This window comes from Coenobita brevimanus, chromosome 71, assembly GCF_032717465.1.
Source record: "Coenobita brevimanus isolate Jiangsu-jjx chromosome 71, ASM3271746v2, whole genome shotgun sequence".
NCBI lineage: Eukaryota > Metazoa > Arthropoda > Malacostraca > Decapoda > Coenobitidae > Coenobita > Coenobita brevimanus.
The window spans coordinates 40,735,313-40,796,260 of record NC_137024.1 but is presented as its reverse complement, the minus strand read 5'-3'; the positions used below and the strand labels follow the sequence as shown (position 1 = coordinate 40,796,260).

Below are 60,948 nucleotides of genomic sequence, written 5' to 3'. Positions count from 1 at the left end.
TATAACAAAAATAATCGTCTTGTGAGTCTCTTGTATAAGAAATTAACCAGTAATAAAACCATTGTTTTATCAAATAATCATTCAGGTGACCAGTTATCCAAAATATCAAAGAGATACCGAAATAGGGCATTCGACTTTGTATAAAACAAGATTATGGTAACTAAAGAAAACCATCCCGAACGTAAGGACGGGGGTAACTATTTAATCTTGCATACACTATTACACTGTGTGTTCTTTCATTACTTACATAATAATAAATTTAACAAATTCTTTTACTGATGATTGAGTATATGTTTAGGTAATATATCTGATCATATTATACTATCTATTGTTGCTCAGTATGAGGTTTACTTAAGGTTGAGATTTCCCTAACAGGGCCCCAGGAGGCCCATTCTTGCCTGGGGGCCATAGCCTACAGTGGACGCACGTGCGTCCGCCTGGGGGCGCCCTTGCCAGGACATACCATGTCTCCCAAATAACAAAATTCTTCCAGACACTCACGAGACACCAGCAAGTTCTCTTCAAGCCTTACAATCTCCACATAAAGGAGAAAAACTTGTTAATAATGTGAGGTAAAATGCCGGCTGTGGTAGCTCAGGTCGCCACCACACCCCCAGGAGGGGGACACGGAGGGCTAGACGGCGTGCGGAACGCGACCGGGCAATACAGACATAAGTTCACCCAGGCCGCGCGCCCTATTCTCCGGAACTCACCCGTCGCCACCACCTTAGTCAAACTACACTACCTCCCGGGCGAGCTGACCACCGACAGGTATTGCACGGCTACAAGCCGTGCAATACCTGAGACAGCCTGTAGCTGCTCAGAGATAAAGGAGATAGCCAGTAACCGCTCTGAATTAAGGGCCATGGCCTGTAGCCGCACACAAAAAAGGCCACAGCCTGTAGCCAGGCTGCCAATTAGGAGACAGCCCGTAGCCGCTTTGCCGAGTGCTGCTAATATCCCCTGCAGAAACCAGCGATGGCTTGTAGCCACGCTGGGGAGAGACCAGTATGTCCCCTCTCCTTCTGTAGTTGCCTCGGGGGGCACAATACCGGCAACGGCCTGTAGCTGCACCAGTAGGCAGGAGACAGCCTGTAGCTGCTCCTCGCCTGCACGTCACCCTCCTTGCAGGACTTTGGCGATGGCCAGTAGCGCGCCGACAGGCAAGTGGCAGCCTGTAGCCGCACTCCCGACAGAGAGTCGGGCCCCGGTGACAGCCTGTAGCCACGCCGACAGCAAAGGGACAGCCCGTAGCCGCCGTCCATCTGTTGACCAAAGGAACCCAGCAACGGCCTGTTGCTACGCCGAGGAGAGACACCAAAGTCCCTCACCCCCTGTGACTCCACAGCGAGGTGAGCTGCGCTCAGTCCTGCCCTCCGGCAGGAGCGCAGATTACCTTCCTGTCCACCCAGACCGTGGCAACCTCCAGAAGGAGGACCCCTGCCCCGAGGACTGGTGGAGAGGCCCCATACTGTCCCCGGGGTTGTTCTCGCTCTGTCCGGAGGAAGAGGGCGCCCACCTGACAGACTCTGGCAGGGAACAATACCACAGCCCAGCCCTGACGGCGGCACCACTAGCATGAGACCGCAGCCGACGCACCTCCAAGGACGTCCCCAGGACCCCTAGGTGGGCCCTCTCCCCTCCCCGATGAAGGAGACGCCCATCCTCCACCCAGCACCTGAGTGAATGCCTCCAGCGCCTGTTTGGCCCTAACCCTGAGGGCCAGACTCCAGTCCTCAGCCCCGACAGTGAAGGGCCCTTTGCCACACGCAGCCCAAGCCCAAGCCGAGAGATGACACCCACGAGAGTGGTCCCTTGGCCACGGGATGAAGGGACTCCCCAAGGGCCTCCGCCTACCCCAGGCCAAGAGCTGTGAGCCCTGAACCTCTCCTTCCCTCTGTCCCACTCGTGATACAATGGTGAGCATAAAAGACAGTGAAATACTTGTGAACAGTGAGGCCAGCACACAAGGCATGAGAGTGAGTGTAATGTAATGTAAGTGTACAGTGAGGCCAGGAAATAACACATACTAGTGAGTGCAAAGAACAGGCGTCTTAGTGATACCGACCAGTGAATAGTCAGACAGTGCCACATCACCCCCTGTACCAGCGCCTGTAATGTAGTGTCAAAACCTACTGGAATGTAGTGTCAAAACCTACTCCCCCCCCAGTGCCCAGACATCTACACTTAGTGCCAGAACAGTGTGAGCCTCACGGAAATTGCCTCCTCACTATGAACAGTGAAATAGTGTCTTGCCCTCCTGAACCAGACTTAGACTCCTGTACATCTAGTATCCTGTGCAATACTCTACCCACTAATACCAGCCTACGTATTGATTTTTGCCTAGTACATTGTGTAAGACTGTCTACCTGTTCCACAGCATTGAATTTGTCAATATACGTGTAAGGTTGTTGCCCTGTGTTTTTATGCCCTGGCCCTCTCTTGTTTGTCCAAGCCCCTGTCTAGAAATGGAACCCAGCTGCACTCTAGGTGCTCTAGGGACAGGAAGCCACCCCTAAAAACACCTAGCATAACATGAGGATTCTAACAGCGCTATCTATACTTCCTTTTGAAGGAACTAGTACACCATCAGAAGGATCTGCTTTGAAAAAACTTTTGCCCTTTAAAAAAAGAATCAAAGTACTTTACAGTACTGAGGAGTGCTAACCCTCCCACCACCACCAATGCAAACCACGACAAAGATAGTGGGCATTAATGTCTAAGTGCCAGTTAGGTAGGTGCAAATTTTGCAAGTGATCGTCTCTCAGTTGGTGTTACAGATGGATTAGCAACGTAGGGAACTGTGTTCTTTGTCTATGGCAGGACTTGGATGAAAGAGGGAAAAAAATCTTACACTGGGAGGAGAAAGATTGTTTACCCACCTGCCAAACCCATTTGAGTCCTCATCTCAGGGTCCTGGATGCCCATTTTATTGTGCCATCCAAGAAGTTTGCCCATAACTCAGTTGCTCATCACATGGCTGACTAACTTGACCTCTGTTCATTCCATCTCAATCTAAGGGTAGGCAAGGGAAGGACTGGTGACTTTGCCCAGTGCTGTAATGCTGTTAGACTTACTTTGTGAGAAGTTGCAACGTAGCCTGTGACAGCTGATATCCACTGGATGGAGGAAGTACAGATGTGCAACCTGATAATTAAGACTTACTGACACTGCAGCGTCTGTTATTACGGTGAAGGATCTCTACTCTGAAGAGCTGCCACACTAAAGTACTGTCAGGTATGAAGTAACACAATGGGGTGTGTCTCTATGATCAAACAAGAAGTGGCTGTCTGAGAACCTATACTGTATTCAGGGACTGTATGGGGAAGGGACAGCAGACTTCCTGAGTAACAGCCACTTACAGCTACAGCCAGTTAAGTGGCAGTGACTGTAAGAGCATCAACCCATTTGTTTGATCACAGAATGGTCACTTCTAGCAGCAACAACCAAGGGAGTAATGGTGGCTCCAGGCACAGCACCCCCAAACAACAAGAGATGAAAGAATGGAACATAGCCACCTCTATCACTACACTAGTGGCAAATCCCTCAGTTCACTCGAGATACAACAGATGACAGAAGCTAAAAGTCATCACCCTATTAGCTGTGATCATCCCATCATGAGTAAGTGACATTCAGTAGGAAAGGGGCAAGGCAACTGTGACTTGGAGGGCTACCAACCTTGGCCACTACGGCTGCTAACATTAGCCACTACAAGGTACCTTAAGCATCATGGGGCAGAAAATATTGCAGTATGTGCATTTGGTCTAGTAATGGTTGAGGTGAAAGATGGAGTGGTACCAGGTTAGGGACTGCTGACTCTTATTAAAGGTAAACAATTGGCAAACAGTTATGATTTATAAAGTACAAAACGGCAAAGGTAAAGTACAAAATAAGAATGTATGATGGAAACAAAACAATAGACCTATTGGTCCTTATAAGGCTGCTTGTGATATCAAATTCTACAAGCTGAAGACAAGGATGAAGAAGGAAGATGTCTATGGTGTCACAAGGTTATGACGAGTAACGAAGTCATAAAGGGAGTTAACACAGAGACAGAAGGCCTGGACTAAGGTACTGCAATCCTGCCCAGCAAGGGGCAGTTATGATGATATACATGTTATAAGGAGTTTGCTGATATCACTAGCTATTAGCAAGAGAAAACTGCACAGGAAAGAGATCCCTAAATCAAAGGGAAGCTGCACTTGCCAGTGGCAGTTGCTCAGATGGCAACCCATGAAACAGTAGCAGGTTAAAGCGCAACTTCCCGTGGTAACACACCAAAGAGGACAGCTGCTGCAAGCTGAGGCCCAAAAATCGTCGTGGCTGCAAGTACATTACAGCACTTCAAGTGACAGGTGAGAGGGATGGCAGTGGCATAGCCAAAAATGTGGCTGGGGAGGCATTCTTCACTGGTCACCTCTGGAATATACCACACCATATTTCTGAGAGAATATCCAAGACCACCTTAGTGATGGCATACACCATAATTAGGTTTGGCCACTCCATTTTTAAATCCTAGCCATGCTCCTGAGGAATGGTAGGGCCAAGATCAATGGCAAGGTGTTGGTCCTCCCATCTGCCCTTATTAGTGGCAGCTCCTCAAGTCAACTTTGGTTGCTGAAGAAACAAGTATTTCATCCTGGCAGATACTTGTACCTGAACACAATGGTGAATTGTTGCTGGATGAGAGTGGGAGGGCAGATGCCTCTCTGAAAAATCACTAACAGCTGTGACTGAAAGACAACAGGGAGATGGAGAGCAAGGTGGTTGCATCCTGATGTGTCAATGACAGCTGCTAAAATACAGCAAAGAAGCAAGCTATAAGGAAATCAGTAGCGAGGAGATGAACAGCATCATGAAGTCATGAAAAGGGTGGCAAACCAAAATGAAAGCCAAGTTTCACAAATCTTTGAAATAAAAATCAGATACTTATAGTATGAAGGGTACATAAAAACAGTAAACTCACCACAATTACCCAAGGACCATCAAATACAGTAGGAAACAATTATTTTCTCCAAAAGAGAGTGCTACATTCTCATCTTTAAAAAACATAATAATAGTAATCTGGACTTTTGTTGCTCAAAAGTGCCATTTCTTCCTCAGGAATTCATTAGCACTTTACTTTTGCAACAGTAGTGACATCACTCATATACACGCAGTAACACTACATAAAAGGAAAACATTACAGAAGAAGGATCTAGGACATTTACAGTGAAAATTAAATGAGAACTGTAAGGCCTGGCTCAACACAATCCAACACACATCATCATCATCATCCGGACCTCCCTTCCCACCGTAGGGCAGGGTGAAAAGTAGCAACGTCCAGACAGCCCAAGTTTGTCCAATCCAATGGGCTGTTTCCATTCACTCATCATTCAAGCCCATGGAATCCTGGTTCTATCTGATATGCCAAAAACTTTCACCACATTCTGTAGCTTCACATAAATGTATCCGACAGAGTCAATCTGGAAGCTGTCACGTTAAAAAAGGGTCCCAAATCCCTGATCATGGACTTCTTCTCAACATCCATCCGCCCAGCTCGATCTCTTGTCAGTCCCTTAGCCTCACCAACTTCCATACCTCTCATCCTCACACACTCATCCACCATATTCCTCCTCCTTCTCCTTGGCCTACCTCGCCTCTTCCCTCCTTCAAATTTGCTCAGATATACCTTTTTCACCACTCTATTGTCATCCATTCTCTCCACATGACCATACCATCTCAGTACTCTCTCTTCGATTCTGGTGTTCACAGTCTTCCTCACTCCACATCTTTCACAAATTACATTATTTCATATCCACACACACAATATAATCCTAGTGGGTGACTTTAATTGTAAAGAGGTTAACTGGGAGGAGAGGGATGCAGGAGGTAATGAAGATTCATAAGGCTGCATAGTGTTAAATATAGCAATGAATAACGTACTGACCCAGTGGGTTAAAAAGAGACAAGATTTAGAGGTGATGCTACACCAGCAGTACTAGATTTACCGCTAACCAAAGAACCTGACATAACTGATTCTCTGAAATACCCGTGTCCTACAGGAAAAAGTGATCATGTAGTGACTGAGTTCCGAATGAAGGAAGGGAATGTGGCACCAAGAGATGAGCTATATAGGTATGCAAGATACAACTTTGGGAAAGCAAACTTTACAGGCCTAGGGAAATTTTTCCAAGAACCAGATTGCAGGGAGTTCAGAGAATCAAAAGAGATGCAGAAGTGGGATATCTTTCTAGGCTTTTACAAGTCGGGTGTGGAAAAATATGTGCCAAGAGTAAGTGGGACAGAGAACTGGAAAAGGATTGGTTGAACAGGTGTGTGATAGCAAAAAGGGAAAGAGATGTGGCATGGAACAAATGGAGAGAGAGAGAGAGAGGTAACAACAGAACAAAGGAAGAATACAAATGAACTAGAAAAGAATATACAAGAATCTGTAGAGAGAAAGAAAGAAATTTTGAAAGACACAATTGACAAATGTAAAGAGGAATCTAAATTGTTTTACAGGTTAGTCAACAGCAAACTGAAACACAAGGAAGGAATCAACAAGCTGAAAGTGAAAGGATAGGTCTACAAAGATGGGTAATGCAAACTGAAATAATGAACAAAAGTTTCCAATTGGTTTTCACTGAGGAAAGTGATTTTGTGGGGGGGGGGGAGGGAGTGACTAGAAATGTAGTGTTAAAAGACATACAAGAGGAAGTGCAGGAAGTGTATAAACTACTGGAAACTGAAGTTGTAAGGAAGGCCCCAGGGCCTGATGGCATCTCAAATTGGATACCAAAGGAATGCAGAGATTCACGATATAATTCTGTGTTCTCTGAAAGAAGGGAAAGTGCCTCGGGAATGGAAAAGGGCCAATGTGGTACCAATTTACAAAGGAGGGAATAAGAACCCCTGAATTATAGACCAGTGTCCCTCACCAGCATGTTTGCAAAATTGTGTGAGAGAATCTTGAAAGACAGGTGGATAAAATAACTGGAGGAAATGGACGTTTTGGCAGAAAGTCAGTTTGGATTCAGAAATGGAAGGTTGTGTTTCTACTCCAGGGTGACTGATGTGCTACAGGAGAGAGATAGTTGGGTGGAGTGTGTGTGCATAGATCTGGAGAGAGCCTCTGACAAGGTACCCCATAAGCGACTGATGTGGAAACAGGAGCACATAGGAGGACTGAAGGGGAACCTCATGGAGTGGGTGAGAGACTTCATGAAAGACTGACAGAAGAGGACAGTAATAAAGGACAAAATGTCAAGGTGGAGGGAGGTAAAATATGGAGTCCCACAGGACTCGATGCTGGAGCCCGTAATGATTCTGATTTACACAAACAATATGGTGGATGGAATGAACAGTTATGCAAGTCTGTTTGCAGATGATGCAAAGATTATAAGGAGTGTACTGTAGAAGTTGAAGAGGATTGAAAAATGCTGTAGGAAGGTTTGGACAGGATTTACGATTGAAGCAATGCATGGGAAATGAAATTCAATGCAAAAATATACAAAATATTGGAAACGGGCAAAAGTACTAAGAGGCCATCATTGAATTACTCGATGGGAAAGGAACCAATCACAGAAGCGAGAAAAAAGAAGAACCTGGGAGTGCTGGTCCAGGATAATTTGTCACCCGAAAACATATTAACAAGATTGTCAGAGAGACAAACATAAGAGTGGCATTTCAATACACGGATGAGGAGATGATGATAAAACTGATAGTGGCTCTGATATGCCCCAGGTAAGAATATGCAGCAGTGGTGTGGTCCCCACATACAAAGAAAGACATAAACAAGATTGAGAGAATACAAAGAGCAGCAACCAAGATGGTCCCAAGTCTGACAAATCTATCATACAGTGAAAGACTAGGAAAGCTGGGTCTGCCTTCCTTAGAAGAAGAGAGAGGGGTGACATGATTGCAGTCATTAGGGCCATGATGGGATTGACAAAAATGCGAGAGAAGAACTGTTTGCATGGGATGGGGAAGCAACAAGAGGACATGGAAAAAAATTGGAAAAGAGAGGTTACTTGAAGGATATCAAGAAATACATTTTCCATACAGATGCAATGATCTGTGGAACAGCCTGGACAAAGAGACTGTCCACTCCAAAAACTTAAATGAGTTTTAAGTACTATGACTGGCTGGGACACGGAGATGGGCCGGATGAGTGCAGCTTATTTCTTGTATGTCACAACTAGGTAAATACACACACACACACACACACACACACATACACAAAGTGGAGACAGATGCAGAGTGAGTGGTACAGTAAATACATAGACCACTCGGGTATTACACCTCAGTGATTCCAAGTCAGGATATTGCGAAATGTAGGGGACCACCCACAGTACAAGAAAGTTCAAAGTGCAAGCTTTCCATCGTAAACTCTGGGAGACGTTTTGCTGGCTTCTAAAGCCTTTACGTGAGTTGTTCACACCTCTTGCCTCAGCCTCCTTGGTTTGGAATGTGTCTTCCTCACCTCCTGAAGTGCTAGTGGTGGGGGAGTGCTTATGATCCCCTAATGCCATAAAGCAAAGGAAGGTGACCCTGTTTCCCCACCGAAAGTTGGGGTGAGGCAGGCTCTCATAAACTAGTAAAGAGATGGTACAAAAGTGAGAGACCTATATATATATATATGTAATGCTGTATGGTAGTGAGACCTGGGCAGTAAAGGAGGAGGATATTCGCAGGCTCAGATGTACAGAAATGACTATGATTAGGTGAATGTGTAGTGTGTCCCTGCGTGCAAGGTCTGGGGGGGCTGGGTTTACGATGGAAGAGTTGAGAGGTAGGATGGGATTGGAGTGTATTGGTGTTGTGATGAGGGGAGGTAGATTGAGATAGTTTGGGCATGTGGAGAGGATGGGGGATGACAGTTGAGTGAGGAATGTGAGAAGTGTTAATATTGGGGATGGGGTTACGAGGGGCAGACCGAGAAAGACATGGGATGAGGTCATTAAGTGTGACCTCAGGGTTAAGGGACTGAACAGGGAGGCTGCAATAGATTGTGCAGCATGGAGAGCCGCCATTAAGTGATCAAGGCCGACGCATGCAAGCATGTTGGAGCCTTTAAAAATGAAACGAAACAAAACGATATATATATATATATATATATATACAGTAAAACCTCGATACAACGGACTTCAATAGACCGGAATTCGCTTTTATCGGACTTGAGGAGCTACCAGACTAAATTCCTATACATCGGAAAAAGTCTGATAAAGCCAGAAGCAATCCGGACTCCCTGACCACTTCAGCTGTGTTCACCACAATAAGCTAAATAAAAGACATGTTTATCAGTGTACACTACAGTATTATTATATATATTATACCATTTGATTAATGTAATGAAGTTATAACACAGTACACTACCGCAATGGTAGTCAAAACAGTTTAAAAACTGTACATTTGATCTGGACTAATGTCAAATATATCAGAAAAAGTCCGGATTAGCAGGGGGAAGTCCGGATGTCGCTTTTATCGGAATTTCGCATTTCTCGGAATGGCTTGGGCCCCAATTAGTCCGTTATAGTGAGGTCTTACTGTATATATATATATATGTGTGTGTGTGTGTGTATATATATATATATATATAAACACTTAAATGGGCCATGCAATATTTCATGCATCACTTGTGCAGCCCAAACTCTGGTTCCAACTCACAAGTACATACAGTATTTTGTTTTATAGATGCACTTTAAATACAACTGTCAGATGATCATTGCATAAAGAGAAAAGCAAATAATTTAAAGCCAGGACAACCTGACAACACATCAACCCTGATTTTCAGTGAAAGGTCAATACATCACTATGAAGCCAGGTGTCTCATATAATACTGGGTTGTACATCGCTGAACATGGTAAGGACAAAATCCATAAAAGCCATACTCTATATTTTGCACATAAAAAATCCATACTACATTACAAAAAATACTCCACAGTCCAATGGGTAAAACAATACTTTCTTAAACTGCATATAAATTTCTTACTTGACTAATATTCATTCATCATTTAATCCAGTGTTGCACCATGAGAAGCATAGGAGCCCAGGGCTAGGCAAGTTGGTCTCAACATTAAAGATGAAAGTAATCAGCCTCACTCATCCCTGAGTGGCATTACGTAAGCAATAAACCCCAACCATCCCTTGGATATAAACCTTCTGCTCAATCCGACTGGAACGACTTAATTGCCCAATAAACCATGAGGCGTCATAATCTGGTTATATGGTTACCACCCAGCATAGTAGCTTAAACGGTTTCCTGGTGTACACGAAACCGTTTAGAGTGTCACTTAGTGTAGAGTCACCTGTAGACAGAAAGAATAATAATGAATGAAAGTAAGACAGAAAAGAAAGGATGGAAAGAAGGGAAAGGAAAGGGCAGGCAACCAAGAGCAGCACTGCATCAAGTGAGTGGATGGTGAGCACCCCCACCAACGACTAGCCTACCAGTATAAAGTGCTGAACTGTACTAACTTCAGATTATATTTCACAGTGTTAATAGTATAAGATATGCATCACTATACAAACTTTGCAACCCAATTACAAAAGAGGATGGGAGATCTGGAATGTTCTTTGTTCTCTCAGAAAAAAATACAATGAAGAAAGGAAGTTTCCAAAGTATAATCCCCCTTCTTGTGCTGCAAGAGTTATGAGACTGCTTACAACAGGAGATGGGTATGGGCCTTTATGATTTCTAAGCCAATAAGGTAGTTTTCCAGTTCCATTCTCACCAGTTTAAACTGGATTTCACAAAACATGGGATACAGGGTGCAGTACATGCATTTTTTAAAATTAACCCCTACAGATCAAAATACTATATTGAAATAAAATTTGTCAATACTGTACTATATACCCAGCATATACCAGTATATACTACTATACAGGTATAGTACTAAAAATATACGCAGTATAGTACTATATAATACTATATTTAAAACTTTTATATAGTTCCTTGCATGCTCTACATAAAATCATATCGTAGTTTAGAAATGAGAGTCAAGATGTGGGTTCATGGCTGATTGAGAGTATTTTTCACCACACACTGGACATGGGTATACGTCTCTTTCATCCTCATCACACATGCTGTTATTGTCTTGCCCCTTCCCACTCATCCAATTCTCAACGCTTGCACTCTGACTGCTTCCCTCACAGGATGTGTTCAAAACAATACACTCATCACTGCTCCTTAAGTCTTGCATTCTAGCATCCATAGAGGCTACCAGCTCATCTTCATTTCTTTCACTTATGTCCATGCTATCTTCAAACATACCCATGCAATCATCAAGGTGTTGGTTTAATTCAGATTCTGGGATGTCTCTGTCACAAAGAGGACACCGAGATGAGTGATCATCATCAAGATCTTGTGAAGATTGACTATTTTGCAATACTTGGAGACTGTGCTGGTGGTTGTCTTCATTGGCCTTGTTCTTAACTTTAATCTGTGGTGACAATGAAGATGATTCCCTATTTGAATGAGGAACTGCAGGAGTTGTTAGGGACAACAGTCTTGATACGCCTGTCCCTGAACCCCCAAGAGCAAATCCACTTCCCTGGAAGACAGCTGCATTGTCATTTTTTGTCTCACTTTCATGATCTGGCTTTGCTTCTGTCTTGGTAATGCCTCTACCTTTTACTACCACTGTTGTGGACCCACCTCTTCCCCGTACTGCTAAACCACCACCACCTCTGCCTTGCTTTGCTGTGCTAGTACCTCCAATGAAGCCACCACTAGTGTTGGCTGCACTACCTTTTCTGCTACCACCACCACCACCTCTGCCTTGCTTTGCTGTGCTAGTACCTCCAATGAAGCCACCACTAGTGTTGGCTGCACTACCTTTTCTGCTACCACTCAATCCTGACCCACTTCCTCTACCAACTACTCCCCTGGTCATACCAGATCCTCTGTTTGATCTCTTTCTAGCTGGTGATCTGCTACCACCAAATCCATGCACATTTGATTTGCTTGCATTACTCACATCTATATACTTCACCATTCCTGTACCTGAAGTAGAAAAGCCATGAATATTATCTCTCTTTTCATTATCTGTTTTTGTACTGCTTCCAAAAAGACTTTGAGTTCCATCCTTTCTTGGACTACCATCCATCAACTTATTACGATCACTGCTCCTGCATGCACCAAAGTCAATCCCTTCATGTGATTCAATCTTCCTCTTTGCTTTGCTAGTTATCACTGTTTTATCTTCTCTGGGGTCAATCACATCATGCCTTCTCCCATTCCAACTGGCATTATTGAAGGTAGGGATATTTTCCTTAGAGTGACCATTAACAGGACCTGAACTGTGGCCACTGAGGGAGTTGCCTTTCCCCTTAAATTCTATAAACTTCCTTATGTCACCATAAGTGCCTGTGTCTTTCTTGACAACTGAAACAAAACAAAAAAAAGAAGTTAAAACACATCCAGAAAAATAATTCATATATATTTTATTTCATTATGTACTGGGTAAATATGTGCCATAAAGTGTAGACAAAGTAAAATTATCAAAACACCTCTTGGTATGTTTGGAAATGAACAACACAACTTACTAATCTCAGTTTCATTCAGGAATGTTACTAGTCCAAGAAATATAATGACTTAATATCTGCACAGTATGGAGGTTAATCTCTCAGGCATGGAAGAATACATTCCTTTCTCATATCCTATGACTAACGCAAAAAAGCCTCGGTTTACTTGCGCTTGTTCTAATGCTGTCCACAAAAAGGAGAGGGGCTATAATAGGTACCAGAGCCAACCCACCCCTGAATCACATATTTTTTATGTTTCTGCCCAGAATCGTGCTATGTCTATTCTTCACTCTGCTAAAAATAATTTTATCCATACTAAATGCTCTCAACTCTCCAACTTGAATTCTTCCCACTCTTTCTGGCACCTTGCCAAAAACCTTCTACAGTTTTACCTCATCATCCTTTCCTCCTCTTTTCCACTCTTATGGTTCAGTAGCTATTTCTTCTACTGATAAAGCAGATCTCTTCGCTCAGACTTTCTCCTCCAATTCTACCTTAGACGATTCCGGTGCTGTTCCTCCATCACTTCCCCCCTTAGACTTCCTCATTGCTGACATTTAATAATAATAATAATAATAATAATCTGGCCTTTTGTTTCTCAAAAGCGCCAGTTCTTCCTTTTGGGAATTCACTAGCACTCGACACACATACATTATTTTTACAATTACAAGAATTGTGACATTTCTTGTATATAATACAAGCTACATCATATATACATGAAAGTGGCAATAATTAAACCCTATAATCATCCGTCATAGTACCTCTCTCCAGGTCATAGCATTTTGAAAAAAGAAAGGCTTTCAGCTGTCTCTTAAAGGATTCAACAGTAGAGAGTTGTCTTTTGGACAATGGCAATCTGTTATATAATCTAGGGGCTCTATATGCAAAAGAACGATCAGAGAAAGATGGCTGGTGAATGGCTCCTGGCTCATCAAGACGCAAGGAATCATCTTCACTGCGTAACATCACACCCGGGCGTGTCGATGGGAGTTTTAACAATTCAGCAAGATACTTCGGTTCACCAAACTTAAGAACCTTGAATGTAATAAGACACAGTTTAAATTCAATTCTAGCCTTTACTGGTAACCAATGCAACTCAATCAGAAACAGGGTAGTTGAGGTTCTCGGGGGGAGACCAAAGATAAGCTGTGCTGCCCTGTTCAACACAGACTGAACTTTTGTTAGTATATTATTTGGAATGCCAATCCACTGTGAATTACAATAATCAACACGAGACAAGACCACTGCATGGACCAATGTTAAGAGGCACCATCTATTCAGGAATTTTCTCACAAAGTACAGATTTCTGATATGCAAGTTACACCCTCTTACAACCTGATTAATATGTTCTTTGTAATTTAACTTAGGATTAAAATAAACACCCAAATTTCGAACAGAACTGACTGGATGCAGCTGTGACACGCCAATGTTCAAAGCCAGGGCATTGTCAGTGTTTCCTCTGATGATGATCTCAGTTTTACCATCATTCAGCTTAAGTTTCCTCTTAGCCATCCAAATCTTAATATCAGACATTAGAGATTCAAACTTTGTCTTAGTATCGTTGATATCTGACATCTTAACACAGAGCTGGATGTCATCAGCATAAAAATGATAGGACACATCATGAGCATCAAGTAGAGATGATAAACTACTTGTGTAGCTAGTAAATAGAATTGGACCCAAAACTGATCCTTGAGGGACTCCAAATAGAAGAGGAGCAGAATCAGAGCTAGCGTAATCAACAACCACTCTCTGAGATCTGTCCGACAGATACGACTAAAGGAGCAAAAGGGCACAATCACGAACGCCATAAAAATACAGATCATCCAATAATAGTTTATGATCTACTGTATCAAAAGCTGCAGACAGATCCAAAAGAACTAGGAGAGAGGACATCCCACTACAAGTGTTTGCCACCAAGTCACTCTGAATTCTTGTTAGTGCAGTTTCAGTTGAATGGTATTTTCTGTATGCTGATTGAACAACAGGAACAACTCTGTTGTGTTCCAGTAGTGGTAAGAGTTGATCGAGTATGGCCCGCTCAATAATCTTGGATAAAAAATACAGGTTAGAGACAGGACGATAATTTGTCATGCTCTCGACATCAAGGCCAGGTTTCTTAATTAGGGACCTAAGCAAAGCACGTTTCTCAGACTGCACAAAATTACTTTCTAAGAAGCATCTATTATGTTGCAGATAAAGTCTGCAGCATGCTCATACACATCAGGCAGTTGTGACATGTTACATGGATCGAGTGAGCAAAATGTTTTATTAAGTTCTCTGATGTAACATTTGACTTTGTTTACATCCAGTGGATGAAATGTTGAAAGCAAATGATCCCCGGTGCACCGTGGCTGGAAGTCAACCGAGTACACTTCACTAGGAGAACTGCTGTCTAAATCACTTCTTATGCGAGATATCTTTCATTCATTCATTCATTGCCAGACGCCATGTATCCCAAACGGGGTGGCCAAGGGCTTAGAGTTAGTTGTTTTACAGGGAGGGGCACTAATCCTCCACCAACCCCACTTGACACGTGGGGATGCCAACAGCATCTGGTGTTCCCAGGCGGTCACCCATCCAAGTACTAACCAGAACCAACGTTTCTTAACTTCGCTAATCGGATGGGAAGCGGTGTACTCAACGTGGTATGGCCGTTGGCAATATCTTACTTTTAAAAAATGAAGCAAAATCAGAAGCCAATTGGGCATCAGATAAAGAAGTTGGTTTAACAATTACATTCCTCCGACCAACCAAATTGTTCACAACTGCAGACAGTTTTTTTTTTATCACCACCACATGAATCAACTTTATTTTGATAAAACCTAGCCTTTTGGGCTTTTACAGTGTGAATGACTGCTCTTCTCGCAAAAACATAATGCAAACGAGTTACTTCGGTCCGCTGCAAGCGCCACTCACGTTCTGCCCTTCTACGTTGTCTACACAAAGAATTAATGGATGGACCATACCACGGAGAATTATCACGTACAGTGATTGTTTTTACTACCTCAGGACAATAATGGTCAAAAATTGACCTGAGCTCGTTGTTGTAAATATCAACCAATTCACCAGAAGAAAGACTTGAAAAATCGATGGAGTTTAAACGTTGATCCATTTCAAAACACATCAACTGGCGGTCAACATTGTTGTAATTTCTGAACCTGATGACCTTTTTATATGAAAGGGATTTCGGGACATCAAAACTAAGAGTGATCAGAGCATGATCAGAGATGAAGGGATCAAATGAGTCAACCTCCACATCTGATACGCGCCTGCAACCAACAGGGGACAAGATCAAGTCAAGGACATGTCCTGAGACATGAGTTGGATTACTCACATGATTGAAAAAATTGTTCTGGGTGATCAACTCAAGGAATTCTGAAGAAAATGGTTTTGACTCTGGACTGTCAACCCAATAACTGAAATCACCACAAACAAGAAGTCCTCCAGGTTTAAGAGAAAACCCTTCAAGAAACTGCCCAAACTCCTCCATAAAACCTCAATCTCTGCCCAGATGACCTGGTCGATAGACAATTGCAATTCTAATGGTATTCTGATGGAAATTTATTAATATTTCCATAAATTCAAATGATGATGGGGTCAGGTCTGAGTCAATGAGAGAAACGTTTGCAAGTGCTGCCGAGTAGATGAGTGCTACGCCTCCTGCTGGACAGTCAGCAGCAGGCCTGGGAATACTAATAACAGAACGTGTCTTAGGCAAAGCATTACGAATAATATCGATATCAAACTCATGCAACCAGGTTTCAGTCAAGCACAATATGTCAAGCTCGTGCTGATTTAGGGTTTCATTAATATAGTCTATCTTATTACGGATGGAACGAATATTTAAAAGACCCATCCTTAACTGGTTCAAGAGGGACGTAGTCAGTTTTTTGAATGGTCAAAATTGGTGTTGTCAATCAATCTATTCCTATAAGAAATCATAATTGGACATTCTCTACTTGAAGCAAAATGGGCAACCACCTGTGACTTTGAATTAGCATCTTGATGTCTTAAAGAGGAGCAGTTGATGCATTTGGGAGAATTTCTGTTACTACAGTCCTTAGATTTATGGGCTCCAGGACAAAAGACACATTTAGGTTCATCATTTTTCCTAGAACATCTCTCAAATGTATGACCAAAGCCTTGACAGTGATGACACTGTGTAACCCAGAATCTATCGAAAGCGCGTCATCTTGTAAGATCCACATAGATGTAATTGCCCTGTTCTACAATGGAGGATCTCACCTCTGGCGACATCTTCAAGACAGCAGTTTTGGTGTCATTCCTTGTTCTTGTGAAGAGAAGGTTGAGGGTACAACCTCGATCAACGAGCATCGTAATTTTATTGTTTTTTCTCAGAATATTTGGGATGATGTCAGAGTCATCCAAGGAAGAGGAAAGGCCTGTCACGGTCATTTTAGGCAACATTTTCTTTGGCTCTGATATGCAAAAAGTGCCCTCAGAGCCAAAATGATCAGTCAGCACCCCAGTTGCTTCACCCTTGGCCATTACCAGCCCACCAGCCTTGGTCTTAAGGCAGCTGTCAACCGGTACCGAGTTAAGTACGCCTCTGATGTCTTCTGGTCCCATCTGATTTGTCAGGGCACTAGCGCCACTCTCTGGTTTCACAATCAGTACATGCTGACTATGAATGGCTATTTTCTGGCCATAAGCACTGATCTCAATCACGCCCCCAGGCAGATCCTTCCCTCCCCCCACGAGAGACCCGCGAACAGCATCCGCAAATGACTTGGCCTGATCTTGTGTGACCGCCATGGGTGATGAGACCTTGGTCCCTAGTGCCTCCAGTCTATTTGATACGTCTCTGATTGCTTGAAAGATTGGCCCAATAACTTTATCTTCATACTCCTTCTTGGTACTACTTCCTCCACCAGCCAAGACCTCGTCTGCTGGTGCAACACACTGGCTACACAGCCAGCGAAAGCCCAGCTGGTGGCTCCTCTTCATGAATGGATAGTCGCCTGCATCCAAATTTTCACAAGCTATATGAATCCACTCGCTGCAGTAGGCGCACTTCAGTGCTTGTGCACTTTTTGCTACAGACCTACTGCAGCGAGGGTCTTGGTGTTGTTTACTCATGATAAGGGAGAACAAAAAACAAAACAAAATGACAACAACAGCCAAACGTATATACTTGTACAATACTACCCGGGAAAAAACCCGGGTAGCGCTGCCCCCGTTTGTGTCACCCTAATATAGGGGAAAAAAAAAAAAAAAAAAAAAAAAAAAAAAAAAAAAACAGGGTGTCTGCGAGGTCACCACGAGCAAGTGGGGTATGACTTGACTACCCTTCTAGGAAAGGTAACCCAAACTGAGGTGCCGCAGAAGTGCTGAGATGGTATTGAAACTTTTCCCAATTCGAGCCTTACAGCAGCAGCAAATACGTCACTTAGGCAAGACCTCATGTATTTTTTGCCATCACAGGCCTCAATAATAAAAAGGCATATGGGCCTGATGGAGTCCCTCCTGTTGTCCTAAACAACTGTGCTTCTGTGCTTACACCCTGCCTAGGCATACTCTTTCGCCTTCATCTATCAATTTGTACCTTTCCTTCTTGCAGGAAGTTTGCTCTCGTTCAGCCAGTCCCAACTAAGGGTGACCATACCCAACCCTCTATCATTCAAATGCTTTAACATCCTGTGTTTGAGTCAATTCTTAATAGAAAAATTTTAAAGCATCTTTCCTATCACAACCTTCTTTCTTATCGTCAATATGGGTTCCGTCAGGGACGCTCCACTGGTGATCTTCTCACCTACCCTTTCAGACTCCTGGTCATCCTCCTTTCAGGACTTTGGTGAAAGCTTTGCCACTGCACTTTACATCTCAAAGGCTTTTGATTGAGTCTGGCATAAATCTTTAATTTCCAAACTGCCCTCTTGCAGTTTCTATCCTCCTATCTGTGCCTTCATCAATAGCTTCCTTTCTGGTCGTTCTATAGCCACTGTTGTAGACGGTCATCGTTCCCCTACATCTATCAACAGTGGTGTTCCTCAGGGCTCTGTCCTATCACCAACTCTCTTCCTCTTATTCATCAATGACCTTCTAAGCTGTACATCTAACCCTATCCACTCATACACTGATGACTCCACCCTTCACCTTTCCATTCGGTTCCCACAACGTCCACCTCAGCAGTTACTTCAACAAACAAGGGATGAGGCTATGGCACACCTAATATCTGACTTGGTTCATATCTCTGACTGGGGTAAAAATAATCTGGTTGTTTTTAATGCATCACAGACTCAGTTCTTACACCTATAAACACGACAAAATCTTCCACAGGAATACCAGCTAATGTTTAATAATATTCAGCTTAATCCTGCATCATTCTTGAACATGCTTGAGGTTTCATTTACTCGGAATTTATCTTGGAAAGATCAAATTACATCTCTGGTAAAATCTGCTTCCAAGAGATTAGGTATGCTAAGCCGACTCCGTTCCTTCTTTACCCCTGCACAGTTGTTGACTTTATACACGGGTTTTATACGCCCCTGTGTAGAGTACAACTCTCGATTGTGGGGAGGCTCCCCACATACAGCTCTTCTCTACAGAGTGGAGTCAAAGGTTTTTCATCTCATTAACTTTCCTCTTCTTACTGGCTCCCTTCAACCTAAGTCTCTTCGCCGCACTGATGCAACTTTATCTCTTTTCTATCTAAACTTCAATGGTCACTGCTCATCTGAACTGTCTGCTTGCATCCCTCCACCTCTACAAAGGGTGTGTAGAACCCGTCTAGCAGCAAACTCTCATCCCTTTTCTGTCCAACACTCTAATGCAAGAGTTAACTGTTACTCCAAGTCCTTCATTTATGCAACAGGTCAACTCTGGAACTGTCTCCCTCTGTCTGTATTTCCTGCTAACTATAATCTCCAGTCTTTCAAACGCAGTTTGTCCGGGCATCTCGAAATGATCAGATCTTGAATTTGGCTCTCTCTTGTATTTTGTTTTTTTCTTGGAAGGAGCAGTTGGCAGGCTCATGGCCTTTGGTTCCTTCTTCCCAGCATAAATATGTGTATACAGTATATATATATTATATATATATATATATATATAGTCCATCCATCCATCATCCAACCCTACGTTGCCCCATGAGGAGCATAGGAGCCCGGGGCTAGGCAGTTGGTCCTGACATTTAAGATGAGAGTGACCAGCCTCACTCATCCCTGAGTGACATTAAGTGAGCAATAAACCCCAAACACCCCTTGGATATAAACCTTCACCGGCTCAATCCAATTGAAGCACAATAATTACCCACTAAACCACCAGGCACCAAAATTTGGTTACATGGTTACCACACGGCGTAGTAAATGGTTTCCTGGTGTACAGGAATCCATTTGGCTTGTCACTCAGTGTAGAGTCACCCACAGGCAAAAGGAAGAGGAAAGAATGAAGGAATGAAAGACAGAAGAGGGAGTATAAAGTCACGCGCAGGCAGAAAGAAAAGGAAAGAATGAAGGAAAGAAAGACAGAAGATGGAAGGAAAGAAGGACGGAGTAGAGGACAGGGCAGCATATACAAAAATCCCCGTACTATCCGGACGCCCACTTTCCGGACACCCCACTTACTGGACATTGTCGTCCTGGACCTACGGAACCCAAAAATGGCCAAAAAAATAAAAAAAAAATCTGAATTTTTTCCCACTCGTAATTTGAAATTGCCGCGCGGTGCCAAACAGCTGGTTTACACCACGGCCCCTTCACCCCTTCCTTCCTCCCCCCTCCCCTGTTAGGGTTGCCATTTGGTATTTTTCATTACCAAATGTGGGCCAATTTGGTAATGAAAAATTCTTTTGGTAATGAATCAGAATAATGCATTACCAAATGAATTTTTCACATGTATGATGATACACAGGATGGAAATGGTGGATTGTCTGCTGTCTCTGATTAATCTGCTAGCCTACACAGTGTGAAAATAATCAATATGCTGTTAATTATAAGGAGAGTGATTACATGTATTTCCATCCATCCATCATCCAATCCTACATTCCCCCATGAGGAGCGTAGGAGCCTGGGGCTAGGCAGTTGGTCTCAACATTTAAGATGAGAGTGACCAGCCTCACTCATCCCTGAGTGGCATTACATGAGCAATCAACCCCAAACACCCCTTGGATATAAACCTTCACTGGCTCAATCCGACTGGAGGGCAATAAATACCCACTATACCACCAGGTGCCAAAATTTGGCTATATGGTTACCACCCAGCATAGTAAATGGTTTCCTGGTGTACAGGAAACCATTTGGCTTGTTACTTAGTGTAGAGTCACCCACAGGCAGAAGGAAAAGGAAAGAATGAAGGAAATAAAGACAGAAGAGGGAGTGTAAAGTCACCCGTAGGTAGAGGGACAAGGAAAGAAAGAAGGAAAGAAAGACAGAAGAGGATGGATGGAAAGAAGGATGGAAGAGAGGAAAGGGCAGACACCCGAGAGCAGCACTACATCGAGTGAGTGGATGGTGAGCGCCCCCACCTACCACAATACATGTATTTCCACTTGTAGTGAAGAATAAATGCTAGCTTTGCAAGTTTGGTAATGAAAAGTTAAATTTATTAATGAAAACTGAGGAGTTTGGTAATGTGGCCGTTGCGATCTGGCAACTCTGTTTCCCTGTCATCAACAGTTACTGCCTAACTTCGATCGCGAGTAGATGCTTATTGCAGTGGATGCAACATGTGCTCGTTTTTTGTGAATAAACAGTGAATATACTGTAATACCTCGTCATTAGACCACACAGGAATTTACAGTGTTGTGCAGTGTTAAGAAATTAGAACTTAGAATGCAAAGGATCAACTGTGGAGTGCAAATTGCGGTTGAAACTGGCGTGGTGCAGTTAAGAACAATGTGCAGTGTTAAACAATTATAACTTACAGCGCAAAGAATCAAGTGCAACACAACACTGGATTACTGTACGTGCTTCAAGAGCATTTTCACCACTGCCAAATCCTTAGAGAAGGCAGCCACAGACGTGCTGTAAGTACCGTGGATGAGGTGCAATCACTTCTAATTCCCCATTCTTTGGTTCCTTTTCATTTATTTCATGCTTTATGTCCATTATTGGTGTGAACAGGGTCTTATATAGGTTTAAATAGGTGCTATGCATGTCCGGTAGGGAGTTATTTAGGTGGCTTTCAAAGTTAGGCTGGGTTAGGGTCCTTAAGTACCAGTCCAGGAGCCAGGGGCCCACTTTCCGGACGGGACCACTTTCCGGACATGCCTTTGGCTCTATTACATCGGATAGTAGAGAGATTACTGTGTGTGTGTGTGTATATATATATATATATATATATATATATATATACACACACACACACAGTACATACATATACAGTGAATCTTATACGCTTGCATCTTGATCCCATCTGCAAAAGTAAAATGTGTCATTTAACTAAAATACAAGTAAGTACTGTACAGATACACAGTGCATCAGATGTAGGGCTGAAACCAGCTCCAGTTTTGACTCGGCTTCAGCTTTATGAAGCCAGGATTTTCAGGCTACAGCTTCAGCTTCAAAACCTTTACAGTATCTAGTTTCAACTTTGATTTCATTCATTTCTGTGTAGCTCTGGCTTCAGCTTAATAAAATTCAAAAGCAATGATTTTGAAACAAAGGGGGAAGTGGCTATAGTCCCATGTTTGCCATGAATGGGTAAAGTAATTCCTCGCTTAACACTTCGAATATGTTCCTAAAAACTATACTTCATGAAGAGACCCACGAACAAGAACAATAAAAGATTTGGTACTTGTATGTGGAAAAAGCATAAAGTTTGTAAAGCAGCGGAATTGATGGGACAGAGGAGAGTAACACCAGCCCACATCTGTGAAAACTGCAGTCTGATTCTGCGGCAGATAAGACATTTAACCTCTCTTTCCCCTAATACCTTCAGCTTCTGTAGTCTATTGGGTCACAATGCGTGAACTCAACCATAAGGATGACTAATTACAACCAGTGGCCACTCACTGATGCTGACATCAGAAAGAACATCCAGTCACAAGGTGCTACAAGCTCCAACAGCTTTCTCCAAACACGAGCAACAACTCAGCCCTAAAGAGGGAGTAGTTGTGAAAAACTGCACCATTATCGTTAAACTGCTGCAAGGGGACAAAGAGTAACACATGAGGTGATATCGACATGCTGAGAGAATGTAAAAGAGGGTAACAAGGAAAGTTTCATGGAGAAAAAGGGCTGAAACATTTATAAATGTGATAGCTAATAACTGAAGAATGGGCGACCAAAAATAGATCTGCATACACTCAGCACCCTGGAGATTCTCTTGTCATAACCATCCTATGGGAGATTATGAATGGAAGTATTGTGTCAAGTGTTACAAATACAGTACACAATGCAGATAAATACCAGTATACAGAGAGGGAAAAATGGCTTAGTCCATGCTCAGTATGCTGACTGGATTGTGGAAAAAAAAAAAAAAAAAATTAAATAGTTCCACTCAATCAATGAAAAGAGGTAATGCATAACAGTCCTCTAACACAGTTCTCCAATCTCTACAAAACATGGTCCTCCATTATGCTACTCTGATGCACCTCTCCATCCTCCAAGAAGTACTGCATTAAACTCCTCTAAAACACCCCTCCAATCTCCACGAAGTGAGATGCTGCACTATACTCCTCTGCTACTGTGTCACTAATACAATCTTTACCATGACTAATCTTACCCAATAGTTTCTCTCCTTAACATCAAGCTAGAGTCATTCTTACTAATGTAAACTTACCTTTCCCTCTCCCATGCTTTTTCTTTTTTCCATATTCTTCTGGCTCCTGTATTTTGGTGTAGGAACCCCCACATGTGTTCTGGTGTTGCTGCCACCATGGGTCACGAGGTCCTGGGGGTCGATTCATGGCACGCTTCACCAGACCAAAGTAAGGACGGCGAGTACGACACGGGCCATTACATCGCCACACATGTTGCCGGTACACATCAACTTCATCATGGAAGGAATGGTATACCTGAAGGATAACAAAAGTAAATATATAAAAACTAAAAGCTAAAGATTTTATAGGCATCAAAAATATAATCAACTCCATCATGAAAAGAATGGTATGTCTCAGGGAAAGCAAAAAATCAGAACAGCAACAGTTATGTATTTTACAGATACAGATGAAAATACACAGTTAGTGAATATACCAGTCAATTTGCATAATTTCACTCTCTATGAAGGCTTTGAAAAGAGGAAGGAGACCGGGACCGAGTTGGTGGAGACATTTCTCAGTAAGAGGCCTGTGAAACCCTTCACGTTCAACAAGGATGTGTTCACCAGCTCAGCACTGAAAGACTTGTTCATCAAGTTCAACACGGCTAGCCCATCCAGTGCCGCTGTGGAGAGGGTCTTCTCTTCATGGGAAGGACGTCCTCAATCAGAAAAAGTCAAGGCTCACCGACAGCCACTTTGAAATGCTAGCCCTCTTGAAGGGAAACACAAGCATTTAATTAATCTTTTTTTCATTTTTTCTCCAGGGCAAGACTCAGGTTTTAATGGCTGTCACTGAGCAGGGCTTTCTTCTTCATTAATTTTACGACACATGAATACAGGACCAAAGTAGGGGAGGAGTTAGAATCAGTGAACTGGAATGAAATGGATCAGGACAGCCTGTGGAATGCATTTAGGGACTGCTTAATTAGGAATGCTAAAGTGGTGTGTGGTGTGACAAGAGCAACAACAAAGAAGAGAGTTAAGGCATGGTGGGATGGAGAGGTCAAGAGAGCAAAGGAGGAAAGGAGAAAGATGCGGCTAGAGTGGTTCCAGGACAAGGGTTCAACTGAAATAAGAAAGGAATATATTGAAAGCAAGATGCACGTAAAGAGACTAGTGAAGAGTAAAAAGAAGGACGTAAATGATGATCTGGGAAGGAAAATGAATGCAAACTACTTTGAAAACAGGAAGTTATTCTGGAAAGAGGTGTGGAAATGTATAAGTGACAGTGAATGGAAATGTGAAGGTGTGAAGGATGTTGGTAGTAGATTATTAACCCATGGGGATGAAGGAACAGAGGGAAAGAATATTTTGAAAGCCTGATGAATGGGAATAGAGAGAGCACAGTCACTGTAAACATGATTGGTTTTGGGGGTGTGCAAAGAAGAAATGCAGTGCCAGGAAACATGACACTTGCACAGGTGAAGAGTGCTGTGAAGCGGCTGAAAAATGGGAACGCAGGGGGGTTGATAAGGTGCATGCAGGGATGATTAAGTATTGTGGAGAGAACGGAATGAAGTGCTTGTTGGAGATATGTCAGAAGGCATGGATGAGCGAAACTGTGCCAGCAGAGTGGAAAAAGGCTGAGATTGTATCCATGTACAAAAATAAGGGTGAGCGAAGTGAGTGCAAGAATTATCGTGGCATAGGTTTACTGAGTGTGGCAGGGAAGGTATATGGAAGAATTACCTGTTTTATAGGGAAAGTAAGAGAGATATCAGAAGTCCTAGTAAGTGATGAACAGGGTGGCTTTATAAGTGGCAGACAATGTGTGGATCAAATATTTGCAGTAAGACAAATAGTGGAGATGGCTTGTGAGAAGGACTATAAGGTGTTTATGGCATTCATGGATCTGAAAAAGTATACAACAAAGTAGACAGAGAAGGATTGTGGAAGGTTCTGCACATGTACGGTGTAGATGGTAAGCTGCTAGGTGCCATCAAGAGTTCTTATGATGGTAGTGAGGCTTGTGTAAGGGTAAATGGGCATCTAAATGAATGGTTCACAATCGGTGTGGGCGTGCGACAAGGTTGTGTGATGTCCCCATAGTTGTTCAATACATATATGGATGATATGATGAGAGGAGTAAAAACATGAGTAATGGAGAGAGGGATGTCATTGATAATGAATGGTAATGATGGAATACCTCAAATTTGTTGTATGCTGATGCAATGTTACTTGCAAATCCTGGACAAGAGCTTGGTAGACTACTGCAGGGTTTTGTAGATGTGTGTGAGCATCATGCTTTGAGAGTAAATGTAGAAAAGAGTAAAGTTTGTTACTGAGAGGACGGTGATGCCCAGTGTGATGTTACAGTCGATGAAGAGAGACTGGAATTGGTGAGAGTTCAAATACCTGGATACAGTGACAGAAAAGAGGAAAATGTACAAAAGAAGTGGAAAGTAGACAGACACAAGGAAGGAAAGTAGCTGGTGCAATGAAGGCCTTGATAAGAAACAGAGGCTTCAGTGTTGCAGCTGGAGGAGGCTTACAGGTAGGAGTGTTAGTGCCAACTTTAACATATTGATGTGAGAATATGGTGTGGCATGAAAATGAAAAGTCAAGAGTGAGAGCGGTGGAGATGGGACAGATGAGGAATGTGTGTGGAGTACAGAGGGGACAGGATACGAAATAATGTGATTCGTGAAAGAGGCAGAGTGAGAAAGTCTGCGGACACCACAACTGAAGAGAATGTACTGAGACGGTATGGTCACGTGGAGAGAATGGATAACAACAAAGTGGTGAAACAGGTATATCTGAGTGAATCTGAAGAAGGGAGGAGGCGAGGTAGGCCAAGAAGATGGTGGAAGGATATAGTGGGTGAGTGGGTGAGGAAACGAGGTTTGGAAGTCGGTGAGGTTAGGAGACTGATAAGAGACTGAGCTGGCTGGATGAATATTGTGAGGAGAAGCGCACGATCAGGGATTTGGCATCCCTTTTTAACATGGCAGCGTCTGGACTGATTCTATCAGATACGTTTGTGTGAAGCTACAGAATGTGGTGAATGTTTTTGGTATATCAAATAGAGCCAGGATTCCGGGGGCTTGAATGGTGAGTGAATGGAAACATGGCCCATTTGACTGAGCAAATTTTAGCAGTCTGGACGTTGCTACTCCTCACCCTGCCCTAGAGTAGGAAACGAGGTCCAGATGATGATGATGATGATACTTATATTTTAGGTGAGGGGGCTCACCATCCACTCACTTGATGTAGTGCTGCTTTGGGTGTTTGGCCTTTCCTCTCTTCCATCCTTCCTCTTCTGTCTTTCCTTCCTTCATTTTTTCCTCTTCCTTCTGTCTATGGGTGACTTTACACTCCTTCTTCTGTCTTTCTTTCCTTCATTCTTTCCTCTTCCTTCTGCCTAAGGGTGACTTTACACTTCCTCTTCTGTCTTTCCTTCATTCTATCCTCTTCCTTCTGCCTATGGGTGACTCTACTTTGAGTGTCACACCAAATGGTTTCTTGTACACCAAGAAACCATTTACTACGCTGGTTGGTAACCATATACCGTAACCAAATTATGGTGCCTGGTGGTTTAGTGGGTAGTTAAAGTGCTCCAATTGGACTGGGCCTCCGTAGGTTTATATCGAAGGGGTGGTTGGGGTCTATTGCTCACGTAATGCCATTCAGGGATGAGTGAGGCTGGTCACCCTCATCTTAAATGTCAGGACCAACTTGCCTAGCCCCGGGTTCCCACGCTCCTCATGGAGAGACAGGATTGGATGATGGATGGATGGACGGACTTATATTTTTATCATTTCATTTATGTATTGTATCAATTATAATTTATAGGTTGACAAAATTAAAATTTCCAGTGTCTTAATTTCATTTTTCATTTTATTCACAATTTTCACTAAAGGACCAAGAAACTAGGACCAAGTAGGTCCTAAGTCCCTTCTTCACTGAGGACTGGGATCAAGACTGTTGGTCCATTTTGAGGGAGGGACTAAGACTGAGACCATAGGTCCTTTCTGAGGACCAGGTTTTGTGTATGATTATATCCCTCCAACAAAGATCATAAAGTTAATATTGTTTAAAGACAGACCTACTGAACAGTATTTTCAAAATGATGATATGCAATGGACGAATCATATAAATGAGACTACATGAAACAGAGACTTAAAGTAATAATCTGAAACACTGTGAGCAGTACAATTAATTTTATCAATCCTTGAGAAACAAGATGGCATATCCAAGAACTTTAGTGGACACTGAAATAACTATGAGTGAACTCATAAGAGAATGACATGTAATGATAATCTACCTATCCATCAATAGCCAGACACCATAATCCCCTAAGGAGTGGTCGTTAGTCTTTGAGTTAGTGGTTTTATGGGGAGGGGCACTTACTCTCCGCCAACCCACTTGCTGACACATCGGGAACACATGTGGGTTGATTATATGGTTACCACCCAGTGTTGTAAATGGTTTCCTGATTTCATGGAAACCATTAGGCTTGTCACTCAATGTAAAGGCACCTAAAATGGAAAGGAGAGTAATGAAAGGTGACAAGAAAGATGGGGGTAATAGGAAGACAGGAGGGCAGACACAAAAAATAATGATAAAGGTGAAGGAAGATGTAAGCAGCACTATATCAAGTGAGTAGATGATGGTCCCAACCACCTACCACAATATAACTATAGTATTCCAGGAAAAAGAAAGAGTAACCTGTGAAACACTCATTTCAACAAAAAGTATGAAAAGGCCGCGGCCGCACATGTTTGGTAATGAATTAATGAAAAGCCACTGCACTGTAATACCAACCTTGATTCCACAATGGCATAAGTTAATTTGTATTACCGTATGTTCCAACTACAAAAATGTGTGGCAGTCCTGTCATGCATGACGGCTAACTTGGTGAAGAGGTGGGTGTCACCAGCAACTGCAATCCTTCACTAACATCCAATTCATAATTAAAGATAAATGCAAGTAAAAACATGAAACTCTAATTACATACCGAAATGTTAGTGCCAGCAACTTTGTTGATGCGGTACATATGCTTGTGGAATTCAGGTCCATGTCCATCTCGATCCCGGTTATTGGCAGTAACAAAGAGGTAGGCATGGATCATTTCGTGCTGTGCATAGAGGTACAGTAAAGAGGACAGTTGAAATATTAATCCCTTCAGTCTCATGATGTACAGGTATGGTTACTCTTGCTATCTCCACACCATTTTAATCATGTTAGGAATGCCTTTCCAAAGTACTGGAGTTGGATATAACTTTCATTAACCCCCTCACTACAAGAGATTTCCCCAGAGCTGAATGACCTAGAGCTAACAAAAAATGCAGTGATTCTTTGGTTATTGTGCATTACTGGCACCATATCTAGTGTATGATAAAGAAACAGTGCAATAATGAAAGCATACACTCTAAGGGATTTACCCTATTTGGTACCACACTCCCCACTTGTAAATCCAAATGTTTCCTTTTACAACAATTTAGACCAACTTAATACATACACACTGTTATGGAAGTTAGCAAAAACACACACAGGCAAGGTTAAGAGATAATGATGAAAAGGACACAATAAGCAAGAAAGAAGAAACACATAACACACAAAGACCTGGGACAGGTTTGAGGGAAGGGGTTCTGAGACTAGGAGTTCAAGAGTCAGTGGTCTCCACCACCTGGGATTAATTCCGTGTGTACCGGGTAGGGCCTCATCATTGAATCCATCAAAGCCATCAGAAACCAGATATTCTGCACCATCACTGTTGTCAGAAACCAGCTCAGGTGCACTGCCTAACAATGCAGTTTTTTGGGTCAAAAATGCCCGATAACGACAGGAGTGCAGATTTTTACCTAGCAGTGAAGAAACTGTCATAATCAAGTGCATGACAACCAAAGGATCATTTTATACCTGTAAGGGTGAATCCCCCAAGCTAGGACCAATGGACCACATACAAGCTCTCCAGGACAAGGAGAGATCCTTGGAGAAACCATTACATCTCTCATCAGAAATACGCTACCCTTGTGCGGGCTTGAACTGCCATCCCTACAGTACACAAAATGTCATTAGTGATTCACCACTATTTCAAAACCATCAACATACAGTGGACCCTCTCTATACCAAATCAACTGGGGAGATCCTGATCTGATAAATCCAATAATCCAGGAAGTCCAATGAGCCCCTCTCCCCCCCCATGAAGTGGGATTTCAAATACATAATGGAAAATAAATGTGTGAAATAACATACAGTATTCTTGTACTAAAAATGAAAATGATACCCAATTTACACTTAACTGTTCCATAATTTCACACCCTTGTCATAGTACTTCTTCCTGACTAACCCATGCGGATGGAAAAAAACATCACCAGCATTGGTAACTATGTTGAATCATCCCACATGCAGGAAGCAATCTGGTAAGCCAGAGTTGTCCTGAAGGTCCCACATGGATTTTCCCAATTATCACATGGTACTGGTATATATGAAGGTTTATCCGGTGACCTCAAAATGTTTGTTAAATCCGATATCCAGTCTAGCAGGGCACAATAAAATGAGGGCCTACTGTATAACAGTACACAGCATCTAACAGAACTCACAGCAAATTATCTACCATAATGTAAATAAAGAATAAAATGAATTGGATTAAGAACCAAAAAGATACTGGATATACCAGCAAATATTGAAGTCTGAACATTGTATGGTGCAGGTAGTACAGTACTACCAATTACAGTACACTAATGTTCTACTTTACAGTACTTATATTCAAATAAACATTCACATAGATTTCTTCAAAAGTATTCCACACAATATGTGTTTGGCATATCAGAGCCAATGGGCCTGAATAGTGAGCGAATGGAAGCGTGGCCCATTGGACTGGGCAAATTTGGGCTGGCTGGACACTGCTATTCCTCACCCTGTCCTAGGGTGGGAAAGGAGGTCCGGATGATGATGATGATGATGATGATGATAAGCATAGTAATGAGTACCAGTCAATGCATGTAAGTTGTGTGTGACTCACCAGAAGTGTTTCAATTAGATCCTTTCGAGGACGGAGCTTGAGGAGTGGCACTGACAGTCTGACAGAACACAGACCACCTCTCCCTTCATAACTGCAAACTCCTGCACACCTGTAACATATATACAGTACAATCCCAGTTAACCGGGTGGCTTGGGGAATTTACCTTCCCGGTTACAGATTTTTCCCGTATTTCTGATTTTCAAGTCAAATCTATACAAAGGCTATCACAGCAGTAAATACAGTTCAGGTACTCACCAGTCACATTAGGGGTTACACTAGGAGATTCCGCCTGAAAAACTGCCTTGTAAACACACACCATGGTCATAACGCACGTGTGCAATGTCTAGCAACTAGCAGTACTGCAAATTACACCAGTCCAATGTTTACCGAATTACTGTATTCATTATATGTACTGTACTCATAAAAATTGAAAAATAAAATATAGAAATAAAAGCTTGAACATTTATTAGTGAACTGATGATGTGTTAAGACTGCACTGTAGAATTATCACAACACCTGTGCCCCCACGTGAGTTTGTTTACGTTTCCGACTGTTCTTCTTCTTCCCTACCTGACCTCCATCACTCCACCCCTCACCCGCCACTCAGCTGTTTTGCAGAAAATAAAATAAATGATGTACGTATGAAATGCAGGCATATTATTTATTTATTTTTCTTCCAACAAAGTAAACTTTTATTCCTATTAACATTTATATTCAGCCATTAGTGTTTTATAATGTTCGCCTTTTTCAAGTCTGTTGCATATGTCCAGCTTCTGTTTCAAGGTAAGCACGATACGCTTACGTTAAGTTTGCACTTTAGGCATTTTGGAGTGTACAAATTACCATCTATCAGAGGAACACAATAGCAAGAGACCTTGTTTACTGTCTGGTGGCAAAACGCAGACTGGTGATTTTTGGAAGGTGTGGAGGATGACTGAATTCAAGTAGGGGAAAGAGGGGGAGAGGAGGGGTGGTTAAGAGGATTTGCTAGGGATTTACATCAGCCGGAAATGCCTTCACCTCGCTTTGTCTGACTTCCCCCAGCCTCGTGTGACACAATCAAACGGCGGTTTGGCGGTCCATTCAAATTGGCACACAGTTATAACTTACTGACATTTTTACCAGCCCTTGAATTTTCCCGTTGTTCTGAGTATTCCTTTTGTCTGGATACCGGATTGCTGGGATTGTACTGTACTATTACCACATAAAACACAGATCAACTACAAAACAGATATCACTGATATGAAGGGGTTAATGAAAACAGTTTCTAAACTGTAAGATGTCTTCCAAACTAAATATTATCCGTAAAAAAAAAAAAGCTACAAGGGATAACAGATATAAGTTCAAATGGCATTATAATAAGAAGTCTCTCCCAGCTGAATAAAATTTTATAGTGTTGCACCTGCTGTACAGTAATACTGTAAAAGCAACCTTATATACAGTGGACCCTCGATTTAACGAACCTCAGTAGACCAGATCTTGGATTTAACGGACACTATGAATGCCACCGGATTTCCATTGAATGGGGCCAATGAGTCACACTACATGTGTTTCCTATCCTTTTTACTCCAGTCTGGCCTGAAATTGCCCTCTCCCCATCGTGACTCCTGAGGTGTAATGACAAACTATAGTAATACAGTGCTGCAATAGTCAAGAAGAAGTGCAATGACAGATGTGAAATAAGCTACAACAGGCTGGAATTATGGGCTGTTAGTGAAAATGGGCAAAGTTTTTATTTTCAGTACTAGAATATGCTACTGTACTCATTTATTTTCAAACACGCGCTTGTAATCCCACCTCAGGGGGATACCATCAGATAAAACAGACTTCCGTCTTTACTGGATCAGGCTTCCCCTCAATTAGTCCATTATAGTGAGGGTCTATTGTATTGTATAATGCAAATGGCATGAACTCACAGTGTCATCCTCGGGCTCCACTTGACCTCCACCCCATGCAGACGTCCCCAGAAGAATTGCCGATTAAAAGCAATGAAGAGAGAGTGAATATCCGGGTTGGGGTCAATCAGCTCCCAACTTGGGTCAACCAGTGATACTGAAAGTTTCTCTTGGTCAGGCTCCTCCAGCTGACCCTTCAACACATCTCTCAGTCTCCCACTGGTACTTCCATTACCACTGGTACTACTGCTGTTCTGATTCCCTAGAGGAGGGTAATGGAAATGAATAATATTTAAATTTACAATTAGAAAGGCAAAACAGAGTAGAGATGTCCTTATCAAATACCCTCTTCTCAACAATCATAAGAGGTTGGTTCCTGTGAACCCAATTATTGGAAACTTCATAAATGCAATGCATGGCCAACTGACAAAAGGTTAAAGGGACTAGCCCCTGACGTCCACCACTGAAGCCACTTATATTATGTTCAAAGTAATATGCATATATATATATATATATATATATATATATATATGTTGGAGTGGCCCTGGTGAGAGAGGATAGTGTTTGGAAACTCCCTGTACTGTAGTTTGCAGATGATACTGTGTTGTTGAGTGAAGACGAAGGAGAGCTGCAAGGCTTGGTGGATGACTTTGGGAGAGTGTGTAAGAAACTGAATCTAAAGGTGAATGTAGGGAAGAGTAAAGTGATGGTCTTTGAGAAAGGTGAAGTCAGTGAATGTACAGCGAGGTTGGATGGTGAGGAATTGGAAAATGTGAGTATGTTTAAGTACTTGGGTAGTGTGATGAGTAAGGATGGAGGTTTGGAGGGTGAAGTGCTTGAAAGGGTACAGCAGGGAAGAAAGGTTGCTGGTTCTTTGAAAGCAGTGATAAGAAACAGGGAAGTGAGCATGGAAGTGAAAAAGTTACTACATGACAGTATTGTGATACAAACTCTAACGTATGGAAGTGAAGCTTGGACGTTGTTGGAAGGACACAAGTCAAGAGTGAGAGCAGTGGAAATGAGTTATTTAAGAGGAGCCTGTGGAGTCACATGGAAAGACAGGCTGACGAATGAGGATATAAAGGAGCGTTGTGGTGTGGATGTGGATGTGATAGGAAGCATTATGAGGAACACACTGAGGTGGTTTGGCCATGTGGAGAGAATGGAGGGTGAAAGACTGACAAAGAGAGTGTATGTGAGTGAGGTGGAGGCCGAGGATGAGATGGAAGGATGGGGTGGAGAGGTATATGAGAGAGGGGGGTGTGAGTTGGGAGCAGGGCAGTGAAATGGCGGGGGACAGGGCGACTTGGAGGCAATTTGTTTGTGGCCACCCCACACGGGATTGAGGCGTCTGGCAATAGATAGATAGATAGATATATCAGGCTTGGGTTCGAGTACATTTTTCTGTGCTCGAGTTCAAGTGCGATTACATTACGGTATCACGAATCCAAGTACAAGTACAAGTACTCCGTTTTATAGCTGAACTCTAGTCCAAGTACGAGTACATTTGTGCTGTACTCGAATCCAAGTACAAGTACTACTTGCAATTAGTACCAACGTGCTAACATATTAAAAGCAGCTTATCAGTTAGTGGGCGTGGCTGTACACCACTTGACCTTAGTGACTCACCAACCCAGGCCACCTGGTCTCTCCAAGGACACACCATTGTTACCCTCACCACTTTTATATATCATGGTTGTACTCGAAAGTACTCGTAAAATTGTCACGTACTTTGAGTCCAAGTACAAGTACAAGTACTATGGAAATTTTAAACCCAAGTACAAGTACATTATATTGTGTACTTGAGTACAAGTACGAGTCCATGTACTTGGACCCAAGCCTGATATATATATATATATATATATATATATATATATAAAACTCAACAACCCACCACTGGCTTAAAGGACTAAATTACAGAGATAAGCTCCTTAAATTTACTTTACCTCTTGCCCTCTCCCTGAGGTCTGAAAGTGACAAACTGGAAAGTTTACCATTTTTTACAAACAGCATGCAAATTTAGTCCAATCAATGAAGTAGCAAAGCAATAACAAAATATACATAATAAACATAAACAAAAAATATTAACCATGCCAAGAAACCATTTACAACGCTGGGTGGTAACCATATAACCAAACCATGCATGCTTCCTACATGTCAACAAGTGGGTTGGTGGAGAGTTAGTGTCCCTCCCTGTAAAACAAATAACTCAGAGTCAAATGGCCATCCCTTACGGGATTGTGGCGTCTGGCAATGGATAGACAGATAGACGATCACCGTACTGTTCGGTAATGCCCCTTCAAGAGCTTTAAATGTTTAGTATGCCCAACCTGAGTCGGGAGGGAGGGAGAGAGAGAGAGAGAGAGAGAGAGAGAGAGAGAGAGACCATTAAGCCGTTAACTGCTCTATACAGTCTGGGCTGTTCCAAGTGCGGCTGCTCAATACAGCCCTGGCTGCGCAGGTGAATTTCAAATATAGTGCCATGGTGACCAAGGCCGACCTATGCAAGCATGTTTGAGCCTTCAAAACGGAAACTGAAACCGAAAAAGAAAACGAAAACCATGCATTCCAATAGGGAATCAGACACTTCGATGTTCATCCATGGCTTTACCAAGGTAAATATTGAGCTAATACTTCGTTATTATATACTTTGGCATGTGTTCTCTCAATTCCTAAGACAAAATTTGGCCTTTGCGAAATTTCATTTTTACCCCCATGTCTGCGCACCACGGACACCTCCAAAAAACCGTCATGCACAGTTAACAGGTTAAAGGAAACTGTTTATACCAGTACCTCGCCATGAAGCTATGACAGATATTTCTTCAGCCTTGCGACGCTCAAGTTCCTCCTGGAGAAGATACACCCTTGCCTCCTCCTCAAACTGAGCTTGGAGTTGCAGGGCAAGAGTAAGGTCAATCTCATTCATATTGGGCACAATTTCTGAGAATAAGGGAAAATAATTAGAAGACAACAACTGTACCTACTGCCTTAAATCAGGGCTATTCAACTGGCAGCCTGCAGGCTAATTCCAGCCCTTGAGTCGTTGTTCACTGGCCCTTTGACAGACTCAGAAGAATGCAAATAAACAAACAGTAAAACAGAAAGTTTTGCATTTTTCTTTTTACAGTAAAACCTTGATAAACAGACTTCAACAGACCAGCATTTGCAGGAGCTACTGAACTAAATTCTTATACAGTATATCAGAAAAAGTTTGATAAAGCCAAAAGCAGTCCAGACTGCCTGTCCACTTCAGCTATGTACACAACAATAAGGTAAATAAAAGACAAGCTTATCAGTGTACTCTACAGTATTAGTATATATGGTACTGTATACTATACCATTTGATTACTGTAGTGAATGTATGAAGTACAGCACTGCAATGGTAGTGAAGGCAGTTTAAAAGCTGTTGGTGTAATTTGGACCAACGTCTGATATATTGGAAAAAGTCTCAGTTAGCAGAGGGAAGTCCAGATGTCACTTTTATCAGAATTTCACTTTTTTCGGAATGGCTCAGGCCCCAATTAGTCCATTATAGTTAGGTTTTATTTTATATATGTGCTTAGCGGAAAATGTTAAAGCATAAATACTGTAACCCCGATACACGATACCCTAGATGCGATACACCTGCTTAAAGATGGGGGTAGAAATACCACCATATCCCGCCTAATGATGGCCAAACCCCGGTTAAACGATGGGTTTTGATTGTTTTTACTGATTTTGATGATATTTTTGACTAAAATTGTGTTTAGGTTGATTTATAAACTGTTTTTAGACTAGGATTAATGTGTTTTAGCCATAGGTGGGGTGAACATTGTCATTTAGGGGTAAAGTTTACCAAGTTTGATTATTTCCAGATATATCTGACAATTTTCAGATTTTATTTGTTGGTTTTAGTGAGTTATTTACAGGTGTTAGGCTTATGATCGATTCTTTTACAGCTACTGGGCCATTTAGACTGGCTTTAACCTTGCTTTTGGGCTCATTTGGGTGGGTTTTGGAATTGGTTGGGGGGGATACCGAAGGCTGAAAAACACATCCCATTACTTTACAAGTTGAAACTACCCCGATATACAATAACCAGCCTAATGATGGTTTTTTACCTAAGCAATTGCATTGTTAAACTGGGGTATACCTGTATATATGAATTTTTCATTTAGTTCTAAGTATAAGTATTTAAACAGAGGAAAAAATGGAGTTAACTAAAGGTATGGCCTTTTTATATATCTGAGTTTCATAATCCGGCCCTACTCCTAAAGTACTTGAATAGTCCTGCCTTAAATGTAACAAACTTCTATGGTACATTGGTCCTGGGGTACAGAGATGTACCTGTACCGTACTTAAAGTATGGTACCGTATACTGGTATCTCTTGTGCGTGTGGTGGATCCTTCCTTTGACTACCTTATCTATCTATATCTACTGACAACCTGACACCTTAATCCTGGAGGGGGTGGCCACAACAAATCACCTTCATGTCACTCAGTTCTCAGCCATCAGGCTGCCCTTTTTCCAGCTCACACTACCTTCATCTGTGAATCTCTCCATCTCATCCCTCCAGCTTGTCATGTCTCCCCCTCCCCCCTCCACATCACTCATATACACTTTCTTGTTCAATCTCTCATTCTCCAGAGAATCAAACATTCTTGGGGTGTTTCTCTCAACACTCCAACACATCCACGTGCCAAAATGTTTTATTTAAACTTACTTTGTCTGTCTCTTCACATGCTCCTATCAAATGACTCATTTGTACTCCTCCCATTTTTGTTTTCTTCCGAAGTCTACACTTCACTTCCACGTGACAGAGTGAGGTTCATGGTACTTTACTGTTGTTCAATGACTTTTTTACTTCATACTCATATCCCTATTCCTTATCACAGTCCTCAGTGTAGCTGCAACCTTCCTAATCAATCTACCCTAACCTGATCTAACCTAAACTAAGCTCACCTAACCAAACTTACACCACTCCTAACCTACCTTAAACCCCTCCTAACCTAACTTAATCCAACCTAGGTACCGGTAACCTCTCCAAGCCTAACCTAATTCTAAATACAGAGCCAATAGTAGGTAGATCTAGTAGCCACAGATAAATAAAGCATTTGTGATGGAAGGTAAAAAAAAGAACTCCCACGCTGATTAAAAAGATATACAGTAAACCCTCTCTAATTCGAACCCGAATAATTTGGAAACTGGTTAATTCAGATCTTTTTCGACCACCAGACAAATAATTTTAATTTGGATAGAAATTCGAATTAAGTGAGACAAGTCTGAAAAGAATTCCACTGATAAGTGGATGAGAACAGTTTTTGTAGTGATAAGTGTAGTAATAAATGTAATTTTTAAGACCTATACAGTACCTTTGGTAATGTTAGGTGTACTGTACTGTACTCTACTACTGTGTTGCAAGACTTCATTATCAAGGTTTGACACTATTTTATTTGTTGTATTGTGCACTCTTTGATTATAAAATAATACAATACTGTACTGTTGTATGTTTTTGTGAAAAAGCCATGTTTTAATGAGCATGGGTGTGATTTCGGGATAGGGGAAAGCATGAGCTCCAATAATTTGGATTTTTGGATAATTCAACATAGGGTTCCCCCCATTTAATCTGAATTATAGAGGGTTTACTATATATATATATATATATATATATATATATATATATATATATATATATATATATATATATATATATATATATATGCACCAACGCAAGATCGTGCTAGAAGAGTGAGAGAAGAGTTCTGGACAAATGTGGAAGTGTGCATGGAAAAGTTTGGAAGGAATGAGAGAGTGTTTTTGATTGGTGATATGAATGGTAAAGTTGGGAATGTGAAGGTGGATGGAATAGTTGGTGAGTGGGGTGTGCCTGCTGAGATAGATGAGAATGGGAGTGCGTTAGTGGACATTTGTGCTGGGAGGGGGTTGGTGATAGCCAATACCCTCTTCAGGCATAAAATGATCCACAGGTATACATGGCGAGTGATGAGAAGGGTGGGTGGTGAACTGAATGAAAGGAAGGCAATAACTGATTATGTGTGTGTGGATGAAAGGATGCGAAGATGCGTAAAGGATGCAAGAGTGTATAGAGGTCGGGGGAGTGGACTTTCTGACCACTACTTGGTGGTGGCCAGAATTAGAATGCAAGTAAGATGGAGGAATAGAAGAAGGGAACGACGAGAGGAAGGAGTAGTTGCAAGGAGAGTGGAAAGGTTACAAGAGGATGAGAAAAAGGCAGAGTATAAGAGAGAAGTGGAGGAACGACTGGGCAAATATGAATTGGAGCAGATGGGAGACGTGGAAGGTGTGTGTAAGATATTTACAGAAGAAATATGTGCAGCATGTGATGTGGTGTGTGGAAGGAAGAGAAGACGGAGGGGGGTGCCAGGAACAGCGTGGTGGACTGAAGAGGTGAAACAGGCTGTGGCACAAAAGAAAAAGCATACAATGAATGGATGAGAAATAGGGGCGTGGAAGAAGTTGAGAGGCGGAAGAGAGAGTTATATGTGGAAAGAAAGAGAGAGGTGAAAAGATTAGTAAGAGAGAGTAAGAAGAGAGTGGATGAGGAATTTGGAAGGAATTTGAGTGTAAAGTGGAGGGACTGTAAGAAAATGTTCTGGAGAGAAGTGAAAAGAGTAAGACAGGGTGGAAGTGAAGTTAGCAGGGGAGTGAAAGATAAAAATGGTACATTACTAGTGAAGAAGGGAGAAAAAGTGAGCAGATGGAGAGAACACTTTAAGGAATTGTTGAACGTAGAGGATGGAAGTAATGCGAGTATAAGTGGCTGGGGAATGGCTGGGAGAAGGAGGGAGGTGAGAAGACAGGAAGAAATCAGTAGGATAGAAGTTGTGGAAGCAATGAAGAAAGTTAAATCAGGGAAAGCTCCAAGAATTGATGGAGTGTGTGGTGAAATGATGAAGCATGGGGGAGAGATAGTAGTAGAATGGATGTGGAAGATGTGCAGATTGGCCTGGGAGGAAGGTAGAGTTCCGGAGGATTGGAAGTCAGGTATAATTATTCCCTTGTACAAAGGAAAAGGGGAAAAAGAAGTGTGTGGTAATCATAGGGGCATTTGTCTTCTTAGTGTAATAGGAAAAGTGTATGGTAGGATACTTATAGACAGAGTTAGAGAAAGAACAGAGAAATTAGTTGGAGAAGAACAGGGAGGCTTTAGGAAGGGAAGAGGTTGCGTAGATCAGATATTCATTCTTAGATCTTTCGTGGAAAAGTTTCTAGAGAAGGGAAAGAAGTTGTATGCGGCTTTCATGGATTTGCAGAAAGCATGTGACAGGGTGAATAGACAAGGATTGTGGAAAGTGTTAAGAATATATGGAGTAAATGGGAAGTTGTTGAATGCTGTGAAGAGTATGTACGATGGTGCAAAGGCTGCAGTGCGTGTGGATGGTGAACTAAGTGAATTTTTCTCTTTGAAAGTTGGTTTGAAACAGGGATGTGTCATGTCTCCATGGTTGTTCAATCTGTACATGGATGGGGTAATAAAAGAGGTACAAGGTAGGGCAGTGGATGTTGGAGTGGCCCTGGTGAGAGAGGATAGTGTTTGAAAACTCCCTGTACTGTTGTTTGCAGATGATACTGTGTTGTTGAGTGAAGACGAAGGGGAGCTGCAAGGCTTGGTGGATGAGTTTGAGAGTGTGTGTAAGAAACGGAATCTAAAGGTGAATGTAGGGAAGAGTAAAGTGATGGTCTTTGAGAGAGGTGAAGTTAGTGAATGTACAGCGAGGTTGGAGGGTGAGGAATTGGAAAATGTGAGTACGTTTAAGTACTTGGGTAGTGTGATGAGTAAGGATGGAGGTTTGGAGGGTGAAGTGCTTGAAAGAGTACAGCAGGGAAGAAAGGTTGCTGGTTCTTTGAAAGCAGTGATAAGAAACAGGGAAGTGAGCATGGAAGTGAAAAAGTTACTACATGACAGTATTGTGATACCAACTCTAACGTATGGAAATGAAGCTTGGACATTGTTGGAAGGACACAAGTCAAGAGTGAGAGCAGTGGAAATGAGTTATTTAAGAGGAGCCTGTGGAGTCACGTGGAGAGACAGGCTGACGAATGAGGATATAAAGGAGCGTTGTGGTGTGGATGTGGATGTGATAGGAAGCGTTATGAGGAACACACTGAGGTGGTTTGGCCATGTGGAGAGGATGGAGAGTGAAAGACTGACGAAGAGTGTACCGGGTATGTGATTGAGGTGGAGGGGGGAAGAGGGAGGGGGAGGCCGAGGATGAGATGGAGGGATGGGGTGGAGAGGTATATGAGAGAGGGGGGTGTGAGTTGGGAGCAGGGCAGTGAAATGGCGGGGGACAGGGCGACTTGGAGGCGATTTGTTTGTGGCCACCCCAAACGGGATTGGGGCGTCTGGCAATAGATACATATATATATAAATATATATATATATACTGTATGGCAACCATCATCCACTCACTTGATGTAGAGCTGCCTACTTCTTCCTTAGCCTTTATCATTCTATTTCTGTGTCTGTCCTCCTCTCTTCATATTTCTCCCATCTTTCCTGTCACTTCTTATTGCTTTTCTTTCCTTTACAGGTGGCTTTACATTGAGTGACAAGCCAAATGGTTTCCTGTAAGCCAAGAAACCATTCACTACACTGGGTGGTAACCATATAACCAAACCATACGTGCTCCCTATGTGTCAACAAGTGGGTTGGTGGAGGATTAGTGCCCCTCCCCATAAAACAAATAACTCAAAGTCAAATGGCCACCCCTTACAGGATTGTGGCGTCTGGCAATAGATAGATAGATATACGGTATATATATATATATATATATATATATATACAGTATATATATACACTATGTATAATTGCTAGTTAATACTAACCATTATTTTTTCTACAAATGTTGGCAGAGATTCTACATTCTAAATGTTATGAAAAATCAAATTTAATATATATATATATATATATATATATATATATATATGTATATACACACATAAGTAAGCCCCGCACTATCCAGACGCCCACTTTCCGGACACCCCTCTTACCGGACATAGTGAGCCTGGACCTTCAAAAAATAAAAAAATAAAAAAAAATAAAAAAATAAATAAATTAATCTGAATTTTTTCTCACCCATAATTTGAAATTGCCACATGGCGCCGAGCAGCTGTTTACACCACGAACCCTTCGCCCCTTCCTTCCTCCCCTGTCAGGGTTGCCATTTGGTACTTTTCATTACCAAATGTGGGCCAATTTGGTAATGAAAAATTCATTTGGTAATGAATCAGAATAATGCATTACCAAATGGATTTTTCACATGTATGAGGATACACAGGAGGTAGATGGTGGATTGTCTGCTCTCTCTGATTAATCTGCTAGCCTATGTAGTGTGAAAATAATCAACATGCTTTTAATTATGAGCGTGATTAATATTCCACTTGTATATATAATTAGTGAAGAATAAATGCTTGCTTTACGAATTTGGTAATGAAACGTTAAATTTGGCAATGAAAACTGAGAAGTTTGGTAATGTGGCCGAGTTTCAATCTGGCAACCCACTCCTCCCTCACTACCAGTTACCGCCTAACTATCATCACAAGTGGATGCTCATCGCAATGGATGCTGCACGTGCTTGTTTTTGTGAATAAACAGTGAATAAACTGCAGTACCTCGCCACTAGACCACATGGAAATTTACAGTGTTGTGCAATGTTAAGAAATTAGAATTTAGAGTGCAAAGGATTAACTGTGGAGTGCAAACTAGAAGTTGAAACTGGCGGTTGAAATTGGCATGGTGCAGTTAAGAACAATGTGCAGTGTTAAACAATTATAACTCACAGTGCAAAGAATTACTGTAAGTGCAGCACAACACTGTACATGCTTCAAGAGCATTTTCACCACTGCCAAAACCTTAGAGAAGGCAGCCACACATGTGCTGTAAGTACCCTGTACACTGCTGTTTTCCATAACCACTTCTAATTCCACATTCTCTGGTTCTTTTTCATTTATTTCATGCTTTATGTCCATTACTGGTGTGAATAGGGTCTTAAATAGGTTTAAATAGGTGCTATGCATGTCCGTTAGGGAGTTATTTAGGTGGCTTTCAAAGTTAAGCTGGGTTAGGGTCCTTAACCCCTAAGACCTATGTCCCACAATCGTGCTTTTGTGTAATTTGACACAGCAATCTATCCCGCACGATTGCTAAATACACAAAAAACTGAGGGAGGGTAACTCTGCCCCTTTAGTGGCATATATGGGATCAGACCAATGAGAGCTAGAGTGTCTGCGGTGGTATGGCGAGATTGGCCCCCTAAAGTGGGGGAAGAAGGAACCCCCACCACCACCGTCACTTTACCCCCCTGAGCCCCATTGCATCATCTCCACATTGTCTCCCCTCAACCAACCATACCCCAACATACCCCCTACAGCAGTGTGTGCATAGCAACCCTTCTTCCCTCTCCCTCCTCCCCTAACTCTCCTTTCCTATCCCTCCATCCTCCTCTCCCCTCCAGCCACACACACTCCACCTCCACTTTTCTCCTGGCTTGTTTTGTTGCTATGGGCATATACCAGACTGACATTTCATGCCTAGGGAACAATTCACATTGACATTAGTTATTTATATAAAATTATTTACTATAAATAATGTATTTTCTGTACATTTTCTATTTTCGCCCATGGGGGACTGGTAACTTTTTTGCATCTTTAACAGGTGACTGTGTGGTACCTACTGGGTCAACCTGGCTGAAACATACATTTTCAGGTGCATAAATTCAGTCTCTTGAAATGTGAAAGAAAAATTTTTACCTTGGTGAAAGTCGAAAAATCGACCCTGTTTTGTATATATTTTCCTTCCATCCTCTTGTGTCTTTCTTTCCTTCATTCTTTCCTCATCCTTCTGCCTGAGGGTGACTTTACACTCCCTCTTCTGTCTTTCTTTCCTTCATTCTTTCCTCTTCCTTCTGCCTGTGGGTGAATCTACACTGAGTGACAAGCCAAATGGTTTCCTGTACACCAAGAAACTATTTCCTATGCTGGGTGGTAACCATACAGCCAAATTATGGCGCCTGGTGGTTTAGTGGGTAATTATGGTGCTCCAATCGGATCGAGCCAGTGCGGGTTTATATCCAAGGGATGGTTGGGGTTTATTGCTCAAGTAATGCCACTCAGGGATGAGTGAGGCTGGTCACTCTCATCATAAATGTCAGGACCGACTTGCCTAACCCTGGGCTCCTACACTCCTCATGGGACAACGTAGGATTTGATGATGGATGTGTTTTCAAGAATACTACTCCAGTATCCCTGCTTGTCGTATGACGTGACTAAAAAGGTTGGCAGACGGTTAGTGCCCCTCCCCAGAAAAGTTAACTAAAAAGATGAACAAGAAGCCTCAGACAAGGACTGGCCAAAAGATGACGACCAAGGACCAGACAAAGGACATGGTACGGATCGCGATGTGGAATGTAAAGGGTGCGAATTAAGAGGAGAAAGAGAGAGGGAGAGAGATTGTCCAGGTGCTTGAGGGTGCGGAAGTGGATCTATGTGGAATAACTGAGACTAAACGGAGAGGAGTGTGAGAGAATAGGAGTATGGATGGGGTATATGTGAAGGAGTAGGCGAGAATGAGAGGGCAAAAGAAGGAGTGTGTATTGTTGTGAGTAAAAGATGGAAGAAGAACATAAGAGAGCATGGATCAGTTGGCTCAAGGATTGTGTGGGTAAGACTGAAGTTGGAATATAAATGTGGGCGATTGTGTGCGTGTATGCGCCAATGCAAGATCGTGCAAGCAGAGTGAGAGAAGAGTTCTGGACAATTGTGGAAGTGTGCATGGAAAAGTTTGGAAGGAATGAGAGAGTGTTTTTGATTGGTGATATGAATGGAAAAGTTGGGAATGTGAAGGTGGATGGAATAGTTGGTGAGTGGGGTGTGCCTGCCGAGATAGACGAGAATGGCAGTGCGTTACTGGACTTCTGCGCCGGGAGGGGGTTGGTGATAGCCAATACCCTCTTCAGGCACAAAATGATCCATAGGTATACATGGCGAGTGATGAGAAGTGTGGGTGGTGAACTGAATGAAAGGAAGGTAATGATTGATTATATGTGTGTGGATGAAAGGATGCGAAGATGTGTAATGGATGCAAGAGCTTGTAGAGGTTGGGAGAGTGGACTTTCTGACCACTACTTGGTGGTGGCCAGAATAAAGATCCAAGTAAGATGGAGAAATAGAAGAAGGGAAGGACGGGAGAAAGGAGTAGTTGCAAGGAGAGTGGAGAGGTTACAAGAGGATGAGAAAAAAGCAGAATATAAGAGAGAAGTGGAGGAACGACTGGGTAAATATGAATTGGAGCAGATGGGGGACGTGGAAGGTGTGTACAAGATATTCACAGAAGAAATATGTACAGCATGTGATGTGGTGTGTGGGGTGAAGAGAAGATGGAAAGGGTTACAAGGAACAGCATGGTGGAATGAAGAGGTGAGACAGGCTGTGGCACAAGAAAAGCATACAATGAATGGATAAGAAATAGGGGCATGGAAGAAGCTGAAAGGCGGAAGAAAGAGTTATATGTAGAAAGGAAGAGAGTAGTGAAAAGATTAGTAAGAGAGAGTAAGAAGAAAGCTGATGAGGAATTTGAGTGTAATGTAGAGGGACTGCAAGAAAATGTTTTAGAAAGAGGTGAAGAGAGTAAGCCAGGGTGGCAGTGAAGTTAGTAGGGGAATGAGATAAAAATGGTAGATTACTAGTGGAGAAGGGAGAAAAAGTGGGCAGATGGAGAAAACACTTTAAGGAATTGTTGAACATTGAGAATGGAAGTAATGCGACTATAAGTGGCTGGGAAATGGCTAGGAGATGGAGGGAGGTGAGAAGACAGGAAGAAATTAGTAGGACAGAAGTTGTGGTGGCAATGAAGAAAGTCAGATTGGGGAAAGCCCCAGGAATTGATGGAGTGTGTGGTGAAATGCTGAAGCATGGGGGAGAGATAGTAGTAGAATGGACGTGGAAGATGTGCAGATTGGCCTGGGAGGAAGGTACCGTAGAGTCCTGGAGGATTGGAAGTCAGGTATAATTATTCCCTTGTACAAAGGAAAAGGGGAAAAAGAAGTGTGTGGTAATCATAGGGGCATTTGTCTTCGTGTAATAGGGAAAGTGTATGGTAAGATACTTATTGACAGAGTTAGGGAAATAACAGAGGAATTAGTTGGAGAAGAACAGGGAGGATTTAGGAAGGGAAGAGGTTGTGTAGATCAGATATTCATTCTTAGATCTTTGGTGGAAGTTTCTAGAGAAGGGAAAGAAGTTGTATGAGGCCTTCATGGATTTGGAGAAAGCATATGACAGGGTGGATAGACAAGGATTGTGAAAAGTATCAAGAATATATGGAGTAGATGGGAAGTTGTTGAATGCTGTGAAGAGTATGTATGATGGTGCTAAGGCTGCAGTGCGTGTGGATGGTGAACCGAGTGAATTTTTCTCTTTGAGGGTTGGTTTGAAACAGGGATGTGTCATGTCTCCATGGTTGTTCAATCTGTACATGGGTGAGGTACCAGTAATAAAAGAGGTACTGTACAAGGTAGGGCAGTGGATGTTGGAGTGGCCCTAGTGAGAGAGGGTAGTGTTTGGAAACTCCCAGGACCGGTACTGTTGTTTGCAGATGATACTGTGTTGTTAAGTAGAGACGAAGGGGAGCTGCATGGCTTTGTGGATGAGTCTGGGAGAGTGTGTACGAAACAGAATCTAAATGTGAATGTAGGGAAGAGTAAAGTGATGGTCTTTGAGAAAGGTGATGTCAGTGAATGTAAAGTGAGGCTGGATGGTGAAGAAATGGAAAATGTGAGTACATTTAAGTACCCGGGGAGTGTGATGAGTAAGGATGGAAGTTTGGAGGGTGAAGTGCTAGAAAGAGTAAAACAAGGATGAAAGGCTGCTGGTTCCTTGAAAGTAGTGATAAGAAATGGAAGTGAGCATGGAAGTGAAAAAGTTACTACATGACAGTATTGTGATACTAACTCTAACGTATGGAAGTGAAGCTTGGACGTTGTTGGAAGGACACAAGTCAAGAGTGAGAGCTGTGGAAATGAGTTATTTAAGAAGAGCCTGTGGAGTCACATGAAGAGACAGGCTGACAAATGAGGATATAAAGGAGCATTGTGGTGTGGATGTGGATGTGATAGGAAACATTAGGAGGAACACACTGAGGTGGCTCGGCCATGTGGAGAGGATGGAGGGTGAGAGACTTATGAGGAGAGTGTATATATGTGAGTGAGGTGGAGGAGGGGAGAGGAAGGAGTGGAGGGATGGAGTGGAGAGGTATATGAGAGATGAGGGGTGCGAGTTGGGAGCAGGGCAGTGAAACGGCTGGGGACAGGGTGACGTGGAGGCGATTTGTTTCTGGCCACCCTGTATGGGATTATGGCGTCTGGCAATATATATATATATATATATATATATATATATATATATATATATACACTCACTTGATGTAGTGCAGTCTACTTCTTCCTTCACCTTTATCATTCATTTTCTGACTGCCCTCCTCTCTTCCTGTTTCTCCTATCTTTCCTGTCATTTCTTATCACAGTACTCTCCTTTTGTGGTAGCTTTGCACTGAGTGACAATTCTAATGGTTTCCTGTAAGCCAGGAAACCATTTACAATGCTGAATGGTAGCCATATAACTAATCCATATGTGTTCCCTACAGGTCAAATTTCTACCCCTTACAGGATTATGGAGTCTGGCTATAGACTGGTTTCATTACCATTCCAATGATTCCATCTCCAATTATTAATACCAAATGGGGGCAGGAACTTGGTCAATGAACAATAAATTAATAACATGTTGCCGAGCAGCTTATATTCATATTACCTGTTACAGTACTTGGGTTTTGGTGTAGGTTTTGGGCAGTAACCAAAGTTGTCCCTTCGAGCTATCTCTGAATAATACCTGTTTCGTCAACTGTTACATTTTTACAACAAAGCACCACTCCTTCAGCAAAGAGATGTTTTAACAGTCATTTAGTAGATACTAATATATACTATATAATGTACAGGATTCCATACGATATACCACTCATCCAGGAGAGAACACCAGCACTAGATTAATAACCAAATAATGCTTAGCTACACTTGCCATGGCCTAGAAGAGAAGAACACTGAGGTGCAACCGTAGTAATCACCGACTCGGCAGTCATTTACCGAATCGGCACAGAATCAGCATAGAATTGGAACTTTTAATTGAAGAATATTATAATTTTTATCGCCATGCAGGTTCACATACACTTAATTATCTAAAATTTGGTTTTAAAAATGTAAGTTAACTTGATTTTTAAAAATCAGGATATATAGCCACGGGTATGATTGAGGGTCCGTCTTCAGAGTCGTCCCTAAACTTTCGGGTCCGAACCAAAACTCCAAAAACACCTTTGGATTTCACAGTCGTTACGAATGGCTTTCGGTAGCTTACTGCCTATGTTGATGCTGTACGGTTGGTATAAAAATAGTAACACACCGTCAGGTGTCCCTTCCCTCAAGAGCCACGGGACGACCCTCAGTGGTGATGTCGTCGATCGGAGGCTGTGGTCGGGCGTGAAGAGGGGCCCTTTGCTCGTGGGGCCTGCCGGGGTGGTCTGGTCCTCTGGGCTGGAACCAAACAGGCTGAGCAGGCGCTCTTGTGAGGGTTGCCTGGAGCCGGAGAGGGCGCGCCCCAGGGGAGCGGGGGCGCCTCGGGGAGTCCGGGGTCTGCGGTCTCCCTTCCGCTTGGCCACCGTCAGGGAAGGGCTGCGGCTCGCCTCAGGCAGGAATCCGTCAGGTGGTTGCCATCCACGGACGCCGGCTGGATAGCACACACTCCCAGGGGCAGCACGGGGTCTTGCCACACTGTCTTCAGGCTTAGGGGATTGAAATGCGTAAACTGCAGCATAGTACCCTCGAAAACTCCCCAACACCCCCACCAGGACCCCACAAAGGAACCGCAGCCGAGCCGCGAGACTCAGCGTGACAACGGCACAAGTCAGCCCGGGCCGTACGTCCCTATAATACTATACGCAGCCGCCTCACCGTCGCCATAGCAGGAATCCGACACTACCTTCGGGGAGAGGTACCGCCGGATCAGATTGGGGTGGAGCTTTCTATTCAGCTCCGATCAGCGCCCCTCAGGAGTTGGCCTGTAGCCACTCCAACCTTCAACAGGAGTGTGCCTGTAGCCTCTCCGAAGGTGTCTTCCCTTTTGGGACGGCCGGTAGCCGCCCACCCCTCGTAAAGGAATCGGTACACCACTGACCTGAGGGTAATCAGGAGACGGCCTGTAGTTGCTCCTGCCTTCGTCAGGTCCTTCCAGGGATGACCATTAGCCGCTCTACACCCCCTCCTGCAGGAGTTGGCCTGTAGCCGTTCCCACCTTCGTCAGACGACCAGTAGCCGCTCCGAAGGTGTTGCCCCTTTGTCGGCCTGTAGCTGTTCCTCCCCCCTCCTACAGGAGTTCGCCTGTAGCCACTCCCACCTTCGTCAGACGGCCAGTAGCCACTCCGAAGGTGTTGCCCTTGAGTCGGCCTGTAGCCGCTCCTCCCTCCAGCAGAAGAAGACGGCCTGTAGTCGCTCCCGCCTTTGTCAGATGGCCAGTAGCTGCTCCGAAGGTGTTGCCCTCGAGTCGGCCTGTAGCCGCTCCCCGCCCCTCCTGCAGGAGTCGGCCTGTAGCCACTCCCACCTTCATCAGATGGCTTGTAGCCGCTCCGAAGGTGTCCAGAGGCACGGTGATTCCCCCTCCCAGGTCACGGCCAGTAGCCGGGCCTTGGCGCCTCATGGTCGAGCCCTTGGGAAGCCACGGCCAGTAGCCGGGCCCCACGGCCGGAGACAGGTGAGAGCAGTCCCGCCGCCCCAGCTTGAGACGAGGATCCAGACCCCAACACAGAGGACGCAGAAGAATCCCAGAGAGGACCTAATGCCTCCCCTGGCCTCTGCTCCCAACGCCTGGCCCTGGAGAAGACCCACCTGATGGACCCTGATTCGGGTCGGTGCCGCAGCCCCTCCCTTACTACACCACTTGGTTCTGGGGGCCGCAGCCCTCGGGTACTCCAGACCCTCCCCAGGACGCCCGGGCGGGACCTCCCTACTCCCCGACAGCAGAGGACCTCCACCTCCGGCCGAGACCTGAGCCAGAGATTTCTGGACTTGTTTAGCCCCAGTCCTGAGGGCCACACACCTGTTCCCAGCTCGGAAAGTACGGGCCCCTCCGCCACCTGCAGCCCCGGACGAGGGAAGACGCCCCTGCTAGTCGTCCCGTGCCCTCTCGGCACGCCCTCCCCTGGCGGTGCCCCAGTCCCAGCAGAATTGTCACCGGCATGTCTCCCCGCCGCCCCCACCGTATAGTGACTTATATGATAGTGTGATATTGCCCTAAGTTATAGTGTAACAATGATGAAGTGACATAGTGCGCCCCGAATATCAGGTCAGGTGTTTATGAGAATTTGGAATGGGAATGAAATATACTACTTGGCGGAATAGTAATAACAAGTGCGGAGTCAAAGTATTGGTGAACCAGACTCATGGTGTGACGCCCTTATATTAAATCAGTAAGACACTCAAACCGTAGGATTCATATTAGTAAAATATCCAAACGCCCCTTTCTACCAGAAAATAGTAAAGAGAAAGTGTTATTAATACCCTCCACCTTATATTACTATAAACATAACGAGACTCTCAGTGCCTTACACCCTCCCTTACTGAATCTCCTCTCAGCCTCCCTCACGTACGTGAAAACCTAGAATCGTGTTATACTAAATTAGTAAAACCCACTTGCTATCAGAAAATAATAAGTCGAACTCTCTAACATTAACTCCCACTTTACTGTATATTACTATACTATAAATATAATCGGACCCTCAGCGCGTCGCACTCCCCCCCCCCCTTGTGAGACTCACCCCCAACTTCCCCACCTGCACGGAGACCCTGTGTTCTAAGTAAACCTGTACACTATACCTAGAGTGTTATCATCAGTGCCTGTTGAACTAGTATCCTGCGAGATACTGAGTATCTAGGATTATAATTCACCAAATACTGTGTTGTATTATCTGCTGTTGTCTTGTGTCTGACTAAGTAATACACGTGTCAAGGTTATTGCCTGGAGTTTTTGTGTCCTGCCTCTCTTATTTGCATTAAGCCCCGGTCTTGAAAGAGGACCCCGCTACACGTTAGGTGTTCTAGGACCGAGTAGTCGGGCCTTAAACACCTAGAATTACAGGGATCCTCCTGGAGGCTGTATCGGGGAAGAAGAGTAGGGGGAGGGCGGCTAGGGGCCGTCCCTCTTCTGCAGGCGCGGCTGGGGTCTGTCGCTGGTGCCCTGCAGGGGGAGTGGCGTGCAGTCGAGGTGCGGGCTGAGGCCGTCACCTGCCTGCTGGTGCGGCTGGAGGCCGTCACCAGTGTTGTACTCCCATGGGCAGCTACAGGAGGAGAGGGGACGTACCCTTCTCTCCCCAGACGCGGCTGAAGGCCGTAGCTGGTTCCCGTAGGAGGGGAGGGGGAAGAAGCAGCACCCTAGCGGCTGGAAGCTGTCTCTGTTTGAGAGTGGCTTAGGCCGTCTCCGTTCATGAGAGGCTGCGGCCGTCTTTTTTTTTTTTGGTGAGTGGCGGAGGCCGTCTCCCTTTTGTGAGTGGCTGATGCCATCTCCTTTTATGTATGGCTGGAGACTGTCACAGGGTTGCTGCTCAGGACTAGAGCTTTAGTCCCACCCCGAACCTGTCGAGGGCTAGTCCTGTTGAGAGGTAATGCCCCTGGACTGAAATCTTCATACTGGCAATTCAGGCACGGGACCGTAGGGGACATATGTCCCTCTAGCCGGGACGACCCGAGCTCCTTACCAACCCCTCCATGGTTTCCTCCTGGGGTGGGGATTGTGACGTCTTGGTGGTGGCTCGCCATGGCAGGTATTTCAGTAATGAATGTGGTGATTGGTATGGCTGGAAAATCCACTTCACAAAATTCTTACTAATATATTCGTAAGAAGGCAGCAAAAACAACGAACAGGAAATGTCATCGGAATGAAGAGCTAACTAACAACAACCTCACCACGCACGTATACTGGTACTGTACTTGAAATCGGAAGTAAACTGAATCGTGATGAATCATAAGTATTATAAAAGGGCTTAAGTGAAAATACCTATGGAGAAGTAACATGTTATGCTACGTACTCAAGGCTCAACCTCTTGCTCCCTGAGTACGAGGAACTGATCTGGGGTTCTTTTCAAGACTGGGTCTAGAGCATGCAACCAGAGGAACAAGGCTCAAAAACACAGGCCAACCAATCTTACACGTATATTGTCATACAAACATACAGTACTGGGCACAATACAAATGGGCAGATTAAACACACTATGGTGGATGCAAAGGACAAGAGTTTTGACTACAGGTGACAGGGTAACTGTAGGTGTCGCCCAGGTGTGGGAGGGGGCCTGTCAGGTGTGCGCTTTCTGAAGGGGTGTGGGACTACTGTCGTAGGGTGGATCGTCCAGTGTGGACTGCGGCATGGCGTAGAGGGAGGCCTTTCCCTGGAGAGGGCCTCGGTGAGTGTGTCGGCCCTTGGGAATGGGGCCGAACAGGGCGAGTAGGCACGCTGCCTTGCGCCTACCCTTGGTGGGCGATGGCTTACAGGAAGGTCTCAGCTGGGAGTCCTGGGGGTGTCCCTCGGTGACTGGACTGCGGCCTCGCCTGTGTCGAGAGACCATCGGGTGCTACCTGCGGTGTCTCTTCCTCTGGTAATCCAGCAGCAACGGGTGACGTAGGGGCACTGGCTGCAGTGAGTGTATCCCCAGGCTCACTCTGGGGCCACTCAGGACCCTCTCCACCTGCGACTCCTCTGGGGAGCTAGCCCCGCCCCTTGGAGTGTGGGGAGAGAGAGAGGGGCGTCCCACTCGGCCTCTGGAGGAGTGAGGCGAGCAAGGGGCGTTGCCCTCAGTGGGTGTTGCAGGGGTAGTAAACAAGGGAAGTATGGTGAACATTCCCTTCCTGGCAGGCATGGTGGGCGCCGCCGCAGTTCCACTAGACCCTGTGACTGCAGGTGAGAGGAGGACAGTGGGCGTCCTCTCCCCAGCGAGCACAGAGGGTGTCGCCGTGGTCCTGCTCCCTGTGGGGACTGCAGATGAGGGAAGTACGGTGGCCATTCCCTCCCCGACGGGCACGGTGGGCACTGCCGCGGTTCTGCCTTGCCCTGGGAGGACAGGTGAGACGAGTACGGTGGCTGTCCTCTCCCCAGCAAGCACAGTGGGCATCGCTGCAGTCCTGCTCCCAGCGGGGACTGCAGGTGAGGGAAGTATGGTGGATGTTCCTTCCCCAACAAACACAGTAGGTGTCATCGTGGTCCTGCTTGGGACTGTAAGTGAGGGAAGTATGGTGGACGTTCCCTCCCCGATGAGGACAGTGGGCATCGTTGTGGTCCTACAGAGGGTAGTAGGCAAAAGGAGTACAGCGGACGTCCTTTCCCCAACGAGCATGGTGGGCATCGTTGCGGTCCTACTTGGGACTGTGATTACATGAATCCCACTCCGATCCTGGCGAGTGCTGGTCTAGGTAGAGAGTAGTGTGGCAGGGTGGCATACCTCCCGCGGGCTCTGTTGAGGGGAAGAGGGGCGCATGGTGGCAGGGGACGTATGCCCATCTTGCTCAGGTATATTAACATCTGAAAAGTGATTGTGCAGTAGCTGCCGAGTGCATGCAGTGTGAGTGTTCGCCGACCTCCTGCAGCCGTCACCGCAAGCGCTGCGGGCCTCTCCCTTCTAATCATACCTACAGCAGCATGGCCCAGACTGATGCCCATGATAGTCTCCTGTCCTCAGAGAGTGACGGGGAAGGGCAATTAGAAGTACCTCAGACACGAGAAACAACCATGGATGGTGGTGCCGGTGCCACAGCACAAGCGGCACCATGTGTCACAAGTGACAGGACCAAGTGTCAGCAAACGACAGTGCACAGGGGAGGATGGCGGTGTGCCAGCAACTGAATGTGACATGGACTTAATTCGGTGTCCCAGAGGAACAATGTGATGCCAGAGTGAAACCGAATTTTCTCTCAGATTGTGAGCTCTCCCTCTCACAAAAAACAAAGTAGGCCATTTCCGTGGCTAAACAGTCTCCTGATTTTGAGATACTGTTCAAAGAAGGTAAGATACATCCACATGTGACTGTGGACAGTGGCTCTGTAGTAGACTGCCTGACCCGAGATGGTTTTCAGGGCGTTGTCTTGGAGGCTGTGATCATTAATCCCCCTCCTGCATTCCAGGATTATTATTCATAATGTTCCTGTCCATGGGCCGTGGAGGACCTTGAGATACCAGAAAATGTTTTGTGGATGAGGAGAAGAATGGTTGACCAACATTCCAGACTGCAACTTATTCTCTGTCAGACGGGGAGATTCCCGAGAAAGTATTCATCAGGGCACTGGGATACAAGAGAGTTGCATGCTATGTTTCGAGGCCTGACCTCTGCTACCGCTGTAGCAGGTGGGGGCACCTGACATGGAAGTGTAGTGCAGCATGCAGGTGCCGCTTCTGTGCTGGGAAGCATGAAGGTAACACCTGTCTGGAAAAAATCAAGAGAGGTGAACTCTTCAAACCCAATTAGTGCTGCAACTGTGGAGGGGAACACGATGCTCACTCGTCCCTTTGTCCTCAGAAACCACAAACGACCCAGGGACCACGGCATACTGCCACTCAAACTCATGTAGCCCAACCATCACCACCGCCACCGACTAATGTTTGGGACACCCGAATTCAGGCCTCAGATTTCCCACAGCTGGGGCAAACATCCACTGCTGCACTCGTGCATGGCCAGCCACCAGTACGTCCTGCTGACTCCTTGACAAGCCAGCCCCTAGATGGCGATTCCGGTCAGCACGAACCCAGTCAACGGGGTGCACTGAGGGATGTTCAGTTGGGAGTGGACGATCTATCCAAAATGCTCCAGGAGGTGGAATCACATTCGCAACAACAAAAACAACTGGAGGACATCTTTATTGAGTCTGACGTAGACAACGACGATTCTGCAACCGGGGCTTCAACTCATTGAGGTCATGGCAGTGATGAGGAGCCTGTCGGTGGAAACTCAAACCCGACGGGGATTTGTCCTAAGGAAAAAACTAGGCCAACTCTCCGTACCCAGGTAGTGAAGCTTACAAGAGACTACGATGCCTTGACTGAATTATGGCAGAATTCAGGCTTTCAATTGAGCAGTTAACGGCAGCGATACAATAGATGGCAGTGAGACCCCAATCCAATGGATAGCTCCACCTACACCTTCCTGATCGAAAGTAAACGGCTTAAGGACTCACTTTACTCACCTACACTCTTATGTTATAGTAAACCAATCTGCTCTGATCGCCTTACAGGAGGCAGGACGTGATGTGCCCCACCTAAGAGGTTATAGTGTTTTCACCCTGGATCAAGATGAAGGCAGCTCCGGAGGCTTGGGAGTGTATGTTAAGTCTAGTCTCTCCGTTACACTCTTTGAAAAAGGTGTACACAATGGAACTGAATACACAGCAGTCTGCTTACATCTTGACAGCATACTCATTATATTGTGAATATACTGATATATGTTCATGCTAGCTGCTTTCATACGGATTCCCTTCCCACGTGCATTCTTGAGGGGAGAACTATTCTACTCGGAGACCTTAATGCCAGGCATAATCTAGGCAGCGTTTAAACCTCCTGTTATGCTAGGTGTTTTAGGGCGACTTCTCGTCCTAGAAACACCAGCGATAGAGCCGGGGTCCTCCTTCGAGACCGGAGCTATAGAATCCGTAACAACGAGAAGAGCAGGACATAAAAACTCTGGACAACAACCTTACACGTGTATTATCTAAATTACAACCTTCGTACAATATGGATGGGAGTTGTACAAGATAAACTATTTACTATCAACAGTGCTGGACAGACTAGAGGGTCCCGACTGGTTTGTGGGTATCATGTAGGATACTAGCCAGTCAGAAGGACGCCAGACGGACACTAGCCTACAATGAAGGATGTTAGATTTCACACAGTTTGTTTCAGTCTAAATATAAGTGTCTCACTATATATCACACAGTGGTAAAAGCATTAGTACAACACAGTACACACACACATAAACACATAGGCATACTACATAGTCACTAGGGCATTAGTTTGACACTGAATATCTATATCGCAAGCACTATACTCACGATAGGTCTGGGCAGTCACTATTACACTGGGCAGGCCAAAGGACTATGGCTTGGCTGCAGGAGCCAGGTGGTCTCCAGCTGTTGGCCAGGTATCGGAGGGATCTCGTCTGGTGTCCCATCTCTCAAGGGCCACGGGATGACCCTCAAAGGTGACGTCGTCTGCTGGGAGCTGCAGTCGGCCGTGGTGGGAGGCCCTCTACTCGTAGGGCCTGGCGGGGTAGTCTGGTCCTCGGGGCTCGGGCCAAACAGCGCAAGCAGGTGCACTTGTCTGTGCCTACCCTGGGGACAAGGTGCCGTCGTCTAGGGCTGGAGAGGTCACACCCTGGGGTTGTAGGGGTGCCACGGGGAGTCAGATGTCTGTGGTCTCCCTTCCATTGGGTTGCCGTCAGGGTTGGACTGCGGCGTCGCCTCGGACAGGAGTCCGTCAGTTGGTAGTCTCTCACAGACGCTGGCTGGAAGACACACACTCCCGGGGACAGTACAGGAGCTCGCCACACTTCTTCCAGGCAGGAAGGTTCCTCCTGGGGCTGCCTCGGTGAAAGAGGGGCGGAGGAACATCCTGCTCACCTACAGGAGGGGTGAGCCGAGCAAGGGTCGTCCTTCGCTGGGGAAGTCTCAGGTCGTGAGAGGCTTTGGTGGTGATGCCTCTCCCTGGTGCAGCTGGAGGCTGTTGCCAAGGTCCTGTAGGCAACAGGGGGAGGGCGGCTAGAGGCCATCCTTTCCCTGTCGGTGCAGCTGGAGGCCATCACTGAGGCCCAACTTCCTAGCAGGACTGTAGATGAGGTGCGGGTGGAAGCCGTCACCTGACCACGGGGACAGTTGGAGGCCATCACCTGTGTCCTGCAGGGGGAGTGACGTGCAGTCGAGGTGCGGGGGGAGGCCGTCACCAGTGTCTTGTTCCCGCAGGCAGCTGCAGGAGAGGGGGCGTACCTAGCTCTCCCCGAGTGCGGCTGGGGTCCGTTGCTGGTTTCTGCAGAAGGGGGGGGGGTCGAGCAGCATTCGAGTGGCTGGAGGCCGCCTCTAGAGTTGTGCGGCTGGAGACCGTCACGTTTTGGTGTACGGCTGGAGGCTGTCACGTTTTGGTGTGCAGCTGGAGGCCGTCACGTTTGGTGTACAGCTGGAGGCTGTCACGTTTGGTGTGCGGCTGGAGACCATCACTAATTTGGAGTGGCAAGAGGAAGTCTCCTTGGTTATGCGGCTGGAGACCATCACTAATTTGGAGTGGCAAGAGGCCGTCTCCTTGGTTGTGCAGCTAGAGGCCATCACAGGGGTGCTGCTCAGGACTATTTTCAGTTCCACCCTGAACCTGTCGAGGGCTAGTCTGGTCGGAGGGTAATGCGCACGGACTGCGGCACTCCCACTGGGTCTGTTCCGGGGAAGAAGGGCGCAAGGTAGTTGGGGACATATGTCCATACTGTCTTGACATTGCGTGCACCCTCAGAGCCCCTCCATGGTCACCTCCTGGAGGTGTCACTCTGTCCCGGTGGTGCTCAGTTGCCACAGTCGATATTTCACCTCCAATGTCTGGTGTGTGTTGGAAAAATTTCCTTGATGCTGTTGATGCCGTTTTACTTACAGGTGAAAACGTTCCTACTCATATTCAGGGCGGCAGGCTCAACAAAGTACTGCAGTTTTGTTCTACTTTGAAACAAGTCCAGCTGAAACTCATGTACTCGGGTATTTACTTGGTGATCATTTCCCTCTAGAAACTTTTCTTACATCATGTACCACTATTTACAACTCAAGGAAAAAGTTAGTCATTCCAGGTGTAAAATTACCTAATTTTTGCTGCTATGTCCAGAAATGGTATCGGACCACACAAGGTCATTTTTGGATGTTAACACTTTCTACATATAATGCAGTATAGTCTCACGGAGGACAGCCCAACACCCCCAGAAGGAGCCTACAGAGGGCCAAATAGAGTGCAACCTGACTCCGGGTGACAGGGACATAAGTCCGCCAGGGCCGCGTGCCCCTGTGACCCGAAACTCACCTGCCGCCACCATAGCGGGAAAGTGAGACTACCTTCCAGGCGAACCGATCACCGACAACCACGGGGTGAGGCTATTACTCTACCTCCAGTCAGCACCCCTGAGACGGCCAGTAGCCACTCAACCCTCCTACAGGAGACAGCCTGCAGCCACTTTGGAGGTAATAAGGAGATGGCCGGTAGCCGCTCCTGCCTTTGTCAGGTGATGGCCAGAAGCCACTCTGAAGGTGCCCTAAAAGAGACGGCCTGTAGTGGCTCGACCCTCCTCCAGAGACGGCCAGTAGCCGCTCTGGAGGTAATAAGGAGACGGCTGGTAGCCACTCCCGCCTTCATCAGGAGATGGCCGGTAGCTGCTCTGAAGGTGCCCTAACAGAGACGGCATGTAGCCGCTCGACCCTCCTGCAGGAGATGGCCGGTAGCTGTTCCAGAGGTAATAAGGAGACGGCTGGTAGCTGTTCCGAAGGTGCCCTCGAGTCGGCCTGTAGCTGCTCCCTCCCCCAGGCCACAGCCAGTAGCTGAGTTTTAGCGACAGTCGGTAGCTGTGCCCCTAGAAGGCCATGGCCAGCAGCCGGGCCCTACGGCAGGAGACGGCTGGTAGCTGCTCCTCCGTCAGGTGCTGACTCCTACCCACGAGACTACGATCCAGAAGGAGACCCTAGCCTAGAGGACTACTGGAGAGGCCCTGTGACCACCACGGGGCTCTTCTCACTACAGCCGGTTCCTGAGAGGGCTCGCCTGACGGATCCCGATGTAGGCTGACACCGCAGCCCACTTCTGATGGCATCGCCGACCACCGGAGACCACAGCCCATGGGACCTCCATACCGCCCCCAGGACCCCCAGGAGGAGCATCCCTACACCCCGACGCCGGAGACCCTCGTCCTCTGTCAGGAGCCTGAGCGAGAGGTTCAGGCAGCTGTTCGGCCCCTGCCCAGAGGGCCAGACTCCCACCCCAAGCCCCAAGAGTGCGGGACCCTGCGCCACCAGCAGCCCCGGACGAGAGAGGACGCCTCTACTGGTGATCCCGTGGCCCCTGAACACGGTGGCTCCTGGCAGAACTCAGCCCCGTCAGTAGTGAGGCTGAGTCGTTCCCGCCGCCCTTGTGCCTGACCGTCATTACGCCCAGTCCCGAAAGTGAGTGACAGTGAAAACACAGTGTCAGTGATATAGTGAAGCAAGGGCAGAACTGAATTATCAGAATATGGGACGTCAGCGAGAAAAGCATCAGCAGTAAGGTAAAAGAAAGGTGGAATAAAAAAGATAACTGTGAGACAGTGAATACGGCAGGGCAGTGGAATCAATGTCAAAGTGAACACGCTACCATATAGTGATATAGCCTCACATTAAGATAATATGGAGACCCCAGTGTAAGGACAATAATTAATGACACGACGGACAAACCAATTAGGCTGCCAACAGTGAAAACAGTGCCACGAACTCTACCCGATAGACAAAACCTAGACTTCCCCAAGTAATAGCGTTTGACTTCACTGCCCTAGGACTCCTGATTATGGTGCTATTCACTTTACTCGATCTTAAGTAGTATCCCGCGTGATACTAACACCCATAATCTAGGCCTAAGGATTATAATTGTTCAGTATAATTACTCTTGTGACATCTACCCGTTCCACTGTAGAATTTAGCAATACACGTGTAAGGTTGTTGCTTTGAGTTTTTGTGTTCTGTCTCTCTCTTATTTGTCTAAGCTCCGGTCCAGAAGAGAACCCAGCTACACACTGGGCGTTAGAGGGTCGGGAAGCCGACCCTAAAACACCTTGCATTACACTATAAATGTCTTGTTGCTGTTACAGAATATTTTACTGAGCACCACAGCTCAGATAAGTTACCCAAAACATTGACCAGTAAACCTACATATGCTACTGATCCAGCAATACTAGTGTTATGCTAGGTGTTTTTAGGTCGGCTTCCCGTTCTAGCAACACCTAAGGTATAGCTGGGTTCCCTTTCTAGACCAGAGCTAAGACAGTGTGAGAGGAACAGGGCATAAAAACTAAGACACAGTGTGAAAGGAACAGGGCATAAAAACTCAGGGCAACAACCTTACATGTATATTGCCAAATTCTTCAATACAGGGAAGCTAAACAATCAACAAGACTCTATACAAAGGCAAAGCTCGGACTGGTAGATATGTATTACAGGTATCACGCAGGCTACCGGCAGTCTCGAGGATAGGTGGACAGACACTGTACTTAAGTGAAGTTGGGAGTAAACTTAATTCTTGGGCTGCATATATTTTATAATAACCATACACATGTCCCGTGTTCACTGAGTGGGGCAGGATGGTAGAATACTGCTAATGTCTCGCCTCACAGATAGCGGAGTTGAGGTAGTTAAACACTGTCACTGTACACTGATTGTCACTTTCACTATTACTTAACGGGCATGGAAGTCACAGTCACGGTAGGGACGAGGTGCAAGGCTGTGGCTGTCCAGCGGCTCACAGATGTCAGTCCAGTGTCGGCTGAGTCCCCTCAGGTGTCTTCTCAACTAGGGGTCACGGGACTACTCGTAGGGGCATCGTCCTCCGGATTGGGCTACGATCGGGTGTGGTGAAGGGCCTCAAACTGGAGGGGCTAGGTACAGGGGTTTGGCCCTCGGGACTGAGGCCAAATATCTTTTGTAGGCGCTCCTGCAGGCGCCTGATGTGGGAAGGGCATCGCTCCTCATCCGGGCTGGAGAGGTTGGGCCCCGGGGTACTAAGGGCAGTGTGGATGGCCCGTCTGCTGCGGTCTCACTCCCGCTGCTTTGCCATCGAGGTAGGACTGCAGTGTTGCTGGCGACAGGAGTCTGACAGGTGCTGGCTGGATTGAGTGTAGCCCCAGGGTCGATACTGGTCCTCTCCACCAGTCCACTATCAGGAGGTTTTCCTTCTGGAGGCTGCCTCGGGCTGGGGAGTTAGAGGTGGTACTCACTCCACCACTGGTGGGGCAGCTCGAGTGGGGGTCTCCCTCTGGTTGTGGAGTCACAGGGGGTGAGGGACTTTTGGGATGTCCCTCCCTGGCACGGCCACTGGCTGTTGCCGAGGTCCCGTGGGCAACTGGAGAAGGGCAACTACCGGCCGTCCCTTTCCCATCGGTGTGGCAAGCGGCCATCACTGGGGCCCAACTCTCTGATGGGACCATAAACAAAGTGCAGCTGCCGGCCGCCACCTGCCTATAGGTGCGGCCATGGGCCATCGCCGAAGTCCCGTGTGAAGGGCGATGTGTAGGCGAGGGGCAACTACAGGCCGTCTCCTGCCTACTGGTGCAACTGCCGGCCGTCACTTGTGTTGTGCCCTTCGAGGCAACTGCAGAAGGAGAGAGGGCGTGCTGTTCTTTCCCTGTGTATGGCACCCGGCCGTCACGGGTTCTGCAGGGGGGGTGGACAGCTATCGGCCGACTCTTAGGCATGCGGCAACCAGCCGTCACAATTGCATGGCTGCAGGCCGCTGCTGGTGCACGGCTATAGGCCGTTGCTGGTGCACGACTACAGGCTGTTGCTGGTGCACAACTACAGGCCGTTGCTTGTGTATGGCTACAGGCCGTAGCTTTATTTGTGCAGCTGCCAGCTGTCACTGGGGTGCTGTCTGGAGCTGGTTTATTAGCTCCACCCTGATCCTGGCAAGAGCCGGATCGGTTGGAGGGTAATGCACCTGTACTGAGATGTTCGCACTGGGTGCACTCCATGGAATAGGGGCGCGCGGCCGTATGGGACATATGTCTATGT

General features: G+C 45.0%; 1 protein-coding gene and 1 non-coding gene across 3 annotated transcripts; both read right to left on the bottom strand.

Moving 5' to 3' along the window:
• Positions 1-9,871: 9,871 nt before the first annotated feature.
• On the bottom strand, positions 9,872-35,025 carry LOC145406577 (uncharacterized). Of its 2 annotated transcripts, XM_080277654.1 has the most exons (7): positions 34,885-35,025; positions 32,113-32,353; positions 30,197-30,305; positions 28,187-28,306; positions 23,251-23,485; positions 11,750-12,367; positions 9,872-11,668 (listed from the first exon to the last, which is right to left on the bottom strand). In XM_080277654.1, exons 1-7 carry the CDS (start codon positions 35,015-35,017, stop codon positions 10,968-10,970), a joined length of 2,157 nt encoding a protein of 718 aa, XP_080133780.1. In that variant the 5' UTR covers positions 35,018-35,025; the 3' UTR covers positions 9,872-10,967. The 2 variants fall into 2 exon arrangements, with proteins under 2 accessions (XP_080133780.1, XP_080133781.1); XM_080277655.1 differs by having other exon boundaries at positions 9,872-12,367; positions 34,885-35,024.
• LOC145406988 (5S ribosomal RNA) lies at positions 15,051-15,169 on the bottom strand. Its single transcript, XR_013898653.1, has one exon. It is a non-coding gene; the product is annotated as a 5S ribosomal RNA (ribosomal RNA).
• Positions 35,026-60,948: the final 25,923 nt, after the last annotated feature.

Coding starts and splice junctions, on each gene's coding strand:
- LOC145406577 (XM_080277655.1), bottom strand. CDS start 35,017: ATGAATGAGATTGACCTTACTCTTGCCCTGCAACTCCAAGCTCAGTTT. Junction 30,306..32,112: donor TGGAGCCCGAGGATGACACT/GTGAGTTCATGC, acceptor TATATGTTACAG/GTGTGCAGGAGTTTGCAGTT. Junction 23,486..28,186: donor TTGCTGGCACTAACATTTCG/GTATGTAATTAG, acceptor GTTATCCTTCAG/GTATACCATTCCTTCCATGA.